General features: G+C 34.3%; 6 protein-coding genes and 1 non-coding gene across 7 annotated transcripts; 4 read left to right on the forward strand and 3 right to left on the reverse strand.

Annotated features, from left to right (window-relative positions):
• The first annotated feature begins 13067 nt into the window (after positions 1-13067).
• On the forward strand, positions 13068-13956 carry LOC111911993 (uncharacterized). The gene is made up of 2 exons (XM_042896808.2): positions 13068-13330; positions 13410-13956. Exons 1-2 carry the CDS (start codon positions 13068-13070, stop codon positions 13954-13956), a joined length of 810 nt encoding a protein of 269 aa, XP_042752742.2.
• Positions 13957-18115: 4159 nt separating this feature from the next.
• Positions 18116-21824, forward strand: LOC111911994 (uncharacterized). Its single transcript, XM_042896809.1, has 8 exons — positions 18116-18328; positions 18670-18726; positions 18826-18936; positions 19475-19543; positions 19697-19786; positions 21263-21305; positions 21608-21694; positions 21805-21824. Exons 1-8 carry the CDS (start codon positions 18116-18118, stop codon positions 21822-21824), a joined length of 690 nt encoding a protein of 229 aa, XP_042752743.1.
• TRNAF-GAA (transfer RNA phenylalanine (anticodon GAA)) lies at positions 19232-19304 on the reverse strand. Its single transcript has one exon. It is a non-coding gene; the product is annotated as a tRNA-Phe (tRNA).
• LOC122194416 (uncharacterized) lies at positions 21786-22739 on the forward strand. The gene is made up of 4 exons (XM_023907759.3): positions 21786-21909; positions 21996-22186; positions 22322-22391; positions 22512-22739. The coding sequence occupies exons 1-4, from the start codon at positions 21856-21858 to the stop codon at positions 22626-22628; spliced, it is 432 nt and encodes a 143-aa protein (XP_023763527.2). The 5' UTR covers positions 21786-21855; the 3' UTR covers positions 22629-22739.
• A 102-nt stretch (positions 22740-22841) lies between these two features.
• On the reverse strand, positions 22842-25462 carry LOC111912012 (uncharacterized). Its single transcript, XM_052765337.1, has 3 exons — positions 24946-25462; positions 23620-24737; positions 22842-23515 (listed from the first exon to the last, which is right to left on the reverse strand). Exons 1-3 carry the CDS (start codon positions 25264-25266, stop codon positions 23332-23334), a joined length of 1623 nt encoding a protein of 540 aa, XP_052621297.1. The 5' UTR covers positions 25267-25462; the 3' UTR covers positions 22842-23331.
• Positions 25463-27355: 1893 nt separating this feature from the next.
• On the forward strand, positions 27356-28915 carry LOC111912013 (uncharacterized). Its single transcript, XM_023907773.3, has 3 exons — positions 27356-27748; positions 28224-28247; positions 28403-28915. Exons 1-3 carry the CDS (start codon positions 27535-27537, stop codon positions 28729-28731), a joined length of 567 nt encoding a protein of 188 aa, XP_023763541.1. The 5' UTR covers positions 27356-27534; the 3' UTR covers positions 28732-28915.
• Positions 28916-51722: 22807 nt separating this feature from the next.
• On the reverse strand, positions 51723-54778 carry LOC111912014 (fatty acid hydroperoxide lyase, chloroplastic). Its single transcript, XM_023907774.1, has 2 exons — positions 54195-54778; positions 51723-52897 (listed from the first exon to the last, which is right to left on the reverse strand). Exons 1-2 carry the CDS (start codon positions 54687-54689, stop codon positions 51872-51874), a joined length of 1521 nt encoding a protein of 506 aa, XP_023763542.1. The 5' UTR covers positions 54690-54778; the 3' UTR covers positions 51723-51871.
• Between the last annotated feature and the right edge of the window lie 17311 nt (positions 54779-72089).

Here is a 72089-nt window from a genome sequence, read left to right on the forward strand (position 1 = left end):
ACTAACTTGATGGGTTATGAGCATTCTAACACTTCCTAAGTGTACATGCAACCCTAATAAACCTTGGATCTATGTTTGTCTAAGATACATGCAAATAATTATTTTTCCAAGGTTCATATCCTAACTAGCATGGCATGGGGAACTTGAATCAAATAAAGCTAGTAGAAATACTTACCTTGTAGTTGTAGTTGATTCCTTGGAGTTTTAGAGCCTAGCACCAATAGTGTGGATGCCTCAAATGGAAATCACAAATCACCACAAACTTGGAACTTTGAGAGAATAGTCACTACTATCTTGAAATCGGCCCTCACCTCAACAAGTGTCAACTAGTCTGATTTCAAGAACCAAATCCTTCTTTATATAGTGTGGTGGATTAGGGTTGCATCCATGTAAACCCTAATACCCATGTCTCTTCATTTCCATGAGATCCATGGGTTAAAGCTCCATGGAGTATCCATGGACTTTTCCATGCAAGCCTAGCCCATTCCAAATAAACCTTAGCCCACACTATATAAATATAGAAGCTTATATTTAATTAGTAATATCTTTGATCTCTAAATTAATCCTAGATTAATTATAGATCAATACTAATTAAATAATATGATCCTATTTTAATATATTAGAACTTATAATATATTAATAAATCATAACTTGTACTATTCTCAACAGATTATCCATAAATTGTTCAGGTGAAGTGCAACCCAAATGGACCATGCCGGGTCGGGTCAAGTACATACCAAATATAGTTATGGACTTAGACACTATATCCAACAGTCTCCCACTTGGATAAGTCTAATAACTATAGTTGCAAGTATGACTTCAGGAACCGATCAGCAATCGTAGCTCTTTAAACTCTGTTGAACTAGAACGCGCCATTTTAGATAAGTGATCATATAATCCTCTGTTCTAGATATCAACCAGACAAATACATGGAACATGGTCTTACTTATTGCCCAGCATTTGTTTCCCGATTTCCGATTTGTTTGACATAGAACTTAACTGAACACATCAATTTAGTTCTGACCGGGCCCGGTACATAGGTCAAAACAAAATCATCAAGGGGCCCAGATATCAGCTTCTAATCCAAGAAGGAACAGATAAACTTCGACTCATATGTTTGTTCTACCACTCATTGAATTATACACAAAGGCACGTTTTATAACATCGAGTTACCAATGCGTTTTCGTACAATCAATGCATAAACAACTCATAAGTAACAAATCATATCTCTAGGTTTGAAGACTTATATGATATTACCGTCTCACGATCACTCGAGATAAAATTCCATGAAGTGATTCCAGTGAGCGTGGGTTGAGTCCAATGCTCAGAACTTATGAGCACTCATGATTGTTGTAGCCATGTCCAACACCTTAGACCTCTGCAACCAATCATGACAGTCTTGATTCATACCTACTTCCGACATATGACCGACTGTGGAGGTTTGAATAATATGATATACCAAACATAATTATTCTGGAAGTCAAAACATGCAAAAGAAATATAGTAAACGATCGACAAGAGATAGCAACACTTTACTCATAAATAAAACACCTTTTATTCATCATCTAATGTCAATTACACTTTACAAATTTCATAATTTATCTAACTACTAAAACTTATATCATCCTTCAGCCCTATGCTCCGAGCATGTTGGAGATGCTTAACCCTATTCAGTCCCTTCGTGAGGGGATCTATTGGGTTCTCATCCGATGATACCCTCTTTGCCACGAGGATTCCTTCTTCTATTCGATGTCTGGTGAAGTGATATTTTCTGTCAATGTGCCTGGATCTCCCATGATCTCTTGGTTCCTTGGCTAAGGCAACCGCACTATTGCTGTCACAGAAAATCTCCATTGGCTCTTTTATAGCTGGTACAACTCCAAGGTCTCTGATGAAGTTCTTTAGCCATATAGCCTCCTTTGTTGCCTCGCTTGCTGCTATATACTCTAATTCACAAGTGGAATCAGCCATTGTCTCCTGCTTGGAACTCTTCCAAGTGATTGCTCCTCCGTTTAAGGTAAAGACCCAGCCCGACTGAGAGTGGAAATTATCCCTATCAGTCTAGAAGCTAGCATCACTATACCCTACAACTCTCAAGTCATCACTCCCACCGAGGGTAAGGACCCAGTCCTTAGTCCTCCGCAGGTACTTGAGGATATTCTTTACCGCAGTCCAGTGTGCCTTGCCAGGGTTCCCCTGATACCTGCTAACCATGCTCAAAGCAAAGGCTACATCAGGTCGAGTACACGTCATAGCATACATGATCGATCCTACAGCTGAAGCATAAGGTAGTCGACTCATTTCTGCTATGTCAGCCTCAGTACTAGGGCTTTGTGTCTTACTCAATCTGGCATTACTCTAAATGGGTAACTCACCTTTCTTGGGGTTATGCATGTTGAATCTTTTCAACACTTTGTCCACATAGGTGCTTTGACTAAGTCCAATTAGTCTTTTACTCCTGTTTCTCAAAATCCTTATCCCTAGGATATAGGCAGCTTCACCAAGGTCCTTCATAGCGAAACACTTCCCAAGCCAGGACTTTACTTCCTGCAGGGTTGGGATGTCATTTCCTATGAGTAGTATGTCATCCACATACAGTACCAAAAAGCTGACTATGCTCCCACTAGCCTTGATATAGACACAAGATTCATCTTCACTCCTTGAAAAGCCAAATTCCTTGACTTTCTCATCAAAGCAAAGATTCCATCTGCGAGGTGCCTGTTTCAATCCATAAATGGATTTCTCGAGTTTACACACTCTATTGGGGTACTCTATACTGACAAAACCCTCTGGCTGAACCATGTAAACATCTTTAGCCAACTTTCCATTAAGGAAAGCGGTTTTGACATCCATTTGCCATATTTCATAGTCATGAAATGCAGCAATGGCTAACAGAACCCTAATAGACTTTATCTTGGCCACTGGTGAAAAGGTTTCATCATAATCAACTCTCGGAGTTTGAGAATAACCTTTTGCAACTAGTCGAGCCTTATAAGTTTGTACATTACCATCCATGTCGGTCTTTTGAAGATCCATTTGCACCCTACAGTCTTACGACCTGGTACATTCTCAACCAAGTTCCAAACTTGATTGTCATACATGGACTGTATCTCGCTATCCATAGCCTCTTTCCATTTAGCAACCTCAGGGCCTGCCATGGCTTCCGTGTAGCTGTTAGGCTCATCAAGACCTACTAGTGTCTCATCACTAATAATTGTCTCACCTTCCGCAGTAATATGGAAACCATAGTAATGCTTAGGTGCATTCCTAACTCTTGTGGAACGCCTCAGAGGTACAGATTCGTCAATTGGCTCAACAGGAGTTTCCTCCTCAAGTTGAGGGCTAGCGTTTGAAGTTCCTTCACCACTTGACTCTTGAATTTCTTCAAGATCAATTTGCCTCCCACTGTCTCCTTGGCTTATAAACTCTCTCTCTCAAAAGACTCCTCTTCTTGCTACAAAGACCACATTATCACTAGGTCTGTAGAAGAGGTAACCAAAGGATCTTTGTGGGTAGCCAATGAAAATACACCTCTCGCTTCGGGGTTCTAGCTTGTCATGAGTCTCGTGCCTCACAAAAGCCTCGCAACCCCAAATCTTGATGTGGTCTAGGTTGGGTACTTTACCAGTCCACATCTCGTAAGGAGTTTTGGCAACTTTCTTTGTAGGGACTAGATTAAGAATATGGGCGGCGGTCTCTAAGGCATACCCCCAGAATGAGATTGGTAGCGAAGCTCGACTCATCATGGAACGAACCATATCCAACAAGGTTCGATTATGCCTCTCAGCTACACCATTCAATTGTGGTGTCCTGGGAGGTTTCAATTGTGAGACAATCCCACATTCCCTAAGATAGTCGAGGAACTCTAAACTAAGATACTCACCACCTCGATCGGATCGAAGCATCTTAATGTTCCTGCCCAATTGATTCTCGACTTCCTGTTTAAATTCCTTAAACCTTTCGAAAGTCTCTGACTTATGCTTGATCAAGTAGACATATCCATATCTACTGTAATCATCAGTAAAATTCAAATAATAACGATTAGCATCCCTTGTGGCATGTTTGAATGGTCCACACACATCCGTGTGTACAGGGTCCAACAAACCTTCACCCCTCTCACAAGAACCTGTGAAGGGTGACTTTGTCATTTTCCCAAGTAAGCATGATTCGCAACTATCATCTGACTTTAGGTCAAATGATTCCAAGACTCCATCCTTTTGTAGTTGGCCTATGCGTTTCTTGCTTATATGTCCAAGACGACAATGCCATAATGATGCTTTATCCAAGTTATTATTATTAATATAATCAATACACATCACATTATTTCCTAAGTTGTCTACAACAGACACAGCTTCATACACACCATCACAAGGTAATGCTTTAAAATAAAGAACATTATTAAAGAAAGCATCAATAGAACCAACTTCATTATTAAATGAAAATGTAAACCCTTGTTTGTACAATGCGTGAAAGGAAATAATATTTCTTTCCATTTCTGGCGAATAACAACACTTATTCAAATCTAAACTAAACCCACTACTTAGCGATAAAGTATAAACTCCAATCTTGGTGACAGGTGAAGCTTTCATGTTTCCCATGATCAAGTTTATTCTTCCTTGCTCCACATTCTCACTTCTTCTTAGTCGCTGTAAATCAGAACATATATGAATACCACAACCGGTATCAAGGACCCAAGAATTAGAATGGGGTGAGTTATTAGATAAGAAAGTGTAAATACCTGCATGGTTGGGTTTAACTTTCCTATCCTTCACATCTTGTTGGTACTTTGGGCAGTTCCGCTTCCAATGTGCCTTTTCATGGCAATAGAAGCATTCAGCCTCTTTTGGGTCAGAAGAAGGAGTGATGAAACCTTTCTTGGTTCCACTTGAAGAAGAGCCATCAAGGGTCCTAACTTTGGTACCCTTCGAAGAACTCTTTCTCTTCTTCCCTCGTCCTTTCCCGATTGCCAAGACAGGGGCGGAGTTGGTAGGAGTAGGAGTAACAATCTCCTTACCCTTAAGACCACTTTTTGCGGTCTTTAAGAGTCCTTGAAGTTTGCTGAGTGTGACCTCTTCCTTGTTCATGTGGTATGTCATGCGGAATTGATCATAACATGAAGGTAAGGAGTGCAAAATGATATCTATTGCAAGCTCATTGGGGAAGTTCACATTAAGCTTCAGCAAACGGTCCACAAATCTTTGCATTTTCTGCATGTGGCCCATGATGGGTTCTCCATCCTTCATGCGAGTTGTTATCATGGAGGAGATGATTTCATACCTCTCTTGACGAGCACTTTGATGGTATCTTTCCATCAAGTCTTGGTGCATCTCATAAGGGTAGAAATCTTCATAGGATTTTTGGAGATCGGTTGTCATAGTGGCCATCATGATGCATGCCACTTTGGTGGCATCCCTTTCATGTGCCCTAAACTCAGCGATCTCTTGAGGAGTAGCAACTGTCTCATCAATCTCCTTAAGCTCCTTATCGAGGACATATTCCTTGTCCTCGTAGCGAGTAATCATTCTGATGTTTCTGATCCATTCATTAAAGTTGGATCCATCAAAAGTGACTTTCCCACACAAGTTCATAAGAGAAAAGGAGCCACTAGGATTAGAGCCAGAAGCAGCGTTGTTTGCAGACATCTAGTAAGAGAAGAAAGAAAGAATTAGTTTAGATATAGAGATAGTCCTTAATAAAACACCCAAATGTAATATTAAGGCTAGGACCCAATCACAATATATTATACTTAGAAGAGGTATGTCGTAATCTAAGTAATAACATATTTGAAAGGTAGGTGAATGACGATTCACCAATTTCCACCAAAGTCGAAATATTAAAATATTTAATTTGGTTCTTAGAAACTCCTAGATTCTTTTGAGATTCAATGAACTTTTCAAAGGCATGTTTCAATATCGAGTGTGCCCTCCAAGTTTTGTGACTGGGATGCCGAGGATCACAAAACGAGGTGTGAAGTAACCATGCAAATTACTTGGTACCCTTAATAAATTACCCCTCAATCGATGTGTTGGTTAACCACACACGCTCCATCGATACTATGATAAATATTAAGTCGCCCTTTACCTACCTTGTTAAGTCCAAGTTAGTGTGCCGGTTAACCACACACGCTCCACTAACGACTTAGACAAAGTGTAAAGTGTAATTTCATGGATTAGCACCTTATTCGCATTTTTCCTAAAGTAACTAAGATTGGGAATTTAATAAAACATTTAGTTACTTTATAATATTCATCATACTTTTAATGAGAATTTATAAGTCCTTGTCTTACCCGTTCGGCTAACGACCCTCCACCAGTCAAGCAAGCGGTGGGTGAGAGTGGACACCCATTAAGTTGTCATTTTATAGGCAACAACCTTATACCCAACTTATAGACCGGCTTCGTGAATGAGGCGTACTAGCGGTAAGACAACTTTAATCTTATATATATATATATATATATATATATATATATATATATATATATATATATATATATATATATATATTAACTTATAATATTATAAGTATAAGGGTTGAATTTTAACTTTTAAAATTCTAAGGGTTGGAACTAAAGTTTTTAATATGACTTTACTTGTTCCAAAACTTGAGGGCAAGTTTTGTAAACTTTCAAAACTTTTCATTTCTTGTAACTTATGAGTTTAATAGAGTAATAAAAATGAAGACTCTTCATTTTTCTAACTCTTGTGTTCTTTTAATGGTTTTTTAATTCAAGTGACTTTTGGTTTTCCATAACTTGAGGACAAGTTATGGACTCCATTAAAACACATTATGATCAAGAATTAAACTACCACATAGGTTACAAATAATTCCTATGATCATCTAAACATCATAAGATCAAGAACATGAATATGAACACTTTCATGAATCAAAAATTACACATAAAACTTTGTAATTTTTATAACAAGTTGTTGTAAATGGATTAGCAAAGACATTACACCATCTAAAACAAGTTTTCAAGTACCAAAACAGTTTAGGGTAATGTTTCTAGTCCATTTCCAGCAACTAAAGTCGAAAATCTGCACTCTTTGGCTTCTACTCGCCGAGTGCATGAACCTACTCGGCGAGTAGGTTGAAGATACACATGAACTCGGCGAGTCCCCACATGGACTCGGCAAGTTCATCAGGCAGACAGCAAGTTTTTCGACTTTTTAAACTATTTTGCATCAAGTATCAAACAAACAAGCCTAGGCTCTGATACCACTGATGGATTATGAGCATTCTAACACTTCCTAAGTGTACATGCAACCCTAATAAACCTTGGATCTATGTTTGTCTAAGATACATGCAAATAATTATTTTTCCAAGGTTCATATCCTAACTAGCATGGCATGGCGAACTTGAATCAAATAAAGCTAGTAGAAATACTTACCTTGTAGTTGTAGTTGATTCCTTGGAGTTTTAGAGCCTAGCACCAATAGTGTGGATGCCTCAAATGGAAATCACAAATCACCACAAACTTGGAACTTTGAGAGAATAGTCACTACTATCTTGAAATCGGCCCTCACCTCAACAAGTGTCAACTAGTCTGATTTCAAGAACCAAAGCCTTCTTTATATAGTGTGGTGGATTAGGGTTGCATCCATGTAAACCCTAATACCCATGTCTCTTCATTTCCATGAGATCCATGGGTTAAATCTCCATGGAGTATCCATGGACTTTTTCATGCAAGCCTAGCCCATTCCAAATAAACCTTAGCCCACACTATATAAATATAGAAGCTTATATTTAATTAGTAATATCTTTGATCTCTAAATTAATCCTAGAGTAATTATAGATCAATACTAATTAAATAATATGATCTTATATTAATATATTAGAACTTATAATATATTAATAAATCATAACTTGTACTATTCTCAACAGATTATCCATAAATTATTCGGGTGAAGTGCAACCCAAATGGACCATGCCGGGTCGGGTCAAGTACATGCCAAATATAGTTATGGACATAGACACTATATACAACATAACCATGTAGCCGCCTTGTGTGTGCTAATCATACATAACATTGGATCTGATATATGGTCGAACAATTGATTCTACCTTAAGCCCATAACCAAACAAGAAACAAGAAATAATGTTAAATCAAACATTCTCAGGATATATAAAATCATAGTTATGTATAACTATGATGCACACACTAAGTAACCACAGTAATAATATCAGTTCCATATATCATATCAAGCAATTCTCCTAGGCTATCAGGCATCATAAATAAGGCAATTCTATCATGCAATTCCTCAAGATCCCTAGACTACAAACCAGCATGCAATTCTATCATATCATCAATACAAAAAATCAAGTGTGGGGGAATAACTTTCCTTGGATCTAGCTGATTATACACATCGCATCCTCTCCATCGATCATTTTAGAGATAATTTTGTAAAATATTTTGTAGATCCATAGTTTGAGTCTGGAATCACACAAGTGCTCATCCAATTCTCTTAAACTAGGGCTCTGATACCAACTTGTAACGTCCCAAACACCATGATAAAATTATTCATTTTAATAAAACATTTCCACAAAACCATAAGATAGTAAACCATTGTTTCGAAATAAATCCATAAAATCATAGTATCGAAAATCCCTCAAAACATAAATCAATAGGAAGATATGTACGATCACGCCTTCGCCTTGTCCCGATCATTTGATGTACCTGAAACCACGAAATCAACAACTGTAAGCCAAAGCTTAGTGAGCTTTCCCAAAATACCCCACATGACAATACATATACAATGCATGCATATCGGGCCTAAAATATAAAACTGGATTGCCCCAGGCCCATAGTCTCCCGACTGGATTACCCCCAACCCACAGTCTCCTGACTGGATTGCCTACATGTCCACAGTCTCACGACTAGATTACCCCTGGTTCTATTGTCTCCTGACTGGATTAAACATGGGTTTGTTGGCCTACATCACAAAGTCGTACCACCTCAACCCAACCTCCCTATGTCAACATATGTAACAGATTCGCAATAACCAACAAATACAGGTAATCATGCAGATCTACCAATCTAAAGGATCACTATATTATAGAAACATCCTATCCATAAAGGTACATAACACAATATAGTGGGAGGGAATTGGTTCCTTTGACCCACGAGTACAATGAGGAAAGCTCGCCTCAAAGTCTAGAAGAAAGCAGTAACGATCACTGGTCTGATAACTGGCTCTACAGGTCAACTATAGAACAAACAAGACCAAGTCTCAATCTACATCTCAAATACTCAGTTTGACCTAAATTTAAACTTGATCAAAGTCAACGTTCAACTTCCAGTCAACCTACGCCCCCACGTACATGATGCTCTACGCCCAGCATAGAGGTTAATGAAGCAAAATTGGACAGAAAGTAGTTATGCACAGCGTAGCTAAACTACACCTTGTGTAGTACACTATTGTCCAACTTTTCCTATTAAGTGCTTAATATAGAAAGGTAAGCCTCCAAACTTCCAGATCTATACTAGATGGACAACTTAATGGATAAAGTCTCTGAATTTATCCATTTTCCTGCATACAGAAAGCACTAATCCAAACCCTAGGTCCAAAAAGCCTTATATTGCTCAAAAGCTCATGCATGGATGAATGAGAGTGACCAAACTCTCATTTTTATGACTTAGCAACCCCAAAAACGACTAGAAACGAAATTCATATGGCGTGGAGTAGCTTATACTCACAAAGGCCAAGGTTATGGGGACGAAAGGATAGAAATCTCAAAAGTAACTAGATCTAATCATGAACATCATCAAGGTAAGAACTTTATACCTTCTGGTGGATGATTATGTGATGAAAGTTCTAGATCCACAAATCTTGGAGCTTCTTAAGTGCTTCCCAATGGACCTTGTATAGTTATCAAGAATATTGTATGATCCAAATTAGAATCCCTCTTACAGTATCCCACCCCTTAGCAAGCAAGCTAGCAATAAACGTCTTCAATTGAGCGTGGAAGAAATCAACCAAGAAACATGTTGGTTTATTTCTTGAGTTCTTTGCATAGAGAGGTAGGAGGAGGAAAGGAAGGTAGCGGTTTTTAAGGCCTCCAAGGAGCTTATAATTCCTTTTACTTTGTCCATGTACAAAAATCCTAGGAATAATATTGTTTTAAAGCCTCCAAATGTTATCCATTTAATTCAAACAATATTAAAATAATCATTTGGTATTATCCATTTATTTATCTTGTGTAATTAATTTCTAATTGTTTATTAACACTTTAATAAACAATCAATTATATTATATTTATTTATTGATAGATTAATAAATAATAAATTCTTCTTAATTAAATATTTTTGCCACACAAACTTAAGTGAAATGTGTAATTCATACATGTCCAATTGTCCATGTAATTAATTATGTCACCAACATATTTTGTAGTTTATTGTGTCACCAACATATTTTGTAGTGTGTATATCTCCAATAGTCTCTTTACCACTCTCTTAAAAAAATCACATCATTGGAATAAAAAATATGTGATGTTGAGAAACCAACCTAACCAATCTTAATATGTGATACACCTGACCATGTATGACTTCTTCTATTGCCATATAAATTCCTTCGAGGTCCATAATGAAAATGAAAGGAGAGAGTATGTCATTTTGGCGCAAACCTCTCTTTAAAGTAAACTCTTTAAAAGGGCTATCACCATTTCCATTTTCTCTTCTTATACAAATTAATCATCTCGTTTACCAGGGGGAGAGGACCATCCAATCTCCGCCTTCCACGGCCATCATCGCTATTTTTTCTTTATTTTAATTATTAAAGCTAGTATTTAACACTTAAAAAACTTCTTTTTATTTAATATATCCAAAAATTATAATAAAATACAAAACAAAATCTTCTTATTTAAAATAACCCTTATTAATGTTTCTCATTTCGTTTGGTTACAACTTTTCCACGAATAGTCGCCACGCCGTGTACAATAAACAACCACATTGTGGGATCAACTTCATTCGCGTGCCCTCTAAGAATTCCAACGTGTACTTCTCTAATAAATTTATGGGAAAATGACCTTTGAGGGTAATAAAGTATTCGTCTTGTATTCATTAGGTCCCTTATCTTTTTTTGTCTTTATTATACCATTGAACTTATAATCCCTGCTCACCAAAGCCACCGCGACCGGTTATCACCTGTTTTACTGATTACCACATTTAATTAGAGATGACATGTCTTATTACGTGGAATTAGAACACATTTAATTACCGTTTCTCTTTCACCCCTTTGTCCTTACAGTTACGGTTCGTTTTAATTGAGGGAAGAAAAAGTTCAATCGAAGCATACGGTTAGGAAATTGAAGAGAACTGGTGAATGCGAGTGTTATAGTGAAGAAGATGGCCTCCGATTCCAAACAAAGTAAGTATTTAACAGTTTATATACATTATAATGGTTTATTCGCACCAAAACCATTAGTGTACTTGAACGCTGTTGTTGTTTCAATCTGTTATGTCGATTTTGGTGCAATGGATTTCAAAGACTTTAACTTGTTCATTGCAAAGTTGATTGAAGGCAGTTGTGATAATGTATATTATTGCACTAGAAATGAACCGTTGGAAGAGGGTATTAGGAGAATTAGGAATGATGCTGACTACTTTGAGTTTATTGAAACGGGTTATAGTGATGAAGCTGGTCTAAGAATGAATGTGTATATAGACCACGAAAATGAACCTGTACTTGATTGGGCTGATATGGAAGTAATGGAAGATGATGAAGGGCATTATTCTGAGGAAGACCTGGATGATGATAAAGATTCACAACTTTCTGATGATATTCCATATGAGCATGAAGCAGATGATTACATTCCTTCTCTTGACAAGACTATTGGTGATGAATTCTTACATCGGGTGTCTGGTATGTGTAAGGATATAAATGATGAGGCTGAAACTGATGAGGTTGAAACCAAGAATGGAGATGACAAACCAGTGTACCCTGTCCATAATGAGAACCAGAAATGGGACAAAATGGTGCCAATTCTAGGTATGAGATTCTCTAACCCCGTGGAATTGAAAATTTGTTTGACTAACTATGCAGTGAAGAATGGGTACAACCTTTATTTTGAGAAAAATGATAGTCAGAGGTTATTAGTGAGATGTTGTAAAGAGAACAAGAACCCCTCCTGTCCTTTTAGACTGTGGGCTTCCTGGATGATCAGTGAAAGGTCTTTCCAGATTAAGTCATTAGTTGATGAACATAACTGTTCAAGAGTCTTCAAACTTGGTTCCATTGTAACATATAAATGGATTGGAAAGCATTTTAAGAATCAACTTGTGAAGAACCCTAAAATGAGCATAAGGAAAATGAAGGCCAAAGTGAGTACAAAGTTTAACTTGATTGTTAGTGTCACTCAATGTAGAAATGCTAGGAGATATGCTTTGGATAAGATAGAGGGTAGTGTGATAGAACATTATGGTAAAGTATGGAGTTATGGAGAAGAAATAATGAGGACAAATCCTGGTTCAACAGTAAAGATAGATGTGAATGTCACGTCTGATTCCACAACCTACTTTTCTAAAATGTATGTTTGTTTTAAGGGTGTGAAGGATGGTTGGATTGCAGCATGTAGGAGGGTAATAGGGGTAGATGGTTTTTTTTAAAGGGTATATGTAGAGGCCAACTGTTAGCAGCTATGGGTAGGGATGCAAACAACCACATCTTCCCTATTGCATGGGCTGTGGTGGAAGTTGAAAATAAGGAAACATGGAAGTGGTTTCTTGACCTCCTTCTGGATGACATTGAAATGGGAATTGGTCATGGATTGACCCTCATATCAGACCAACACAAGGTATATCTCTGTTTTGTTTTGTTTAAGTTGAATGTTTTTGTTATGTCATCTATTTCATGCTTTCTTTCAAGGATTAATAAAGGCTGTCAAAGAAAGGGTTCCAGCAGCAGAGCATAGACAATGTGCTAGGCACATCTATGCTAACTTCAAGAAAAGATTCAAAGGTGAACAATATAGGAAGTTGTTTTGGGCAGCAGCTGCTAGTACTACTCAACCTAAATTTGAGGCAGAAATGAATTCCATAAAAAAAAATTGACCCTTTGGCTTATGAACACCTCATGGAAAGGAACCCTAAAAGTTGGTGCAGGGCATTCTTTGAAGTGGGCAGGGCTTGTGATGCTTATGAGAATGGCATATCAGAAAGTTTCAACTTTGTTATTGATCTTGCTAGGAAAAGGCCACTCATCACCATGTTGGAAGAGATAAGGATTTATGCAATGGAGAGGATGTATAAAATGTTGCAAGAGGGACAAAGTTGGGGGAATTTAAAAATATGTCCATCTATAAGGTTGAAGATATCAAAGCTAAAGAAACAGCAAAGGTATGATATAACTTCTATTTTATAAATATTATATGTCTCATCTATAAGATTAATAGAACTTCTTATTTTTTTTGGGCAGATTTTGGGGTGTTATACCATCTGGGATACAACAATATGAAGTTAGGATTGGAAATGATGGATATGCTGTGGACCTTAACAACAACACATGTGGATGTAGATCTTGGCAAGTATCAGGTATCCCATGTGTGCATGTAGTGGCAGCCATTTCATACCTCAACAGGAATGCAGAGGATTATGTTGCACCATGGTTCCATACAGCCATGTTCTTGACTTGTTACAACCATACCATTAACCCACTTAATGGTAGTTCCATGTGGCCTGAATCTCCCTACATGAAGCCATTGCCTCCTCAAAAAAGAAGGTTACCAGGAAGGCCAACCCTTAAAAGGAAAAAAGATCAATCTGAGATGGAAAGCAAGGGGAAAACAAGGCATACTATCTCAAAAGCAGGTTCAGTTAATAGATGCACTATTTGTAGAGAAAGGGGCCACAATAGATCAACATGTCCTACTAGACCAGCAGATGTAGCATCCACTTCAAGGCCAAAAAACAAGAAACCTAAAAAAAGTAAAAAAAGAGAAAGGTATGCTATTAAAACAATATAATTTAAATGGAACATCCAACTCATTAACTACATATTTGTATAGCAGGTAAAGTGGAACCAGTTCAAGTGGATCCAGTTCAAGCAGATCCAGTGGATCCAGTTCAAGTACCAGCTCCACATGTTGATCCAGTTCAAGCAGATCTAGTGGATCCAGTTCAAGTACCAGCTCCACATGTTGAACCAGTTCAAGAAGATCCAATGGATCCACTTCAAGTACCAGCTCCACATGTTGAACCAGTTCAAGCAGATCCAGTGGATCCAGTTGATGTACCAGCTCCACATGTTGAACCAGTTCAAGTAGATGATCCACATCCAGATGTTGATGTCCCTGCTCAACCAGTTGCAACTAGGCAGAGGATACGGAAATACTCAGAAAGAATTACCAAGATAGGGTTGAGGAGGAAGGTTTTGAAGAAAGAAGGAAGCACTGGACACAACCCAATGGTGTTGGAATGATTTTATTTGGAAAGACAAACTTTTAGTCTTGTAATTATGTAATTGGGAAAACTTTAAGAATCATGGCACATGGCACATCTTTTGACATATTAGGACAACTGTGGGCACAGCTTTTGTAATAGTGCACATGCTGATGGAATATTACAACTTTGTCTTTTATCTATATGCTTTGGTGTATGGTTATTTGCATATAGATTGTTTAATCTTATATTATCTATCATAAATCAAGTAGATTTAGTATTAATACATTAAGCAATGTTTGATGTTGTTGTTGTTGTTGTTAATCTGGACCATTTTACCCTTGGATCACATCAACACATTAACAATTGATTACTGCCAAATTTAATCTAGACCATTTTACCCTTGGATCACATCAAGACATTAACAATTGATTAATGCCAAGATTTAGTCATAATACATTAAGAAATGTTTGATGTATCCAATGTGGTTAATCTGGACCATTTTACCTTTGGATCACATCAACACATTAACAATTGATTAGTGCCAAATTTAATCTGGACCATTTTACCCATGCATCATGTCCAATTCATTAACCTTTTAAATACATTAATACTTCTTGGAAAGCACTCAAAACATCAAACTATCATTAATCAAAAAGATTTAGTCATAATACATCAAACAAATTACAACATTAAGGATTACATTTAGTCTTTGAATACAGCTAAACTAAGGGTTAAATTAAGGGCTAAACTACTTCTTAAACACAAACAACAGAAACAACACAATCATCACAACTTTATGAGTAAATAGCTTCCATTTGAGTTTTTCAAACTCTTGTCTAAAAACCAAATTTTCTTGTTCCATCTTCATCTTACATATGTTGATCTCGTTTTCCAATATAGAAACTTTGAGGGTTAAATTGCACAGTTCTTTTTTGTCCTTCCCAGAATTGACTTCATTTTCAGGGGTTTCAGGCTCCAACCATTCCCAGAACTTGCATTTTGGTCCTTCATTCTTGAAAAAAGTAACAAATTGGTTAAAGAAAGAAGATTAAACGAAAAGTAAAAAACAATTGCTTTACCATGGAGTTAGGGCACAATCTGAATTTTTTTCCTGGATTGTCTTTAGTTCGTGAAGTTCGTACACGAGATGGTAACCCACAGTAACAAGGATTTTCAGGTTGAAATTCAGCATTTCGTTTGGAAGAAATAGAAGAAGAAGAAGAAGAAGAAGAAGACATGTCGATCTAGGGCAAGAACGATGCAGTACTGCAACTTTGCAATTAATAAGCCCAGTTTATGGCACATAATGCCACGTAATATCCACATAAGTAGTAACCTACAACAACCGGTATCAAGGGTTTTGGTGAGCAGGATTATTAAGTTCAGTGGTATAATAAAGACAAAAAAAAAAAAAAAAAAAAAAAAAAAAAAAAAGATAAGGGACCAAATGAGTACTTATAGAACACTTTATTACCCTCAAAGGTCATTTTCCCTAAATTTATCAAGCAAAAACTCTCCACCAAGACATGGCAAGCATGTGGCCACGTCGTTGGACTTCAAATTCCTCAAAATGTTTACTTTTGTTGACACAATCCAGCAATCTTGTTCCTAGCTCCGTATTTCTGCTCCTTTTATCTTAAGCATGTCTTTTTTGGTACAAAATAAAGTTTTAACATACTAAGTATCTTTTATCTTTAATTTAAGACTAAATGTAGCTAAAAACATAGAAATGCCGCATAATAATATATGAAATCATTGGGTATTAATGGCATTTAGCCTATAAGGTGATGAGCCAAATGAGCTATTCTTAGCTGAAAAGAAAGAGGAACATGATTGTTTACTTGTGGAAAAGTTGTAACCAAAGAAAATGGGAAGCATTAATAAGTGTTATTTTAAAAATAGGGAAGTGTTTCATATACAATAATTTTTCTACATACACAACAATTTATGTTTTATAGAGATGTACAATAACACTTTAATATATAAACTGTTTTGTATGGAAAAAAAAAATATTATGTACGAATCAGCTCTTTTTAAATAAAAAGATTTTGTTTTGTATTTTATTATATTTTTTGGATATATTAAATAAAGAGTAAATTACACGAATAGTCCCTATGGTATACGGTAATTTGCGTACTTGGTCCCTAACTTATTTTTTTAACTCGAAAGATCCCTACTATTTGTTTTTGTTACGCGCTTGGTCCTTACTATTTGTTTTTGTTACGCGTTTGGTACCTTTCTTACCTAAAAAGACTATTATTTAAATAGGAAAAAATGATGGGGTATGTAAGGTAAGGTGATGAGGTGGGTTTGGGGTGTGTTTATTTAATATAAATTAAAAAAACAAGGCCAAAATAGTCATTTTAGATAAGACATGGACCAAATGTGTAATAAAAACAAACAATAGGGACCTTCCGAGTTAAAAAAAGAAGTTAGAGACCAAATGTGCAAATTACACAAACCATAGGGACCATTCGTGTAATTTACTCTTAAATAAAAGAAGTTTTTTAGGCGTTAAATACTAATTTTAATGTAATTAAAATAAAGAAAAATTACGATTTTCTAACATATGCTCTAAGGACATATAAAAAAAACATTAATTATAGAAATATTACCATAATTAAATATGAAATGCATTAATTATATAAAATATTCTTCATAATTGATGCATTTCATATTTTTCAATTAGAAATATTCTATATAACTTACATATTTAATATTTAATTATGATAATATTTTTCATAATTAATACTTTTTATATATGTCTTTAGAGCACATCTTAAAAAATCTCAATCTAAGAGTTAAATAAACTCAAAATTAATTATCTTTATTTTTAGGATGTGAAAGACATACCCTACTCTTGTTGAAGGAAATTCTTTGTGTTGGCTCAACATATTTGACTCCTCTTGTCCAACAAGCAAACTTCATCGCCATATATTGTCATCTCTTTAGAGAAGAAAGGCTTTGACAATTTATAGAAAACAAATAACTATTGTCTAAGCCCATAAAGTACCTTCTGAATTACCCTCAAAGACCTTTAATTAAAGCCTTCTAAGCTTGTGGTCTCACGTGTATACAAAAATATTTTCTTTCCCTGAATTCCCTCTTTATAATATATATATATATATATATATATATATATATATATATATATATATATATATATATATATATATATATATATATATATATATATATATATATATATATATATATATATATATATATATATATATATATATATATATATGTTCTTTCTTTAGCTTGTAACAGTTATATATTACACTCCATTCTTTTATTTATCTTTTCTGAACACTATTAAACCCTATTCAAATTTCACAAGGATTTCAAAGATTATACTGATCATAATTAAGTTTAGTATTCTGTAATCTTTTTTAAAGTTCTTGATCGAACGGACATCAGTTACTCCACTGGGCAACGAGAACAAAAAAGAAACGACATGCATGAGTGACACGTGGACCTCAGGTCACGTTTTCCGTCATTTTAGCGTCTCCTCCGTCACCAACCCCGCTCTCATGTATAAGTACTCATCGACTCGCACTGCATGCTCTCAAAACGTTTTTCCTCAATACACACAAACAGAGATATATACATTTAGGGAGAGAGAATGAAGGCATTGTAGAGAGAGAGAGAGAGAGTTCTGTTGAGAAGATCTAGCTAGAGAGAGAGTAATTAGGTTTTGATCGATCGATCTGTGTGCGCGATTATCGTAATAAGACAATGGAGAATTTGCCTGAATCGTTGTATGTGGATCCGGAAGGTGGTTCTAGCTCTAATTCCGCCCCAAAGAACACCGCCAGACGACAACCACAACCACAACAGTTCTCGGCGTCTGATCGTGCTGAAATTCAGCAGTTGATCAACTTGCTTAACCACCCTCATACAAGAGCTGAGGCTATTACGCAGCTCAACAGGGTGTACACGAGGCACAAGGTATTCATTTCTCTACATATATAGTTCGATGCATATCTGTTTGTGTGTGTGTGTGTGTTTTGGATCGAGGATTTGGTGATTGAATTTTTCCTACAGATCAGCGTTAGTGATTTGCATGTTTACATTTTATGCTGAATTTGAACTTTGATCAGATTATCTGATACTGATCGGATCGAATTTATGAAATCAAATCTGCTGTTAAATCGTATATGATGAACCGATTGCCCGTTTCTCACTTTAGATGATCAAATTAGCAGAAACGTACTTCATTTATTTGTGTGTTTGATCGACATGCAAAATCCTTGTATTGATTTTCCCATTTATATGAAATACTTGTTCAGTTGTTTGTTCAAAATCTGTTTTCTCCCCAATCTACTGTTCTTATAGCGTCGAAATTGGTATTGATTGTACTATTATCAATTGATAATTCTAACTTTTTAAAGTTTTTTTTGGAGGGGAAATTGATTCATGATGAAAAAGTTACTTGAAATTAAAAGGTGATGAGAGTTTTCCGATCACTTTATAAGTCGTCGGCGACGCCACACCGGTCTTGTGATATCAGATCACATTCAAATGATGAGAAAAGAAAGACTTTGTTGTTTAGCAATGTTTGTTAGATTTTCAGTTGAATTTTTGGGAATTTTTCAACTAACTGAGTATATATAATATGAATTTTGTTTTTTTCTAATTCAATGTTTGCAATAAATTATATTAAAATATTACTATTATTTTTATACAATTTACCAATCACAACAATATTTCGTTTTCCGAAAACAACAATAATTATTTTAAAAAGTTCGTTTTTGGAATTGCTGTGAAAAAAATTCCTCCATATTTAGAAAATCAACCTTTACATTTCTTTATTTACCACAATAATCTCCAAAAAAAAATTGATAGCAAAAATGCGGTGAAGGTGGATCGAACACCTGACCTTCAGATCTTCAGTCTGACGCTCTCCCAACTGAGCTATCCCCGCTATTGATGTAAATTAAGATAAACGGCATCTAATATAGCTTTAAAACATCCTTTCAAGAAATACAAATTTGGAACCTTTATTATTGATTTTGATTTGATATATATTGTTTTCTACTTATATATTATAGATTTGTTACATAAGCTTCGTTATGTTTATCCTTGTTAATATAGGGAAAAGGAGGTCGTGAGTTGGGGTTGCTACTTTGGAATTCAAGAGACACAATCTTTTCATTGTTGGAGGTATACACTTATATAACCTCATAAAATAATGAAATAATGTGGATCGATCATATAAATAAATTTGAGATTAAATTAAAGATATACAGCATTATTAAACATTACTTAATAGAATTATACAACAGAAAGCTCTCTATAATTCTTTGCTATTTTCAGGAACTTTTGGGGGTATACAAGTTGTTGTCGCCTCCTAAGCTTGGTATGGGGGAAGCTACAAGAGTTTGTAATGCACTGGCCTTACTTCAGGTAACTATTACTGAATATTTAAAACTTTTTCCTATTGAAATATTTTTTCCAATTCTTGTTAATTATATGATTTAGGAAATTATGAAAATTGTTTTTGGTGGGTCATTCACATGTTGCAAAATGCTATTGTGTGTGAGTGTTAAAAGACACCAATAACTTTTTAAGTGTTCCTATCTTGGTCAACAAATACAACAATTATGACATGTGTTGCAAAAGTGATCATTGGTGACTATTTGCAAATGTCATAGTTAAGCAAGCAGTCAAAGAAAAAAAAATGATACAAAGAATTTGACTGATTCGATCGATAGACATATGTTTATTAGTAGGAATCAAAGAACTCTTGTTTATTACTTGTTTGAATGTTTATAAAATGAATCTTATAATCACTAGTTACAAATTACTTATAATCGAAAAAACCCTAACAATTGTTGGGTCAGACTATATATAAATAATTTTGGAATGACAAAATAGGTCCTGATATAACAACAAATAAGAAGATCTAGAGTGTGGTTAATTTTAAAACTTTGGGAAATTTTGTAAAAAAAAAAAGCCTGGATGAATGCTTAATCACAATTTGTTATGGTTTTAAAGTACAAAAAATGACTTTTTATATGTATGTTTAAGCTATATTCAACACCCTACGGTTAATTTATTTTTTGATTTTTTTTTAGGTTGGTTTATAATAAAAGCTAGTTTTTTAAAAAGTTATTTATATTAATATTTCAACAAGCTTATTGAATTTTTTTAAATTTGGACAAATGCCATAAAAACCTTTACGTTTGTAAGTTTTTTGTCGGTTATTCAAAGTCGTATTTTAGGTTCGTTAATGCCTCAAATTTACAACTTTTTTTTCTTCAGTTTTACCCTTTTTACAAACTTATCCGATAAAACTGAAAATTTCTATCAAACTTAAAGATTTTAATGAAGCAGAAAACTAAACTTAAAGGCTTTCATGAACCAAAAAAAAATGATAAAATCGAACATTTTTGTCAAACGTATAGACTTTAATAAATCAAAGAATAAAACTTAAAAAAAAAAAAAAAAAAAAAAAAAAAAAAAAAAAAACTAAGTTTTAAACATTTGGTTTTAATGAATCGAAAATCTACAACATTGCAAAACTGATTACAAACATAAGGGTTTTTATATCATTATTCTTTTCTAATTTTCTTAAATATACCATTTGTAAATTATATTAAAATGTATATATATATATATATATATATATATATATATATATATATATATATATATATATATATATATATATATATATATATATCAACTAGTTTTACTAGACGTCATCTTTTATCGGTTATCAAGTTGTCAAACATAACCTTGAAGATTATATAAGTATTATATTCTATATTTGGTTTATTATCTAGACCACATAAATACTATATGTTAGATCTTTTTATTGCAATTGCAATTGCATGTTTTATAATTTTTAACTTTGTATAATTTTGATGCCTCTTATAGTGCATTGCAACTCATCCCGATACAAGACTCGAACTTCTCAAAGGTATTTTCATATTCTTTTTCCTATTTATGCTTTTTTAGAGCTAATGTTATAAAAGGTCTTATATTTTGTGTTTTCTCGAATTAAATCTAAATTTTATTTTATTTTTCAGAAAAAAAAATCTTATATTTTTTCATTATATTAGATCTGGCATTTTTAGTCATTTTTTTCCGAAAAAAAAAACTTGTAAATGGCAGGGTTTTTTATGATGTTAACCAATTTTTTTATCGAGTTGAAATTATATATATTGTTAATTTATCCAAAAAAAAATCCTAATTTAATATTATTGTATATATTAATTGCAGCCCATATACCTGTATACATATACCCTTTTCTCAACACCACTGAGAAACAACTTGTGCACTATGATTACTTGCGAGTTAACAGCCTAGGTGTCATTGGGGCCCTTCTCAAGGTACTTACTAACAATATGATTTACTCTTAATAAAACAATCATTTTACGTAATATTTTTTTTATACTATGTGTTTTAATTTTAAACAGGAACAATGCCCAAAAACTGATGAAATCGTTCATTATCTTTTGCAAAGTGAAATGGTTCCTTTGTGCCTCCGTTGCATGGACGTGGGTAGCGACCTCACAAAATCCGTAAGTTCAGTTTTAATTATAAACCAAACGTTTTAATTAATTGATATTATAATTAAATTCACATTTCACGAACAATATATATACAGGTTGCAGCATTTGTGATTGGCAAGATTTTAGGTGAACCAGAAGGAAAGACCTACTGTGGGACATTTGCAGAGAGATTTTTTTCAGTGTCCAGGGCTTTGTCAAAAATGGTGGATGAGTTTTCTGGAAAGCCGTCACCCGCGTTGTTGAAAAATACGCTAATTTGCTACCTTCGACTCTCCGAAATATCGAGGTTAGTCGGGTAAATGAATCTTCACACTCACTTTTTATAACTTAATTTATTATTATTATATGTAATAAAATGTTGCTTTCAATATTAAATGGCTTGAATTTACACCCACATGGTAAAAAGAAAATACAATTGTAGGTGCTGTAATGTGTTGAAGAAACGCTACCCTGAGCGATTGAGGAACCCCGTATACCTCAACCATGTCTGTGTACGTACATCTACGCTCTTAAATTCTGGAATTTGGTTCAATATTTTTTAAAATATTTAAGAAATTAAGCTGTTATTTCTACCTAAAGTAAAGAATATATTATATATTTGTAATTTGTAGGATGGAAATACTAGAGCTCTGGCTGAACAGGTGCTACAAAACATCATGGGAAGACAGCAAGTTGAAGCTGTACCAGTGGAAGCCTTAGTTTCAGCCACGAGATCCATGCAAACGTAGAACATCACTGCTTCATGTCCTAACAATTCCAGATTATTATCTTGTTTATATGCGATATGTTACTTTGTGGAATTATATGGTTTCTTCAACTTCAAGATATACATAATAAACTCCTTAGGACCAAGGATTTGAAAATACATTCATCATGGATTCCTTAAAAGTAATAATATTACAATGATAATTAAAGCAACTAAGAAAAGTAACCAAAACAAATGAAATCCAAAGAGGAACAACAAGATTCGTAATAAAAATGCAACTTTCCAACAAACACTGGATCTCACAACTCACAACCCACAATCATCTTCCGCTATCTATTTACAGAATTTTTCTCTCTCTCTCTATAATCCAACTCAAAAGGTATACAAGTACTACAACAAGAGGATTGATTCATACTTCCATTCAACCATACAAAAGTGGTCTAAAACACCTAATGCCAATTGCCAAATCTCATAGAGTAAATAAATTACCTGTAATAACAACCAATTTTCCACATTTTTCCATTTCTAGCAACCAACTGTAATTTTTTCTAATTTAGATTGCAACACAATAAAGAATTGGCATAAAAACTAGCCACTATACTCTTGTCATTCATTAGTCGGTTGCCTAAAATGAATAAAACATGGAAAATTGGTTGCTATTACAAGCAATTTAAACCAATTTCAATTGTACAAATGCATCTCACCTTTTTCAGATGAAGATCCTCTTAGCCATGAGAAGGACCACGATCATCTGTCTTTGAGGGGATTGAAAGCTCACTTTTAAGCATGAAAGACAAATCATGCATTTGTGACAACAACATTTGTACTTCATTTTCAGGACTTGTGGTGGTTGCATTTGCATTTGCATTTGCATTTGGAGTATTATTTCCACCTTCACCATTCACATTCCTGAATACATACATAACAATAACACAAACACAAACTAAATAAATAAAACACCATCATGTACAAAAGATCAAACTTTTGATAATAATATGTTTCAAATTGCTTACCTGTTTGTTGTAGATGATTCTGAAAAGAAATCTAATTCTGGGATTTTTTCACTACTTTGTTTCCATGAATCTGGGAAAGAATCTTGATTACTACTTTGTTTATATGAATCTTGATTAGGAGTTGAGCTTGTGAAATCATTCCAATCATCAAAGTCATCATCTTCTTTGGTGTTGACTATATTGGTGGCACTAGAAGGACCAGTTGACCATTGACTTTCTTGAAACCAATCAGTAGAAGTGTCTAAAGCTTGTTTCTTTATATTATCAAAATCTAAACTTTTATTCTCACTAGAAATCTGAGGAGCAACATTGTGATCTTGACCCGATTCATTAATCTGTGGATTAAAATCACCTTTTTTGAAACCGCTGCTTTTCTGCCAATTAGCATTTTCAAACCAATCTACAGAAACACTTTCTGTAAATGAATCATTTGGCTTATCCTGTGAATTGTTCACACTACTTTTTTGCCAGTTATTATCACTAAACCAGTCTTGATCAACATCTTTTGAAGATGGATTATTTAGATGAGCAGGGAACTCGTCGTTTGGTTTAACAACTGCATCCAATTGCTCAGCTTGTTGAAAAGTTGTGGGACCCATGTTGGTGAATAGATCATCTTGAATCCAATCTTTATCTTCATTCGGTTTTATGTTATTTGACACTTCCATCTGTCCAAAAACTGCATCCATGTGGGCAGATAGATCGGCTTCAGGAACAACTACAAAAGGGTCAACTGGTTTTGGACTCTCGTTCTCCACTTTGGAATCTGCAAACTGGAATTCTGCATTCCAATCCGATGAAGCATCATCATTCACATCAATGGAGGAAGGGAAAGATGTCTCAAAAGCCTGATTTTGATCTTGTTTGCTGGAAACTTGTTGTACTTCTGATGCATCAGAGGCAATTCGCTCTGTGAAAAAGTTGTCTAAGTTGGTTGTGCCAAGATTTAGAGGATTGGTAAGATCAGAGGTCTTGTTGTTGAAACTATTATCTGGTTTTTTAGGCTCATCGCGCCATGAAATCTGCATATCTAGAAGCTCAGATAAAGTAACTATATCTTCTGCAGGACTCTGGCCTCCATGTACTCCATTTCCTTCAGCCAAAGATCCAACTCTTTCCTAAAAGTAAAGTAAAGATTTAAACAAATGAGTACATTGCAAGTAAATAAGAGGCTCATAGAACAGATCTGAAAACTGGTTAGTTTATAAGGTAGTCATGACATGATTTGAAAGCAAATAAGAAGTTAACTAAGTAATCATCTACATTATGTTGGATTTCAAAAGTAATGTTGATGAAATCAAAGCAAGTAAAGCGAAAAACCCTAACCGATCCGTGTAAGTTCAAGGATTGAAGTAGCCAGCTATAGCCACTGGTTGAATTGAAGGGGATAGGGTCAGGATGGAGGTCCTTCTTCTGGTGTTCCCCACAGTATATGCAAATCAATGACTGTAAGCCTCTCAGGAGCTTCCCTTGACAATATTTGCATCTCAGGTACGGCGGAGACGGGTCTAAGGTGGATATAGACGCCTCAATGGTCGGGGGAGACGGTAGGGTTGTGTCGCTCGGGTTGAACGATGATAGTCCGGCGAGTTCTCGGAACCCGATCTGAGATTGATTGATCAGATCCGTCGGCATGTCGAAGTCCATTATGTAGGCTGATCAATATCTCCGAGTGTGAGTATGGTGATTTTGTTCAAAACTGGATGTGACTTTCCTTCTCGTGCTTTCCAGAAGCGGTGGCGGTGGTGGCTGAGAGTAGTATGTCGCCGGAGAGTTCAGTGATTAGGCCACTTGGCTTGGCTAGGATTTGGATTTTATTTATGGGCCTTTGGTTATTTGGGCCACCCGATTCAAACCTACCGACTATATTGGATATCAAACTGCAATTAGATTAAATTGTTTTCGAAATTTCAAAATTCAATTTGATTAGATCGGTTTTTTGAGAGATGAAAGTATCAAATAACATAAAACCCAATAAAGATAAAGGATATTTATGGGATGATAATTTATAAGACTTCATTTTCCACTACACCACAACATCTTCGTATTTGAAAGTAATATCTTAACCATGTCTTTGGGTCCTTCTCCATCAAGTATGTATAAGCTTCTAGGTTCAAAAACTCGACTCCCTTCATTACAGCTTTAAACATTTGAGTTCATGTTTGACTTACATGTTTTCCAAAACATAATTTGGAAGCAGGCACCACTAAACCTTTTCTTGAAATTGGAGAAAATATGTATTGCACATGGTCTATGTTATGTAACTAGCAACAACTCACGTCCATGTAATTCAACATCAATTTGATAAACATCAACACAAATATAGTAGATATATAACATGAATATATATTTCAAACCTTGTGTTGTTCAGACATTAATGACAAACCACGTATCAATAAGTAAATCTAAAAACCACTTCAAGTTTTCTTTGTTTTCTACATACCACAACCCGGGAAATTAGGAGTATCTGGTTGTTGGCATCCCTACCAACTCACATAGCAATACTTCATCGCATATATCTTTCAAGAAAATTCATCTACCCCAGTTATCCTTCTACGTCATTTTTCTCATTCCCACCCATTTTTAAGTTCTAACATATAAAACTTTATTTCATAGTGGATCATAGAATTGATTTTATAATATCCTCTTTATATAAGCATAATTTAGCATAGTGTTCCACCAAAGTATCCTTAATAAAATGTAATACATGTTTTATGGCCCTTCTACATGCCTAAGACTAACATATATTTAGAATTTTATAATTGATTCTAATCCGAGTTGTCTATATTCATTTTCTCCCTATGCAAAAATTCTTTGGTATAGTAACTACCAATCCATGAGTATGTTACAATTGAATTACTATGATTGCTATGACTAAGGGATACATCAAGTCATACATCCACTTCACCTCAAATAATGTTACCACTAGTAATGTGTTATCAACTTCCACACACAAAAAGTTACTTCAAACTCTTAAAGCCTCAAATCACGTACAACTCTCACTAGCCCAAAATGGTATCTTCGTCTTTTGTGGCTCACATCAGTTGATTGCCTCACTTAGGCTAATCTTATTGCCAACACAGGGTCATGCTAATTCCTGAGTCCACTTCTTTCAATCTTTACGATCCTCCATGTAATTGTTTCACTCTAAATATGGGCAAGTCCTAAGGCTAATCGATATATCTCTTTCACAAAGTCTCAAATAAACTACTATAAGACGTACACCCTCTACCCCGAAACCCTACTATTTGCGCTCAATCTATAATAAACCTAAGAACTACCTTTTAGTTCTTATCATAGCTAAAGTTTCTCGGATCCTCAGATCATGCCAGAAAGTCAACATATCCTGCTCCTCGATCTACTCATTGTCATCTATAGTGACCACATATTTTTTTTTTTGAACCGGCAAACTAACATACTTCTAAATACGAGAGTGTCACTCCTTACGGATAGGTCAAATGCATTTTCATGTTGGCATTTTGAGATTAGCTAATATATTAATGTAAATTGAAACTAACCTTTAAATATGTAACGTTTTTACATCATTATTATTATTAACGATATCATGATAACTAATCCACCAATCTCTTCCATCCCCAATATTTCCTTATTAAAAAAAAAAAAAAAAATCTTAAAACATTAACCGAAACCTGTAAATGTGTGGAGTTTGCCGTAAAAAGATCAAAATCAATCACTCTCACTTTTCTCATATAATATAGTTTTCTGTCGGTGATTGAGAGAAGGGATAGAACAAATTTAAACAGAAAACAAACCATTTTCTTCTCAATTTGCTTCTGCTTTCCCACTCATCTTCAGTTCCACTGTTACCCATATATACATATACATACCTCTATTGTATATATACAGAAAAAGTGTGTGTGTGTGTGAGAGAGAAATAGAGATAGAGGGAGGTAGATGGCATTGAATAGAGCTGGATCGTGTAATCCGGCCGTCGTGAAGATCGGAATTACTTTCTTGGGGCTGTGTTTGGTGGGTTATCTACTAGGTCCACCTTTATACTGGCATGTTCTTGAAGGGTTAGCCGCCGTACGCCGCTCATCCTCCGCCGCTTCCTGCCCTCCCTGCAATTGCGACTGCGATTCTCAGCCGCTCCTCTCCATTCCTCAAGGTACCTCAATCTCCATTCTTTCACCTTTTTTAATAATTGCATCCGATCTATCAAAATTAGAAACACTGATCTTACAATCGCGCCCATTCTGAACTCCATGGATCTCAAAACCCTTCTATCAATTACCTCTAGATCTTACCTACTCCATGACTTTAGAGATCAAACTGCTTCTTTCTAAAAGACTACATCAAACAGTTAGAAAATCTGTTGATGACTAATTAGGAATCGTTATCAAAATCAAGATTTGCTTTTAAATATCATAATTTGACAGTTTCCAGGCAAAATCTCCACTGATCGGTGCTCATAAGCATTCGATTTGTCTCATTTCATTTAATTTGCAACTAGATTTGGAGGAAAAGCTTCTAATTTGGAAAACATTCAAGATTTGATTGTGTGTGTGTTTTTTTTGTTGTTTGAATTTGGGGTTATTAATTAGATTGCATGATGCTGATAATTTTTTTTATGTTTCTCGCAGCATTAAGCAATGGTTCATTCACAGGTTAGTATCACAATCACATACATGAAGTAATTTTTTCTTTTTTTACTTGAATGGATTTGACCTGAATTGGAATCCAATTCCATTCCAAACTTGTAAGAAATGATTCAAATACCATTTTAACCTTAAAATTTCAAATTCTAATTCCATTTTAACAGATTGTGCAAAACATGACCCTGAAGTAACGGGAGACACAGAGAAGAATTTCTCAGAGCTTCTATCAGAAGAACTAAAGCTTCGTGAAGCTGAATCTTTAGAAAGTCAACAACGTGCTGACATGGCACTTCTTGAAGCCAAAAAGCTAACATCACAGTATCAGAAAGAAGCTGACAAGTGTAATTCAGGAATGGAAACTTGTGAAGAAGCGCGTGAAAAAGCCGAATTGGCTTTATTATCACAAAAACAACAATCTGAAATGTGGGAATTAAGAGCTCGACAAAAAGGGTGGAAGGAAAGCAGCAATGCAAGGTCTGTAAACACCATATGAATGATATTTTGATATCTGAAGAGTGTTTTATTTTAGGTCTTCTTGTTAGATTTATTTATTATTGGGGTTTTGTCATATTTAGGCAACCAACTTTTGCCATTTTTTTTACACTTTTTTAAGTCATGAAAGTTGTAATGCCACTTGATTTTTTTTTTTTTTGAATTATATTATGTTTTACTTTTTACTTATTATTAGTAAAAAAAGACACATAATTTATGATTAGTTTCTTTTATTTTAGAGTAGATTACTGAAATCATGCCTTTAGTCCCTGTTTTTTCTAGGCACTCGAATCATCTGTTTGGTAAAATGTAAAAAGACTATATTATCCGTATCTATTTGTTTTTTAATTAATTTATTATTTGTTTATTATTAATTAATCTATTATAAAGTGTCTAATGAAAGTTCTCTTCTCATCGACCACCACCACCATATCGACCACGAACAGACGATCCACCACTTTCGATGCTCAAACCTACATAAGAAAACAGAAAACAAAAGCTAGTTTCATCGTCTTATTCTAACCCATTATATGCTTAAATCCAAAAAAAACACAAATCATAAATCTAATTTCGACGACCCATATGCAAACAACTTGCACAGAAACATTTATATAGCTGAAATCTTTATAAATATATATTCTTTAAATGTAACAATAATGTTGTTAAATTTGATATAATAATTCGTATACTAAGTTGATATAATATATTGATTATTTTGAATTATATGATAATATATACATCTATTAAATCTGCATAATCTCAATATTTTGAATGAACACTACCATCGGGTTACTCATTAATAAAATTAAATATAATATATGGTTTAATGTTATGTATAGTTGTTGCTATTGTTAATTAATTTTTTAAAATTTACTTACATAACATTGTAATTTCTATCATTGTAATTATTTAAAGCATCAAACAATTTTTTTTTTAATTTTAATGGTAATAATATAATCATTTGTATAGAGGTATTTTTAACTATTGTTATTGTAAGTTATTTTAAACTACTTATTTGAAAATTTTTAACCAATATAAAAATATCTTTAGGAAATATTTTAGTTAAATTGATATTATAATTTAGTTTTTGCATTTAGAACTACAATTTATCATTTTTAACTATTCACAAAATATTCTTTGGGTTTTTTAAGTGGAATTGAAATTTATATTGAAGTTGACCCTGTAATGTTATGTTTAAATTAACAATTTAAGTATTTTGTCCAAACTGTTCAAAAGTTGTAGCTTTAAACTAATAATAGTTTACATACAACAATATATTAAAGCTAATAAATTAAGTTTAATATGTTGACATAACTTTATAAGTAGAAGTAAAAATATTATTTTAATATTGAAATTTAGTTTATTTATGATTACACTTTAGGTTTGATACTTATTTAACCTTATTAACCAACTTATAATCATTATTAGAAAAAGACACTACAACTTATCACTTTTAACTATTTACAAAATATTCTTTAGGTTGTTTAAGTTAAACTAAATTGTATATTTAAGTCGATCCTGTAATTTAAGTATTTTATACAAATTGTTCAAAAGTTATAGCTTTAAAATAATAATGGTATGCATACAACAACATATTAGATCTAATAAATTAAGTATAATATGTTAAAAGTTAAAAACATAACTTTATAAGTAGAAGCAAATATATTCTTTTAATAGTGAAATTTAGTTTATATATGATTACACTTTAGGTTTTATATTTATTTAACCATATTAACCAATTTATAATCATTATTATAAAGAAATTGAAAAGTCATGGGAGTTTCAAATGAATGTGATGAAAGGAAAAATGAATGGGAGTTTCAAATGAATGTGGTGAAAGGAAAAATGTTTCTTTTATAAATATACTAGGCGCATGCCCGCGCGTTGCGCATAAGTAACTATATAGTTGAAGTCGTTACAAATATATGTTTTTAAATATAACAATAGCGTTGTTAAATTTGATATAATAATCTTTATACTAAACTGATATAATATATTGATTATTTTGAATTATATGATAATATATATACATCTATTATAACTTTATAATCTCAATCGTTTGAATGACTTCTACCCATGACTTACACATGAATAAATTAAATATAATATATAATTTAATGTTATTTATAGTTGTTATTGTCAATTAATTTTTAAAAATTTATTAGCTTAATGTTTTAATTTCTATGTAACATCCCAAAAATACAGTCTGAAAATTTCATTTTAAATTAGTAATAAAACCATATTCATCAAATGTCATATAAGAATCATAAAGAATGTATCTCAAAATATCTTAACAACTGTCAAATATATCAGAGTATATATATCCCAGGCTGAACAAATGGTGTGTGCACTGCAATCTTCCCGAGCTCCTATTTTAAAAACTGAGTACCTGAAACCAAAACTGAAAACCATAAGCACGAAGCTTAGTGAGCTCCCCCAAACTACCACATACCATACAATAACATGTAAACACATACTGGGCCTTGCCCACTGCATCGGACCAAAGTCCGGAAACTGCATCGGGCCAAAACCCGGACTAACTGGGACCATGTCCCCTGCATCGGACCGAAGTCCGGAACTACATCGGGCCGAAGCCCGGACTAACTGGGGCCTGGTCCCTTCATCAGACCGAAGTCCGGAAACTGCATCGGACCGAAGCCCGGACTAACTGGGACCATGTCCCCTGCATCGGACCGAAGTCCGGAAACTGCATCGGGCCGAAGCCCGGACTAACTGGGACATTGTCCCCTGCATCGGACTGAGGTCCGGAACTGACTGATCATAGCATAGCATAACACATATCAACTAGTATAAACACATATACTCCATATTGCATCGGACTGAAGTCCGGAACATATAACACATAAAATGCTTGAATCACAGAGACATCAAGCATACTGAACTACTGCATCGGACTGAAGTCCGGAACTACTGCTAACTAAACGGGTCGGCATTGTGGCCGTAGACCCGTTCCTACTAGAAGGAAACTCACCTTATACTGCTGAAGTCCCGTAGACACAATCCCACAATGCTGAAGTCCCGCAGACTCAACCCCAGCTGTTGGATGACAGATTCCCGAACTGTCAACACCAAGATAACACCCAATTAATAATTGGGTTCTAACACATAACTATAAATACATACTTTGGGTATTTACTACATTACCCCTAGCTTGGCTTACCCAAGCCCAAGGCCCAATCCATAGGCCCAAAGTCAACTAGGGATCAAAGCCCAACATATGGCCCAATTTTCCAAATTGGGCCCAAGCCTCTACGTGGACTTCCCTGAAGGCACGATTGCTTGGTCCAGTCCAACATGTCTCATTCTATGGGCCCACTATCATACAACTCTCTAGGCCCAATCTATGGCCAATTTTCCAAATTGGGCACAATCCTTAATATGGGCCTTACCCTAGAGCCCAACTAATTACTCTAGTCTATTTGATTATTCTTGGATGGCCCAACACAAGGCCCAAGTGAAATTAGGGTTTCTCATAAAATAATAATTAGGGTTATGTGTTTCTCACTTAACCCATTAAGGGCTTAACCCACTAAGGACTTAATTCATTAAGTCCATTATTGCTTAGATTGATTTCTGCTAATGATTATTATTTAATATTTCACTTGTTAAATAATTCTCGTGTGTCTTGATAATTTCTCAAATATTAGTATTTTCTCAATTAGCCCATTAAGGACTTAGTCCATTTAGTCCTTTATTCTACTAGATAAATGACATGAAATAGTTTGGGCTTAATTCACAATCCAAACCCAATGGCCCAAAAGTGGGTCCAAATAAGTCCAAGGCCCAAATACTCATAATTAGGGTTTTCCACCCAAACATGGCCCAATAGGCCCAAAACTAATCTCTAAGCCCATTAGGGTTTTCTAACGAGGCACCACCTCGGGTAGTGGTGGTCAATGGCGGCTCACGGCGGCGGCCACCACCTTACGGTGGTGGTTATTATTATTATTATTCCATGCTAATTACAGATAAAAGGTTTTATCCAAAATAACACACACTCACTAATTAATACACACACACTATACTAAATAATCACACACCCGCAACCACCTAAGGGTGGCCGGCGGTGGCGCCCGGCGGCAGCGACGCGGGAAGGCGGTAGCGGCGGCAGAAGGTGGTTGTGAATCTCTTTCGGTTTCCCTGCCCAAACAAGAATCCATACCACATTAGACTTAGAAAATATGTTCATACACCCGCTAAACCACGCACACAGCCACCTCTCCACGGTGGCTGGTGGCAGCAAAATAGATAACAAGGCGGCAGCCACCATGGTTGGCAACCATGGTGGTGTTTCTCGGGTATTTTCGGCCAATCAACACACCTGCCCCACCACAAATGCCTACAACAACATGAATGAGCGAACACATACCCCCACAGCCACACCAAGGTGGCGGACATCGCCGGAAAAGGTAGTAATGGCGACTACGAAGGGCAGCGATGGCAGAAACGTTGCATACAGCTCTGACAAACCGAAAAGGAACGAAAGGACAGGAGAGTTAGGTTGCGATTTGACTTTACTGAGAGGTTCAGGTCGTTCACAGCCCGCTGTTCGTCGTTCACAGCTTGCACTCTAGCCTCGACAATCTTCCCCGCTATCTTCAACGTCTTCAGCAGCTGCGAGCAATGTAACAGTGGCACTCGCCAACGAGGCAGCAAGCAGAACCGGTGGCTCACGACGGTGTCACGGAGGCGGCAGGCGTCGGCGTTTGAGGCTTCATCTGGTCGGAGCGCTAGGGAGAAACCGATGATGGCGGCTAGAGGAGTGGAGGGGTAGCGGTCAACACTTCTCTAGTGTTAGGGTTCACAATTGATTCATCAGAATATATATATACCCGGTCCTTATACAAATTTCCCATAAATACAATTCTGGTCCCTCCTTCCTTCTTTTCTTTCAAACTAAGTTCATATTTTACACTTTTAACCCTGCCTTGCGAAATCTTTACAAATTGAATCCAAAACTTACATTTAAGCCCTAATCCTATAAATTTCTTTCATAATAGATCCCTGCATTACCAATAAACCCTTCAGCCCTCAAATCTTTTCAATTTAATCTCGAACTTACTCTTTTAACCCCCGACTTCTAAAATTCTTCACAAATTAGTACGAGACTCACATTTACTAATTTATTTAAATAAACGGGGCGTTACATTCTATCATTATAATTATTTAAAACATCAAACATTATTTTTTTTATTTTAAAGGTAAGAATATAATCATTTATATAGAGTTATTTTTAACTATTGTTATTAAAAGTTAGTTTAAACTACTTATTTGGAAAACTTTTAAGAATTATAAATATATATTTATGAAATATTTCGGTTAATCTGATATTACAATTTAGTTTTTGCATTTATGACTACAATTTATCACTATTAACTATTTAAAAAATATTCTTTGGTTATTCAAGTGAAATTGAAATTTATATTTAAGTTAACATTGTAATGCGCAGAAACACTTGTATAGCTGAAGTTTTTATAAAAATATGTTTTTTTTAATATAACAATAACGTTGTTGTTAAATTTGATATAATAGTTTGTATAGTAAATTCAAATAATATATTGATTATTTTGAATTATATGATAATATATACATCTATTATAACTTCATAATCTCAATTGTTTGAATGAATTCTACTCGTGAGTTACACATGAATAAAATTAAATTTAATATATGGTTTAATGTTATTTATATTTGTTATTATTGTTAACAAATTTTTTAAAATTGATTTGCTTAATGCTTTAAATTTCATCATTATAATTATTTAAAACATCAAACATTATTTTTTGATTTTAAATGTAACAATATAATCATTGATATAGAGTTATTTTTAACTATTGTTATTATAAGTTATTTTAAGCTAATCATTTGAGAACTTTTAACCATTATAAAAATATGTTTAGTAATATTTTAGTGAAATTAAGATTGCAATTTAGTTTTAACATTTATCACTACAAATTATCACTTTTAACTATTTATAAAATATTTTTTTGATTTTTAAATGGAACTGAAATTTATATTTATGTTGACATTGTAATGTTATATTTTAGTTAACAATTTAAGCATTTTATCCAAAATATTCAAAGGTTGTAGCTTTAAATTGATAATGGTTTACATATAACAACATATTAAATCTAATAAATTAAGTATAATATGTTAAAAGTTAAAGACATAACTTTGTAAGTAGAAGTAAATATATTATTTAAAAATTAAAATTTAGTTGACTTATGATTACACTTTAGGTTTGATATTTATTTAACCTTATTAACCAACTTATAATCATTATTAGAAAGACACTACAATTTATCACTTTTAACTATTTACAATATATTATTTGGGTTGTTTAAGTTAACCTCAAATTTATATTTATGTTGACCCTATAATGTCATATTTAAATTAATAATTTAAATGTTTTATACAAATTGTTCCAGAATTATATCTTTAAAATGATAATGATTTACATCCAACAATATATTAAAACTACTAAGTTAAGTATAATATGTTAAAAGTTAAAAAACACAGCTTTATAAGTAGAAGTAATGATATTATTTTAATATTGAAATTTAGCTTATATATGACTACACTTTAGATTTGATATTTGTTTAACTTAATTAACAAAATTATAAATATTATTAGAAAGAAATTAAAAAGTTATGAGGGTTTCAAATGAATGTGGTGAAAGAAAAAAATACATGGGAGTTTCAAATGAATGTGGTGAAAAGAAAAATATTTCCTTTATAAGTATATAATGATGACTAGGCGAATGTCCGCGCGTTGCGCAGAAACACCTATATAGTTGAAGTCTTTACAAATATATGATTTTTTAAATATAACAATAACGTTGTTGTTAAATTTTATATAATAATTTGTATATACTAAATTGATATAATATATTGATTATTTTGAATTATATGATAATATATACATTTATTATAATTTCTTAATCTCAATCATTTGAATGACTTTTACCCGCGAGTTACACATGAATAAAATTAAATATAATATATGATTTGATGTTATTTATAGTTGTTTTTATTGTTAATTAATTTTTTAAAATTTATTTGCTAAATTTTTTAATTTCTATCATTATAATTATTTAAAACATCAAACATTGTTTTTTAATTTTAAAGCTAACAATATAATCATTTATATAGAGTTGTTTTTAACTATTATTATTGTAAGTTATTTTAAGCTACTTATTTGGAAACTTTTAACAATTATAAAAATATATTTAAGAAATATTTAGTTAAATTGAAATTACAATTTAGTTTTTGCTTTTATCACTACAATTTATCACTTTTAACTATTTATAAATATTCTTTAGTTTTTTTAAATGGAACTGAAATTTATATTTGAGTTGACATTGTAATGCGCAGAAACACCTATATAGTTGAAGTCTTTACAAATATATATTTTTTAAAATATAACACTAACGTTGTTGTTAAATTTGATATAATAATTCGTATATTAATTTGATATAATATATTGACTATTTTGAATTATATGATAATATATAAATCTATTATAACGTCATAATCTCATTCGTTTGAATGACTTTTACTCGCGAGTTACATATCAATAAAATTAAATATTATATATGGTTTAATATTATTTATAGTTGTTATTTTTAACTAATTTTTTAAATTATATTTGCCTAATGTTTTATTTTCTATCATTATAATTATTTAAAACATCAAACATTATTTTTTTTTTATTTTAAAGGTAACAATATAATCATTTATATAGAGTTATTTTTAACTATTGTTATTATAAATTATTTTAAGCTACTTGTTTGAAAATTTTAACGATTATATAAATATATTTAGCAAATATTTTAGTTAAACTGATATTACAATTTAGTTTTTGCATTTATCACTATAATTTATCACTTTTAATTATTTACAAAATATTATTTGGTTATTTGAACTGAAATTTATATTTAAGTTGATACTGTAATGTTATATTTAAATTAACAATTTAAGTATTTTGTCCAAACTGTTCAAAAATTGTAGCTTGAAACTGATAATGGTTTCCATGCTACAACATTTTAAATCTAATAAATTAAGCATAATATATTAAAATTTAAAGACATAACTTTATAAATAGCAGTAAATATATTATTTTAAAATTGAAATTTAGTCTATTTATGATTACACTTTAGGTTTGATATGTATTTAACCTTATTAACCAACTTACAATCATTATTAGAAAGACACTACAATTTATCACTTTTAATTATTTATAAAATAATCTTTCGGTTGTTTAAGTTAAATAAACTTTATATTTAAGTTGAGCCTATAATGTTATATTTTAATTAATAATTTAAGTATTTTATACAAATTGTTCAAAATTTATACCTTTAAAATGATAATGGTTTACATTCAACAATATATTAAAACTAATAAATTAAGTATAATATGTTAAAAGTTAAAAAACATAATTTTATAAGTAGAATTAAAGATATTATTTTAATATTGAAATTTAGTTTATATATAAATACACTTTAAATTTGATATTTATTTAACCTAATTACCAAATTATAATTATTATTATAAAGAAATTGAAAAGTCATGGGAGTTTCAAATAAATGTGGTGAAAGGAAAAAAGAATGGAGGTTTCAAATGCATGAGATTTAAGAAAAAATGATAGCTTTATAAGTATGTATGATAATGATTTTCCATGAACAAATAATCAATTTGCCATGAACAAACAATCTGCCTTTGACCTGGATGCAAACAATTTGCCATCAACCCTCTTTATTCAGATCCTTTCGATGCTCAAATCCAGAAAAAAACACAAACCCTAAATCTAATGAGGGGGATAAGTTTTGCTCAAATCTACAAGGAAAAAAATCAAAAAACTAAGGCCCCATTTGATATACATCTTTTCATGTCCAAAAAGATTTTTCTGGTTGAATAGGCTGGAAAGACTGTTTGATTTGCACAAAAAATGAGACTTTTCCGGTAAGATATGTATTTACCAGAAAGCCCAAAAACCATATTTTTCTGTTCTTGCTGAATGGATCGGAAAGACAATTGTGCCCCAAACCTCGCATCTTTCTTTCTTCTCTTCGGTGTCCTTCACCAAACGTGAACCTTCATCTATTTCATCTTATTTTCTTTCTTCTGATTTTCGAGCATAGGATTTAGGAGGACCATTTCATATATAAAGTTTCAATCAGAAATTCTGATTTTAATATACATTTTGTGTAATTTTGATTTTGTATGACAATTTCTATTTGGATTTTTAAATGAGTATTGTGTAATTTTGATTTTGTATGTTTTTATAATTATTCAGCAACTTCATCTATCACAATATAGAAAAATAGGGTAATATGGTCATTTTTCATCATTCAGTCAGATGTATAATCAAACAACAAAGTTTCTTTCCCGGTCAGCAAACTTTCCCCGACAACACTGTCTCAGACATCAACTATCAAACGGACTCTAAAACCAACATTAAAGGTTTGGCGTATGTGTTCTTTGAATCAGAGTTTGCATCTAGGTCTTTTGTTTTGTATTGTCAAGTTACACATGGGTCTTTGTTTTTGGATGTCAACATGGGTGGGTGAACAAGATGGTTCCCGTGGTGGGTTTATTTTGAAATGATAAAAGATATGAGGTGGTGGCACCGACATAGATGGGTAAGAGAGGAATAACGACAATGGTGTTAGGTTATCGGTGGTGATGAGGAAAGAAGATTGACGGTTGATGGCAATGTTTGTGGTTGTGGTGATTGTTAATAGCAGTGGTCAACAACATGGTGGCTGCGGCGACAACTATGGCGAAAAACATGGACTCACTGAGATGAGTTAAGGATAGATTTGTTTAAAAGGGGATGGGGAAAGGGGTGGGACCATTTAAATTAGAGATAATTACATAAAAGCCCTTAAATTTGGCATCAATGTGAGGATTTCAGGTTCACGAAAACCGGATGTTTGCAACTTTTTTTTCTTCAAATTTACCCTTTTTCTATATTTCTTGTTCATTAAACTCCTTACGCTTGACAGAAATGTTCAATTTTACTCTTTTTCTGGTTCTTAAAAGCCCTTAAGTTTGACTTTTTATTTCATTAAAGCCCTTAAGTTTTATAGAAATGTATGAATTTACCGGGTAATATGCAAAAAATGGTACAATTAAAAAAAAAGTTGCAAACATCCGGTTTTAATGAACCTAAAATCCGTAAAAGGATAAATCTGCATATTTCTGTCAAACTTAAGGGCTTTTAGATCATTATCCCTTGAAATTAATCTTATTTAATAAAATCAAATACAATAAAAAGATAAACTATAAGAAAAACAAGGGTAATATAGTCTTTTTATTTATAATAGGACAAAAATCACAATAAAATATAACATAGGGATAGTCCGAATGCAAAAGAAAAAGATAGGAACGAAATGAAATTTCCCCAAACCATATAGATGATTTTAGTAATTTACTCTTTATTTTATTTTACTTTTCGCATGTCTTCATCAAAGGGATTTCGATCTAAGGGTGTTTTTCGGTATATGGCATGCTAAGATTGGTACAAAGAGATGAATGAGTTTCGATATTAGGTGGTCATTTTTTTCTAGATAGTGCATGCCATGTATGCTTTTTAAACCGTTACCAATTCGCGATAGCCAAAAGAAACTGAAAATTGTTATTTAGTGGCATAATCGTTAATATTGAAACAATTTCATGACAGAATAAAATTTGGCAAAAGTTGGTTGTCTAAGTACGACCTAAATCACTCTAAAGGAGTTGTTCAAGGTTCTATTCTTGCATGATTACACATGCCTTGTTTTGGGTATATGGTTCGCCCGGACCATGTGGTGTGCAAGGTATTGCATGGACTCTAGGAATCAGTCAACAAAGTTACTCGCGAGGGTGTTTATCCTCGTTATCTTAAAAAAGTATTTGACATAAACCCTAATTTATTTGGAATATTATATGTATACCAAGTTCCATTTCACAAGGGGTGTTTAGGATTGCTTATAAAACAATTTATGTTTTTTTAAAGTGCTTTTTAGTTTCTTCGGCATCAATACGAAGTTTGAAATTTTTGTTTGGATTAGTTTACAGATACCAAAACATAATAAGTTGATAAGTTATTTATTAGTGTTTGGTAAAATTTGTTTATACATTGTAATAAGGAAGTAACTTATCAAAACCTCTTTATTTAAGTCAATAAGTAAGAAGTGAGTAAATTATCAAAACTCTTTATTTATGTCGGTAAATGCTTTAAGTTTTATTATAATGTGTCCTTTATAAAATAAAGGTTATAGGATATCTGATTTACCAAAACTAATAATGAGTTATTTACTAAAATGACTATAAAAGAACGACTCATATTTCGATATGACCATATTTTGTATGGGTTCAATAAAATGGGCATTTATTCTCCTCTATAAAAGTTGGTTGAGTTATCGTGAATGTCCTTTTTTGACTTACGAACTACAAGAAACTCTCGCGATAAACAACAAAATTTTGTGATATGCCTTTTTATAAAGTACAAACTATGCGGCAATAAAAGAACTTACGACAACAAAAATGAAAAAAAATTGATTTATGCTGTGGGGTTTGAAATGAATTAGACACCGCCTACTGTGTTGTTTAGTCTACCACATGATGGTGAGTCACAAGGGGTGTTTTGTGAACAATGTTGGCAAGTCGGATCAATATAGTTATATCAGCATCAAAATTTGCAACATTTAGAGTTCTTCCGACATGCTTTCATAAATCTCTTAGGATCATGATTAAATAAGCATATAAGAGAGTTGGTGAATCGTTGGTGGAAGCAGAAAATAAACATGAAGGTGTAAAATGTCGATGAAGAAAAACCAACGAGTTATTAACAAGAACGTACTGCAATTTAGATTAGCGTGAAGGTGGTAACGGTTATGAGATGGTACTCATGAGAAGTTTGTGAGCCGAACCTTTTCACTATATAAGCCTAAACGAGCAGGTTTAAATAAGGTCATTTACTATCTTCTTATTTTTAATGGCGTTGTCATAATTTGTATCAAGTTGTCAGAGGAGCATGAGGTTGATATGAAATGGCAAAATCCAAAGGTGTCATTGTCATGTCGATTGTCGAAGTTCCATTATTTACCTACTAAACTTCCTTGATCCCTAATAGAAGGTTTATCAGATGTCTGAAATTCAAAGTTTATTTAACAAGAAGTGTAACACACTTATGGTTTTAGTTGTATTTTTATAGAACAAAAGGAAATATTGTAAATATTTTAGATAGATTAATGAGAAACTGTAACCCCCAAAATTCCAAATTGATTTTTTCATTTTTAATATAATACAAACACACATTTTAATAAAATTACATTCAAGTCAAACCATTTGTTTATAAACCATTATTCAGATGTCAGAGTTATAAAGGAGATAATGTGGAATTCGAATCATAAAACTGTTGATATGTGTGTATAGTCTCGCCTTTAATCCTTTAAATACATGCAAAAATATTTAATCCACAACTATAAGCACAAAGCTTAGTCAGTTCCCCAAATATCACATACAACACAGCATAATAATCAGCTAAGGGTTATCAGCAACCTTGGGACTATCAGCAGTCCTGAATATCACATGCATCACAACCATATAAACAATTATGGGTTATCAACAACCCTGGGGACTATCAACAGTCCCAGTGGGCTAACAAAACGCCTTGTGGATTAACAACACACATCACGGGTTATCAACAACCCTAGGGACTATCAACAGTCCAGGAGTTATCAGCAGCTCAATTCACATATAACAACAATCAACAAATGATACCTAGCTAGTCAGCATGTATATACTACCACACAGACAAGTATAGTGAGAAGACTCACCTCGCATATAACATCTAAACACAACAGCTCTCCCACGGTGCAGACCGGTACTACGAGACACCTAACAACAATAAGGAAGTACCTTCTCAGTCTACACCCTAAAGCCCTTAAATTGACCAAAAGTCAAACGCGTAAAAAAGTCAACGGTTAACGGTCAAAGTCCATTGCAGCAGCCAGCAGGTCGGCACGTCGTTGTCTCCCATTAAGCCAAGTCGTGGCAGAAAAGCGACGAAATAGTCGGACATCGCCCAGTTGCCATGTAACCACCATAAAATTTGAGCCAAATTAAAACATTTTAATTCATTCAAAAATCATTAAGTTCATACATCTTGTTTTCAAAATAGTTTAAACATCAGAGTATCCTCCAGAACCATATCACATAAATCATAAAACATGAGGAGCGGTACGATCACGTCTTCGCCTTGCCACGATCTCCTGAAGTACCTGAAACAAAACACTGAACTGTAAGCTCGAAAGCTTAGTGAGTTACCCCCAAAATACCAACCACACATCAACATACTCATAACATATCACAAATAGAACAACCATGCACATCGGGTCTACTGTGTGACTGGTCCGCCCGCACCGGGCCTTCAGTCCACCTGGTCCACCCTCCGAGTCTAGCCATGTACATCGAGTCTACAGTATGACTGGTCCGCCCACACTGGGCCTTCAGTCGGCCTGGTCCACTCTCCGAGCCTCGGCACGTCTAGTCCGCCCTCTTGGGGCCTTCAGCCTATTCGGACCGCTTGTTGGGCCTTCGGAATATCCGGTCCGCCCTGGGTATGTTGGCCTACAGCACAAAGCAGGACCCACCACAACCCAACCCCCGTCAAACAACCATGTGCACATAAAACAATTAATCACATAACAAATCCTTAACCAGACAAACAGTCTAACAGATCACATAGCATATCAACATATTAACCAGGATACCGACCTAACCGGCCACTAACATAGCATCATCCTATATACCAGGATCCCGACCTAAACCAGGTCACTAACGTAATACTGTCCTAATTACCAGGACGCCGATCTAAACAGATTAATAAGCACATCAAACAGTACACGTACAGATATCAGATATTGTCACACCCCAAAACCGAGAACGACAGAATACGTTCTGGGGTGGAGGGCGTCATGTACAGTATTATAACAATGCATAATAGTAAGGACAAACAACAACATCCATTGCATTAATATAATAATTGTAATACAAGCGTGTTCTGTACAATTTGTTAGACACCAAAAGTATAATCAAAATAAGAGATGAGTCTTGTATATGCTCCATCTTCTCAAAAGTTGCATATGTACCTGTCTACTGATGACCTGAGAATACAAGTTATTTTGAAAACGAGTATCAGCAAAAAGCTGGTGAGTTCATAAGTATTTAGTGTCATTGCTTGTATAAAAGTGTTTATAATCATGTAATATAATAGTTGTCATCAATGTGTGAAAATAGTATGATCCCTAGAAAATCCTATATTTTCCAGTAAAAGTAGTCTTCTACCAAGACCCGGTTATCTGTATGTCTGATTCTTTGAAAATGTAAAAGTTTTCCCAGTGAAACTATCAGTATGAAAATATAGTTTTAGACTTCATTCATGTAAAGTAATTGGGAAAATAATGTTTTACCCCAGCAGTGTCGCTGCCGGCTGAATGTAATAAAAATGCAGACTCCAGGTAGTATTAAATGTACGATACACCTCGGGGAGTCTGTTTCGCCTTTAATTCTTAATGTGTTAATTAAAGGTCCGAATGTGAACTCGTATGTAACCATGCTGACTGACGATCGAATAACTGATGACCCTCCAGGTCACACGTAGTATGGTGACATTAGTCACCCCTGGGCCTAGTCGGCTTGGACTGTAGCTAGCAGTCGGGATGTGGGAGTGTCTATCTCGTATAGATCTATACACAAAATGCCCGCTCTCCCTCCAGGAGACTCTGGTTACACGGTGATAACACAGTGAAGTGTCGTATCGAGAAGTAATATGTCACATTCTGTTTTAGTATATTCTCTTGTATTAGTGTATAATGTACTTTCTGGTATAATGTATAGAATGTTCTCTTGTATAGTATATAGTATTCTCTTTGCATAGTATTTAACATGTATCAACTCATAACTGTACAAACTATAGTAAGTGTCATGGTAATAGTAGTAATGAGCGGTAATCCTTAACTATACCTATTATAGTTAAATAGAAATGTTAGTTGCAAGCCTTTGATATAAAAAGGTATTGAACTGGAGTGAAGACTTTTATATCCAACACAAATATATATAATATATAACTAAGAATTTTACGACAGTCGGACGGATAACGATATACCCTAAGTCCACATCAAACAAGAATAGGAAGTAAGGTGAGCTATCAGTCCTAAGTCCTTCAAGTCTTACTTATATAAATATATTGGTGTAGATATGGTTTGGAAACAAAAAAAGTTTAAAAGAATTTGGAAATAGTTTTATAACAATTTAAAATGAAAAATGAGTTTGATAAACTTTAAAAGCAGTTTATTTGGCAAACCAGTTAAAAGTATAGAAAATCCTCTTGGTTGCAAGTTATAAATCACATGTGATTGATATTATAACTTGTTTGATTCAACTTGTAATCCCCCCCCCCCATAAAAGCATTTAAAAACATTTAAAAGGTTGATTAAGGGGTATGAACTCACATGTAGTGAGTAACTCATATGAAAGATCGCTATAGGATTGTTGGGTGTCAAATGGAGTCTTGAGCGCAAGTGAATCCTGTTTAACATATAATTACATATATGTGAATACATTCGTAGTTATCACCACTAATGATGATAGGGACATGTACTAAGGACACAAAACACTTAGAATTAAGTGTTATCAACTCATATGGTTGCACATAAGGAGTGTATAGTCATATATTGGAGTGTAAGGCCACAAAAGCATGGCTTCTGTGTGTGCGGCCAAAGTGTGCGGCCAAGTGTGTGTGCGGCCGCACACTCACTATGGAGTGTGTCAAAATCGTGGTTCCAAGCCTTTGGGACTTTCTAGTGAAGGTGTTTTGACCATTGTTTGGCCAGATTGGGAGTTTGGGGCCATTTTGGACCCTAAAAAGGGTGTGTGCGGTTACACACGGTGTGTGCGGCCGTACACACTCCTACAAACTTGTCCAAATCGATTTTCCAAGGCTTTGTGATGATTCTAAGAAGGTGTTTTGGTCGATGCTAAGCTTAGGTGAGTGTATAAGCCCATTTTAGGGCCAAAAGATGTGTGTGCGGTCACACATGATCTATGTGTGGCCGTACACACATGAAGATCATCTAAAATGATGATTTCATGGATCAAACTCGAGGCAAAGGCTTTCCAACGTGTTTTAGTAAAGATATAAGGGTGTGTACTTACCTGTTTTGATGATTGGAGAGGAAAACTTGAAGAACTCTTGAAGAAATCTTGAGAGGGAATGTTCCAACTTGAAGGAGTGTGAAAAAGGGTGTAAGGTTGACTTAGGTCCCTTATATAGGCTGGAGTGTGAGGCTAGGCGGTGTGCGGTTGGCTGTGTGCGGCTGGCTGGCCGCACACTCGGGTGTGCGGCCGCACACACCTTGTTGGGTGTGTTTGGCCCGATTTTGTGATGCTACACACATTCTCACCCTTCCTAAGACTTATATCTAGGTTATACTAAGCCTCAAGCACCCAAATAGACCCGAAACTTTATTATAAAATAGCAAAACGAGGCTATCTTTAATAACAATTGAAGAATGCACAAGTTAAAAATTTCGGGTTGTCACAGATATAACTATCTCACAGATCATCGATCATAGTAATCTATCATAACCAAAACACTGACCTAACCAGGTCGCTAACATACCAATCTTAACGGATCATAAGAGCATGACAACATATTGTCTATCCAGATACCGATCTAACATATCATAACCACATGTAGCATACTGTAACCATGATAACAACTAAAAGGGCCGACCTTGGTGCCTTAGACCCTATTGATATAGTGAGGATAACTCACATTGCAACTGCCGAACCGAATCACGAGAGCACAATCCTGAAGCACTACATCAAACTCCAACACCTATATCCATCAATAACCATTGACATAAATATCCAAACTACCATAATACCCCTGAAGGTCAAAGTCAAAGTCCTCAGTCAAAGTCAACCTTCCTGGTTGATTCTACTCGTCGAGTCAACCCGTCGCCTCGTCCAGTTCCTATACTTAGAACCTCCCACAATACGACTCAACTCGCCGAGTCACCCCAAGACTCGTCGAGTCCAACGACCTCCGAGTCTCATCCTGCTCAACTCACAGAGTCGTCCCTCGACTCACCGATCCAAAGCTTTAACCAAAAGAGGTTAGGGTTCCACGACCATACTCATCGATTCCAAGAACATACTCGCCGAGTCCAAGGCAATCTTCAACAGATTCGCCGAGTTGTTCTTCCAACTCGTCGAGTCCATTCACGTGTTCATACAACTCGTCGAGTACACCCATGTGACTCGCCGAGTCTCTCCAGTTCTCAATCCATTCAGAGGCTTTTCGAGCCATGATGAGGCTCCAATCCGTAGATCCACCCTTCTACAATCTATCCCTCACATAAATTTGCAAACTTTACGTATGGGCCCAAAACACACTAGGTCTTGGGTTTTGGACAAAAGGGCTTCACCCATAATTCAATAACCGATGCTTTATGACTTTCTGGACCAATACAAGTCTAGATCTGAAGTAGCAACCTCAGATCTGGACTCCAAACCCGAAGTGGATCCCAATCATACCAAAATGGCCATAAATCTCATTCAAGAATAAATCTAGGAGCAACAAAGGAAAGGTAACAACTCATTACCTCCAAGATGTGCCCAAAACTACAGTAGATTCGGGATCTACACTACTTTCTTGATGCAAAACCTTTTGATCTTCAAGTTTCTTTCACTAGAACACCTCTCAAAGCTTCAATCTCCCTCTAATGGCCTTATACACACGTGCATAAAGAGAACATCCAAATCTGACTTCGTATGAGGAAGTTATGATTTTTTTAAGTTTCAGCTTAGCAGTATGCAGCCCGAATACTCGATTTGAGATCGAACGGTTTTTAGCCTAAACAGTCTAACGAGGATCGAAGATCTCGTCAATTGTAGTGAAACGATAAAAAAAATAGGCGAAAACGGACGTCGGATGAAGAAGTTATGAATTTATAATGGAGTTTTCCTGTCCCAGCCTACTAAAATAATATAATAAAAATAAATTCAAGATTAGCCGACGGAGTCTAAACGAAAGTTGTAGAGCGTAGTCTCACCTACGCGTGGATATAAAGAACGTCGAAAGCGGAGTTCGTATGAGGAAGATATGATTTTTTGAAGTTTATCAAATAATTTCGATATTTAATTTAATTATAAATTTCGATATTATCCGAAGGGGGGGGGGGGGGGGTCAGCGACCCTATCCACATTACGCCCAACGTAATGTAATTTACGCCCAGCGTAATTTGGGTTTCCAGCCCCTATAAAAGAAAGTCGAGTGCAGCCGAGTTCTTTGCTCATTTCTTCCCATTCTCTCGCGTTTTTGCATCGTTTTTCGTGCAAGAAATATCCCGAAGCCCCGATATCATTCCCGAGCCCCGAAGCAAGTCTCGAAGCCCCGAAGATCCCGAGAAGTGCGATTCCCGAGCCGAATCTTTGCCCGCGAGAAGCCAATTTTTGTGAAGATCTTACAGATCTACCGAAGAATACTACTTCTACAAGCCGTAGTGTTGTCCGATCATCTTCTAATCAAGTGAGTGTATAGTTACTTTCTTCTAACACATAAATATTAAGTATTTGCTAAGAAATATGTGATATGTGTTTATGTATTGTTGTTTATATGTGTGAGTGTGTGTTTACTTTCTTCTAACACATAAGTATGAAGTATTTGCTACGAAATACATACTATGTGTTTATATATTGTTGTTTATTTGAGACATTGGTGGAATTGATGAACTATATAGGTTTTAATGAGTTAAATTGTATATGTATTTTATATCTACAAATATGTTGGGTAGGACATGGGTAGATGAGATCCGTGAGTATGGATCAGATCAAGAGGTTAGTTTTAGATCCGTGAGTATGGATCAGATCAAGAGGTTAGTTTTAGATCTGTGAGTATGGATTAGACCAAGAGGTTAGTTTTAGATTCGGAAGTATGGATCAAGTAAAGAGATAAAACTTGTTATTAGTCCGGGAGTATGGATTAAGACTAAGTTAATTGTCCCTAGCCCAGGAGTATGGATTGGGCAAGTTATTGATCCGGGAGTATGGATCAGATCAAGATTAAGGTATAGTTAATTGCCCCTATTCCGAGAGTATGGATTGGGTACAATTATTGATCCGGAAGTATGGATCAGATCATAAGGTTAGTTTTAGATCCGTGAGTATGAATCAGGGGAAAATGTTAGTTTTAGATCCGTGAGTATGGATCAGGTGAAAAGGTTAGTTTTAGATCCGTGAGTATGGATCGGGTGAAGAGGATAGTTTTAGATCCATGAGTAGGGATAATGTAAAGAGGAAAATTTTAGATACGAGAGTTTAGATCGTGTCGTTGTGAGGATCGATGGGTGGGATAAGAGTTGCCTTTATATGGTGAAATTGTACAAGTTTGAATGTTCTATATTTATAAATATATGATATAACATTGTGGGATGAAAACCCTATATGCTCACCAGGCTCCCAAGCTTGACCCACTCAGTTTTCTTTGTATCACAGGTATCGATATGAAGACATATTTCACAGAGAGATTTAAAGGAGATATAAATCATTAGTGTAATTGAATGTAAGTTCTGTTTATGCTTATATGTCTGTATCGGAACATGACATCCCGATGTTTTATTATTAAATGAAAATACATGCTCTTTGAGAAAGGTTTTGATGAGTTATTATCATATCTTGTTTTGGGAACAAATTCCGCAACCGTTTTCTTTAAAATATTACTCTGATTTTAAAAACAAAGCATAAACAAATCGGTCTTTCTGGCCATGAAATTTGGGATATCGCAGCTAAGGGAGCTGAGGGGAGGACATTAAGTCCTTTAAATAGGGTGCAAACCCTAAGATTATGGTTTTTCTCATCCCAGCACCAACTCGTCGAGTCCAGCTTCCGACTCGGCGAGTTGGTCACTTAATTCACGACCCAAACCCGCTCCGACTCGGCGAGTAAGCATACCTACTCGTCGAGTCCCTTCTTCGAAATTACACTTTAAACTCTTAATTCGTACTCTTGAAATTCGGGATGTTACACGCCACATCGTGGCAGCCAAAATGTCACTTCGTAGGAACTGGGCCTCAACAACGTAATGGATTCCCAAGGTCTTGATGGATAAATTTTCCAACTCTACCCATTAAGACATCACAATAAGTCTATATCTCTAAACCTAGATCCTTAATGACAACTTAAGGCATAAACTCAACCATTAAGCTCTTAATCACCAAAGCCACAAATCCATAACTTCCAGAAGGATTTATTACTTCTATTCCAACATAAAAAGCGTAGCTTTACATACATGCATGTCCAATGCAAGTCTAGAACTCAAACTAGGTCAAAATGGTGAAATGAGACCAAAATCTCATGAATGGAACTCGATACATAATCAAACTTTAGATCTAAAAGATATAGTGACCTAGGGACCAAAGTGAGTTATAAAGTTGCAAACTTTATCTCATCTAACCAACCCAAACTCGAATATGAGCCAAGAAATGCAATAAATCTTATATCTACGAAGAGAGAACTAAAAAGATGGAAGCTTTATACCTTACCAATCTCCACAAGATGCATGAGGTGCAAGATCTGGAGTGATGCACTCTACCAACTAGCAAGCACACCTTCTTCTACCAAAATGCATGCCAAAGCTTCAAAACGCAAGAATCAACATTAATATAACAAGAATCACTCCAAGGAGGCTAGGGTTTCGTTTGAGAGGGTTGGAGGCTGAAAGGATGCCCAAATCCTTGAGATTAGGTGCTTAAATATGAAGAAAACACTAAAAATCACGGGCTTGGGTTGCCTCAGCTGTCACGTCGTGGCCTTCCCCTTGACACGTCATGGAGACCACCCAAACATGCATTCTTGTATAATATATGCCACATCATGGTTCTCCATTCACCACGTTGTGGCACGTAGATTTTTCCCAAAAATCTGATCTCCGATCCCACCAAGCCCTCACCTGATCCATTTTTGAGAAACCGATGTTACAGAAACAAAGTTTACAAAGCTACAAAGATTTGTTTCCTGAAATATACGACACAATGAAAGATACACAATCATAATCCAAGGAAGCGCAACTGGAGTTGAGGAATAAAAACATAAACGATATTAGATGTTGGAACTAAAGGAATACAAGGAAATGTAGTTGGAGTTGTATAAGCGAAGCCGAAATGGAAGCATTAGCTTAAAGTATGAAAACCATAAGTTTGCAAATATTATATTACTTAAAGTTGTTTTAGCCGTGTAGGCAGTGGTTTTCACAATATGCGTTGTGATATTTGATTTGTTTGTGAAAACACTTGTATAAATTTATCATAATCAATTGATTACTGAGAAGTTTACTATCTTCATGAATAATAATGTAGAACGAATAAATAATGAAAAAACATGATAAATATTTAACTATATCATAAAACCGAACTGCTTTACAAACGGTTACATATTTGTTAATATTTTTAATGCACCAATATTGGTGGTACCTTAATCATTCTATAATAGATACCAAGAAAACATGAAAATTTTAAATGCATTTTTTCTAAGTGTTAATGTGATCCTGTATGAAGAGGTAAATGCAAGGTGATTAAAGATCATCTACACCTGATTGTGTGAGCAATCTCTACAGCTTAATTCACGTTATGACTATATGAACATTAATCCTCATAAGTTTATTGTTTCCTTTCTCATGTAACAACAAGAATTTATAGTGAGATATTTATTAAAATGACCATGCATTGCCCAGAAGTAGTGTTTTTTCAAAAATTAAAAAAAAAAAAAATTGTTTGCCTTCTCTACAATTAAATTAAAACAGTACAAAACAAACAAGATTATTAGTGATTAAGTGAAACGTGAGATATTTAAAATATTTAAAACCAAATATCATTCATCAACTTAATCAGATATAATCCATGATATATATGTTAGATTACCATCTACATAAGCATTCTCTTCTTCAACAAACATCCTTTCATGAAAGTTTTTGACACTATTTGTTGTACTGTATTGGTTTTTACCCTTATATCTTCAATATCTACTATATATACAAAAATAATCGTTGTTTGCAAGTACTTAACAAAATCATTTGTATTATGTAACCAATTGGAGATAAATTAGGTTAGCGAAGAATAAATTACTCTTGTGAAACCATATCAAGCTAATACTTGGAAACAAATATATGGTTAATTTTTTTGAACAGCTAACATACACACCTACTAAATTCTACTCCTAAACTACTCGATTGTTCACAATGAGACTTGAACTGTCAAACCTGAAGATATGAAGATAGACATTTCCAACTTCTTTGTACATTAATTTGTAGTGATTATTTCACGGGTTAGTGGTTGTTTTAGACGAAACTAAAATAGTTTATCATTTAATATAAAGTCATCATTTATGATTATTTTAATAAATAATTCAGTAACAATTCTAGTCGACTTCAATGACCCTGTCATTTTCATCCATCCTTTCTTCATTCTCCTAGAAAGACTAGAAAGATTGGTTAGCGTAACTTATTTATTTCCCATAAAACTAAGATGATTATTGTATAAATATTAACTTTTATTAAAAGAATAAATAAATAAATAAAATGCACCAAAATACGTTGTTTTTTCCTATATAAAATTGACGCTGGAAAAAAATAATATGTTCCTTTTAATCCTAAAACAAAAAATAAAAGAAATAATAAAACTTTAGTCGACTTTAAAATAAAATAAAATAAATTGTTTATATATTTTATGATTGCTAATAATAATAAAAAATTGTAATAGCTGGATCGGATATGTAAAGAATAAATACCTTTTTTTTTAATAAATAAAGGATTAGTTGGTTTAGCTGGTTGCCAAGACAATCTATTTTATCCCACCATTTATGAATTCAACATGATAAACCGGATTCCATCATTGTAAAATACACTGGTTGTTAGGTTCGAATCTCATAAACTTCAAATCAGAGATGCTTTATTTATCTTGCAAAGAGATTCTCAAAGTAACAAAAGTTCACAACATTAATATACAAATTTAAGTACTTTAAAAAGCATACATCAAAAAAAAAAAAACTCCTAAAAGCACTTCAAACTTTTTACACTCATTGCTTTGCTTTTTCAAGGACCGAAAACGAACCATCCGCGATCGTAACCGAATCATACCGCATAAGCAAGTGTGCGAGAAACATCGACGCCGTAAGGGTAACAAAGTCTTTTCCCGCACACTGTTTGTTCGAAGCACTTGGGGTCCCGTTTTGTGGCCCGTTTGACCAATACAAATAAGTCAACAACTCTTTCCCCTTGTTCATAAACCGATCCGCAATAAAACTCTCTGGGTCATCAAATATTTTCGGGTCTTTCATCACCAAAGGTTGGAACCCACAAAGGAGTTCACCTTTTTTGATGTTGAAAACCGAGTCATGGGAAGAGAGGTTGAAGTCCTTCCTTGCCCGCCCGTACTGTAACGGTACGGGCGGGTTGAGTCTCAGGGTTTCGTAAACGAAAGACTGAACCAGTTCCATTTCGTTTACAGCCCTGAAGGTTAAACCGGATCCGGTTTTTTCTCTGACTTCCTGTCGGAGATTTTCCTGGATCCGGCGGTCGGCGGATCCTAACGCAGATAAAAGACTCGGTAAAAATATCGAGAAACCACCGAACGCGTTGAAGCCGAGGGTGAATAAGAGATTATGAATTGTGTCTTCTTTGGTTAGGTTAAAGTCGGTTTGGCCACGTGAAATGACGTCTTTGCCCTCTTTCTCGATGAATTCGTAGAGTTTATTGTAGTCGTTGCTTACAAGGAAATGAGGGTAAGGGAAGGAATGGAGGAAGATTTCTACTAGCGGTTGGAAGGCGGTGATTGGGACGGTTGGGAGGAGTTGAACTGCGAGCCACCGGTCCATTCGGATGTAACCGTTGGCGGCCATGTCCGGTGAGTTTTCCGGGTTGGCTCCGGCGATGACACGCGATAAGAAGGAGAAGTTGAATTTTTGGATTGGTATGAGGTAGTTGACCGGACCCGAGGGTAGTTGGGATTCAATGGTATCAAACATGGTGTCTAGTAAGGTTGTTAGGGTTGGGATCCATATGGTGGAGCTTCGTTTGAGTATGTCCATTGTGAAGTTTTTTATCTGTGTCATTATCAATGAAAAATTAAATTCTCAAAACATGTGAATTAAATTAAATTAGATAAGATTTTAATTGTCTTTTTTCACGATGGCTTGTTTTATATTTAAACGGTTAAACCTTTAGTTTATTTTTAATTGAACGATGAAAACGTTATACGTAAATATCTAGCTTAGCTCATTGTTGCACATGATTAAGATTTATTTGTAGTATTTTAGAAAAGGAAATCAGAAATCGAATGACACGAATATCACGTGCTTTGATTGCTTGTACATATGATATGAATCTCAAAAATGATAAATGTAACAAAACAAGAGGCCAACATATGATTTAATTTGCATGAAAAAATGAAAGCCGGACCCACCAAAATATCTTTTCAAATTCTTCCGAATAATAAACACTATAGTTACTAATTGTTTTTATAATTATGCTGATTTTATATCGGATTTTGAAATTGAAAACCAAAATAAAATAGTCTACTAGACAAAAAATAAAATAAAAAAAAAAACTAAAAAGAAATACAAGAGATATAAAAAGCTAAACATTTTTTTTGACAAGACATAGATAACTTACTTCACCATCAATTATAACGTGCCACCTAATTACGAAAATTTGATTATTTTCACATGTGATATTTTCATAACTTGTTACACCATAAATAAATGTGATGAAAACGAAAAAAAAAAAAAACAAAAAATGCATTACCAAGAAGCTCAAATGTAAATCTTTCAACCTTAAGGCGAAAATATACAAAAATAGTTTTATCAATTTTACCTACATGTGAAATGCCTGCTATTTTGTCAGTAGGGATGCAAAACATGTGAATCAAATTTTCGTGGTATATTTCTATCAATCAGTGCTATAAAATATCATCAGAAAATATGTGAATGATTTTAGATATTAAACATATATATGGTGGAGATTTTTAGTGTTAGAGGAATAGAGATAAGGTGGTATTCTAACGAAAGCGATCGATTTACAAAAAACATCGTACTTCAACCATCAATGTTCATTGAATCCTTAGATAATTAGTCTAAATATAAAATTATTGTTGTTTTTTATTAAGCTGATCTTAATTTCTTTATTCTGAGGGGACATCAAATGTGAAGGCTGTGAGCTGGTAGATTTGCTGCAGATTTGGGAAAATGATTTACAGGTCAAATATGCAAAATTACTGTGTTTTTAATTCTCTAAAATTGATGCAGATTTGAATAAGCTCGTCCAATTTTGTGTTCTGAATAGCCCTAAATTGAACAAAATCATATGTAAATTGACGCGAAATGCTGTGAAATCGAATCATACCTGTTCATGTTGAGGCTCAGCTGTATCCAGATATGCACAAACACGCCGATCTCCGGTGAATTTAGTGCTAGGCATGAAATCACCGACGAGAATGTCCTTCTTCTCCACGAGTTCCATATCAAACATATGAGCAAAGGATTTGCAATCTAGCACCGCGACGACGTTCGGATTAGCGAGAAAAAACGGGAACGACGGCGGAACATTCGTCCGGAATACCGTGCTCTGATTCTTCTCAATCCTCTTCCGGAAAAAATCTTCGGAGCCTTGAAACCAGGCGTAGTTAAGCCGGTCAATGAACGGTCCAATCAACGGCAATCCGTAGCTGCCGGGGACTGTACGGATCGGTAATGAAGTCGGTTGCGACGTTATTGATGTCTTCACCGGCGGTGGAGACGATGATGATGATGTTATTCTGCTCATTGTTATCATCTTTGAAGACATTTGTGAAGATCCAGTTGATATGTGTAGAGTAGTAGAGAAAGAAGGAAGATTCATAGTGTATATCAGAGAACTGTGTTCGCTGTGTTATTTTGTATCCCCTGTTCAAGTGTATAATGAAAACTGGATGATATAATGTAATAATTTACGTGAAAATATACGATATTTATATAAATATCATAAGTAACCCTACACAAAAAATTAATACAGCTTTACGTATTGGATGGTTGGATCTCGTATCATCACCACATTCTATATTATTAACGGTGAGATACTTATTACTAAAAACATCACTTTATCTCATTTGTTTAATTAAATTTAAATAAAAAATACATAGAAATAATATAATTTTTTTAAACTACCGGCTTTCATTAATTTAAAATACCAAATTACATTAATTAAATAAAAAAAAATAACATTAAAAATAAAAATTACAATAATTAAAATAAAAATAATAAAACTAACTTAAAAATAAAAATTACATTAATTAAAATAAGAAAAATAAAGATTACATTGAAAATAAAAATTACATTACTTAAAATAAAAAAAACATGAAATATAAAAAACCTAAAATTACCAAGTTTAACTAAAAAAATTATCCCGTATTCCTACATCGGACTCAAACGGACTCATTTATTGCGAGAAATAGCTCCAAATATTCGCCTTCGAGGTCGTCCGCTTTCTTTTTCAATATTTCTCTATCGGTTTTTGTTTGAATCACCGACTGTGTTTCTATCATTTTTTGTTATACCCGACTCAACATCTTCGTCTTCGTTTCTTGAACGTGTACATAACGATCAAATTTCTCTCCAAATTGATCCATAACACTATATCCCGAAGCCGTTGAAGCCACTTTTTTGCTTTATTTCTTCCAACAGGCTGACGAAGAGGTTGCTCATCTTAACTATCGAACGGATCATCGTTGATGTTGAAGTGTGTTCGTCCGTTCGATTATTGGGAAGCTGCATCGGGGTTTCTTAAACGCTTTGAACCGGAAGATTGTGAACTTCATTCCATTTGCTCTTTCCATTTTGGAGCATCTTTCTACGTTAGTCACGGTTTCACATACGGAAAAGCTTTGTGGGTTGGCGTTATTTTTTTCAAATTGGTCCAAAGCCGCCTTTAAGACATTAAAATCGTTTGACCCGTTCTTTCGTATGTTTAGGAGGTTGTTGTAAATTCCTCCAAATTCGGTGCAGTTTAGTCGAATATCGCGCCACTTCGAGCTAATTTGATCGGGATTTTGGTTTTCACTTCTCGTTAACTCATAAAACACCGCACAAACTTTCTCCCAAAAAAACGTACGTTTGACTATCGCCTTCAATTGGGTCTTGGGAAGCCGAAATCCATGCCTCTGCTAGCCACCTTTAAGACATCGAAATCGTTTGACCATCATTTTCGTATGTTTAGGAGGTTGTTGTAAATTCCTCCAAATTTGGTGCATTTTAGCCGAATATCGCGCCACTTCGAGCTAATTTAATCGAGATTTCGGTTTTCACTTCTCATTAAATCATAAAACACCACACGAATTTTCACCCCGAAACAACTGTAAGTTTGACTATCGCCTTCAATTGGGTCTTGGGAAGCCGAAATTCATGCCTCCGCTAGCTTTTCTTCTTCTCCGTGGGGCCCTTTCTTGGGTGGTGGTGGGTCCGGCCGTTTTTTTTTCCTTTTTTTCTTTTTAGGTTGAGGTGGTGGTGAAAGTTGAGTTTCCGAAGTAAACTTCAGCGAATGAGAGGGTTGTGATGGGTGTGCTTGTGATTGTTGTTGTTGGAATTTTTGGAAAGCTTGATATTGTAAAAGTTGTTGTTGGAAGGCCGGAAAAGTTTGATATTGTTGTTGGAAAAGTGTTGTTTGTTGAATAAGGGAACCTGTTTAAAGCAATTTGACAAAACCACATTGAGGTGATTCCATGGTCGAGAATTATCGAAGGATTGTATCTAACGCAAAAACGTTATCGGGTTTGTGATTTTTATAGTTTGGGTGGGTATTTTGGTTGGGATCCATGGTTTTGGTTGTGAAAATATTGTGTGTATTTTGTGTATAGAATGAGAAAAGAATGGTGTAAGAAATAATGAGAAAACAATGGTGTAAGAAATAATGGTTAGAAGCAATGTTTTAAAAACCGGTTTGAACCGGCCGGTCGAATCGGTTGGACCAAAAACCAAGGGAGGGAGCGGTTCAACTATCACCGATTTTACGTCGATTTCTAAACATGATTGAACTAGCGGTTCTTAGAAAAATCTGGTTGACTGAATAATAACATAATATTAAAAAATAACAATAACAAAAGATTCATTTTACGATTAACGAGAAAAATATATAATAAAGTAAAAAAGAACGAAAATCGTTTGGTTTCTTTAGTTGTATTTGTAACCTCAAATAAAACATTAATAAAATAATTTAATGATTTATCATATAAAAAAATATTTAAGTTTTATTTGTTGGTATTACTAATTTATTGTGGGTCATTTGTAATGTTTGAGTTTTAAAATATAAAAACTCATTTTATCTCTATCATAATTTAACTTTTTTTAGTTTGCTATTTTATGTATTGTTTGTATAGATATTTATTTACAATAGGTTGAAAACATATCAAATTCACCAAATCATTAAAAAGTGACATAATAATAGTTTGTTAACTAATAAGTTATTTTAAAAAAAGTTGTTTGAAAAAACTCCTATAATAGTTTCTTTTTCATTGTCCATTAGCTTTTTTGCTAAAAAAAAAAAAGCTAATAAAAAGCACTTATTGTGAACGTGGGCTCTCCTAACCGTGTAATATTCACCTGTGAACAACTGAATTGTTAATAACAGTTTTGTGGTATATATCCATATTTCTTATTATGCAAATTTGATCAAATGCTGAATTTTAAGATATATAAGCCCTTATGCAATATGTATAATAATTTTATGCATTAAAAAATCACGAATCTTATTTTAATCAACATTTGAAAAAGTCAACATAAGAATCCATGGATGGTTTGACGTTTGAATAGTATTCCTCACTTTTAGTCGTTTGAATCGGTCAAACCTTACTTTCAACCATTTGAATCGGTTAAACATGAGCTATATTAACATATCTTCTAAGGTTGATCTCTAACTCTCTATTCATCCAGAAGAGTGGCAACCTTTACAGCCACCAATCCCCGACACCACCACCGCCACCAATTCTACCTTCTCTAACAACTGGCTATGTGTGGCTCGAGTGAATGTGTTCGACTATGGCTCATGGTGGTCTCCTATTTTGTTGAAGGTCCGACTGTAGTGGTGAGTTTCGATTCAGATGATGGTAACCGTCTGCCCCTGTCTCCACTATTAATCGTCGATGTCAGCAACCTTCACAGCCACCAATGGCTACCATCTAGCAACGAGGAAGAGCAGCAATCCCCACCACTTTCGTCTTTTGTTTAACAAAATCCCTATCCATTCCATCTCTTTTTATCTGAAACCCTAAGTATATTTATCCTCCATCTCTCTCAATCTCATGCCATAAATATCACCCCTTAAGAAGTCGTCGACTTCCATAAACCCTAGGTGCCTCCACATGTAACGCCCCGACTCTCAGGTGATAATTTTATAACTTTAATTTTCATAAATTGCATGGTCTACTCGACGAGTTAGATGCCCTAACTCGTCGAGTAGAAGCGGGTTGGGCTACGTGTTTAAGTGACCTACTTGCCGAGTCCAAGATAGGACTTGACGAGTAGGGGTTGGAGGATGAAACCCTAGTTTTCGGGGTTTTGCACCCTATTTAAAGGATCATAAGCCTCCTTCAGCCCCCTTACAGCCTCTTAAGAGTCCGGCAAACCCTAATACGTGTGTGTGCTTCATCCTTATGTGTTTTAAGCTTTGGAAGGTGGACCTTTGTAAAAAGAGCTTGGAGAATAAGTAGCTAGAAGCAAGGAACTTGTGGGGATCTGATATCTACCTCAGCTGGCAACTTTTGGAAGGTATCAAGTCGTTACTTTGACCTCATTTCATTCTAGATCTCATTTGGTTAAAGTTAGGGCTTTTCTAGCATAATAGGAAGTTATTTTTGGGTATGAGCTAAGATCTGAAGTTGTAACTTCATATCTGAACTCTCTTTGGCCTCTAAGTCCGTAAAGCTTTCAGGTTTAGCAAGTGTGAACCTCTCCACAAGTGTAGAACTCCATTATAAGCTTGGTTTTGTCATTATAAGACTTTAGAGCCTTGCATGCACGTAAAGTTTGCAACTTTACGTGATAAACATGCCTTGGGAAGCTGGATCTACAATCTGGAACCTTAAGATGGCTTAATAAGCATCTGTATGGATATGGACTGAAGGGACTCGACGAGTTGCATGGTCAACTCGGCGAGTCCGATGAAGATTGTCGTGGACTCGGTGAGTCAGTAGGGTGACTCGGCGAGTTAGCTAGGTTTTTCCCGACTTTTGGCACGCATGAACTCAACGGGTTGTAGAGAAACTCGACGAGTCAGTGGGGGGTTTTTCACGACTACTTGAGTTCTAGAAGGGCTCAACGAGTCAGTGACTGCACTCGACGATTCGGGTCAACATGGACTGTTGATCTTGATCATTGACTTTGACTTTGACCAAGGGTTGACTATTTGACTTCGGGGGCATTTTGGGAAATTGGAAATTTACAAGTATGGTTCTATGGTGAATATAGGTGGTGGAGTTTGTGGCCGTGATCCGAGAGTTTGAACTTATCTTTCAAGCCGACAGTTGCGGGGTGAGTTATCCTCACTATATCAACAGGGTCTAAGGCACCAAGGCCGGCCCTTTATGGATTGTATCCGGTTATGGCATGATATGTTTATTGATTACATACTGGGTGAATTGGAGGAACATTTGTGGGACTCCAGTCTCAAACCAAGGAGGGGTTTTCAAAAATAAATTTTAAAAATGGTTTTCAAAATAAGAAAAGGGAGGATGCAGGGTGTACGATTAGTCGAAGCCAGTAAGTAGACCCCAAAATATCATATAGTTATTTGATATTGTGATATGTTAGAACAGTATGCTAGTACTAGGCTAAGGATCTTCAGGAATTATATGATAGAATTGTCTGATTACATGATGTCTATTAGCCTATGGTTTTCATTATATGAGATTGACATCATTATTGTAGTTACTTATGTATGTATCACGATTATACATAATTAAGATCTTATAGCCCGAGAATGTTTGATTTGGTCTTATATTCTGTTCTTATTGATTAGGGCTTAGGGTAGGATCAGATATTCGAAAGTCTATATGGTCCAACGTTACTTGTTTTTTTTATTTACGTGTCGGTATATTCGTATTTGTTTACGATATTTTTATGTATGTTTCATACGTATAAGTCGGATCAAATATAATATTCTTTTGATTATTTGAACTTAAGTTCGTTAATTTTAAAATAAAATTAAAAAAAAAAAAAAAAAAAAAAAAACCTTACTTATTCAGCTATGTGTATGTACGTATCGGTAATATTCGAGTTTCTTCAAATGTCGATGTAAATTTTATGTATATTTTCGTACTATGTATGTTATTATGAGTTTGGTTAAACATAACAAATTTGACGATATAAAGTAAAATTAACCAGTAGTACTGATCGTGTTACTTATTTACCAATACCAATAAATACAATGATACTTAACTTTTATCGATATCATCGTCCAAATTCTAACTTGCTACACACATTGATGACGCCGCAATATATTACGAGCAAATTCTTAGTTATTTTTGAAATACAAATCCAAACACCTTTTTAAACTTAAATGAATACTCATCTTTTATTATACAAGATATTTTTCTTATTAAACAATTAAATCCTCACCGATCACCACCATGAGAAGATCGTTTTTCACGTGACGTACCAGGTGGTAGCAGGAGGACACATGGCCGGTGGTCAATTCATATAGGTATATTTTGGAAAATATAAATAACATTTTAAACTTAATAAATAAATTTAATATTAAAATGATCAATATTTTCAGAAAATGAAACTTGCAAAAAAATATCACCTCACAAATATGTTGCTATGGTTGATGAAAAAAATAGACAAACTTTGCAAGGAATAAATATTCCTAACAAGACAAAAGACTGAATGAGTAATATATGCACAAATTGGTTAATGAAAGCCACTTATATTTTGTAAAAATAAAATTATTATGATCACTACGATCCTTTATTTATGTTTTAAAAGACGTTAAAATTAACATGGCTTCTTAATGATCTTCATGGTATTACATATTTTATGAAATTGTTTCTTATTTATTGGTTTAACATGTTATAGTAACATCTACCATTTAAATAAATTAGAAGTTATTTTAAAAAGTTAGTTTCTATTTTAGGAAGTATTTAAAAAAGTTAGTTTCTATTTTAGGAAGTATTAATGAAAAGTAATGTCACTTTTATCAAATGTTAAAGCGGAAATAGAAATATAAATATAATGGCTTTTATTGTATCGTCTTAGATAAAACAATAAATATTTTATATAACAACAAACAAATATTTCATTGGATTTTGTTAAATGGTAACAGGGGAGCAAACGGGTCGAGCCAAGCCCAAATCTAACCGGACTCGTTTAAGTTATGCGTGATTTGAGCTCGAGCTCAGTTCGATTTAAGCTTTATTGTATTGAATTCGGCTAAAGCTCGTAAAGAATTGTAATGAGTTCCGCAAAACTTAATCTGCATTGATAAAACTAAAAGATTAAATTAGTCACGAATCGATTATTTTGAATTGGAATCCCAATCCCAAATCTTTTTAAAAAAGAAAACGTTTTTCAAATGGTTTTTAATAATTAAAACAATTAAAAGGACAATTTTCTATTGTTTTAATAATTAAAAATTAAAGTAGATATTAAAAAATATATAAATAAAAATAAATGTTATAATAGTCATTTTTATTTTAGGATGAACCATTTCCACATACAAACTAACCCAAAAGTACCATCAACAAAAAAAAATTAGAGGTTTTGACTAAATTTCTGAAAAAATACATACCACATATATCATTTTTGAAGTTTTGTCCAAATTCTTTTTAGGCGGCACTTTTCTTTTAGTTTAATTTCCATGAGAAGCAAAAGGTTACGTGAGAAGAGTGAGAAATGAATTATTTGTATTTTTAACGAACAAACAGATTGAATCATTAAATAATTAAAGTAGTTCAGAAAATTTTACGGAAGATTTATTTTTATGGATGTTCAAAAAATAATAATCATCTCATTCACTAAAAGATAAATCATCGAAACATGAAAGATTTTTTTTATTAATTATGTTATTTTTATATTATTTAGTAATAAAACTGTTTGTCTCATATTTACTATCCAATTTTGACTTTCGAAGTTTTTATTTTTTTAACTTTGACTTTAAATATTTTTTGATTTGTGTTATATATTGCTTGATGAAACTTATAATAATGAAAATACATTTAAAAAACAATTCATTCATATATTTTGAATCAAATATTATATATTACAATAAAAAAAAATTGAAGATCGAAGTTGAAGAATAAAGACTTTAAAAATAAAAAATAGACAATAAATATGGGACGGATGTATAATTACATCCTTTAGTTATCTACATTTACAATAACACCATAAAAGAAAAATATAATTTTATTTTTGTAAATTATATCTAAAGTAAATTAAATAAATATAACTAGATGAGTGACTCCGTGTTGCGGGGCCAGATATGTAACTTTTTTGGTCAATTGTTTATAAATTATTTGTATTCTATGATGGACTACTTATTTCTCATATTTCGAGCGCTCTTCTGGAACAGTTGGTTTTCATGTACGTGGGTAATTTTGTATACATATCGTTGATATTGAATGATAAACTGCGGACGCTCTCTCAAACTTTGTTGCAATTCCCAAACCACATAACAATATCTGATTGTATTAAAGGTGAATCTAGAGTCGAATGCACATCTACTTAGCAAACATCCTAATATATGAATGTTATAGAATAAAATAAAATAAAAACACCACTATAATACGTTGGAGATTTTTTAAGTACAATGTTGTAAAGGTAAGCAAATTGTTGAGATAGCAACCTCCTTATAGAAAAGTTGAGCAAAAGTACATCTCAACTGACGATAGATAAATCTCTCATCACATTTATACCGTATGTTATAACTGTAACCGCCGGTGCTTTCCTGCTTTCTTAATAACGTTCTTCATGTAAAGGTCAAGTTATTTTCTCTATGGTGTGTACCTAACACATCACAAAGCACACAAAAGGTTATAAAACTCTCACCCCATGCTAGATATGAGATTACTAAATAATTACATTAACGTCGCTTCAGAAAATGGGTAAAATAGTTAAATGTCACTTTCGCGTTGGATACTTTCGGTTTTTTTTTTGGAAAAAAAATTCAAAACAAATTTTAAAAAAAAGGTTGTAATTTGAAAGGACAGTGGTATTTACTACATTTATAACCAAGAAATGGAAAATTGAACAAAATGGCAATGTATTTTGGTTTTTGGGTAAAGAAATTAAAATAAATTGGAAAAAAAACATTAAAAAATAGGTATAAATGCAAAGTACATTGATGTTTAGGACATTTTACTCCTAAAAATGGAAATTACACCTAATGACAATGTAGTTAGGTTTTTGGAAAAAAAAAATCAAAAGAAAATACATAAAACATTAAAAAAATGTGTAAATTCAAAGTACATTGCTATATCCTACATTTACCATCTGAATATGAAAATGAACTAAATGGCAATGCACTTTGGATTTTGGTAAAAAAAACAAAACAAAACTGCAAAGTACATTGCTATTTAATAGTACAAATCGGGGAAAGATAACAAAATACCTATATTTCAGTAAAGGAAAATAATCAAGAAACAAAGCAAAAACCATATAGTTGCTTCTTTGATGTCTCCAATGTTGGCTTGTTTTAATAGAAAAGCTAATAAAAAGATTCAAAAACCCCATAATAAGCTAGTAAAGAGATAAATAAATCAAGAAACAAAAGTTAACTTCATAAAACGGCCATCTTCCTTTTTTTGTGCCGAATGCATCTTTTAATATACCAAAACTTATAACAAATGAAAAATGAAACAGTTAAAAGAAAACCTCATTAAAAAGTGAAACCTGATGTAGCACCTATTCGTTGACCAGCTCATGGATTGATTTATAAATTAGCCCATGTCACATGGTAATTAGGCTTAATAACAAAATTCAGATGATACATAAAGACCATTAACAAGTCCACTCACCTGAATATGGAAAATGTGCCAAATGGCAATGTACTTTGATTTTTGGTCAAGAAACCAAAAAAAATTGCAAAAAAAAGGAAAAAGTAGATGTAAATTCAAACTATGTTGCTATTTAGTGTATGTAACTCCTAAGAATGGGTGATGCGCCTAATGGTAATGAAGTTAGTTATTAGGAAAAAAATCAAAAGGAAATACAAAAAACGAAAAAAAAAATGAAAGGTGAAAGTACATTGTTATTTACTGCATAACAATATTATGTTACAAATTGACTTTGGAAACGTACTTTGTTACTATGCATTGACTTTGCTCATTTGCACAACATAGTTTTGTATTTACCAATGGTATGACTTTTTCACTCACTCCTTGGTGTTGAAGATATTTTACCGGTTTCTTAAATATGTGATCCATACCTGACAAAAAAAAATCATCAATATCATTAATAAATTAAATTAAAGTAAGCTCATATTTGATCAAATTAACCTAAAAGCCCCAAATGATTGAAGTAGTAGGCTAGTATGCCTATAATAACACAAAAATGCAAATACATCAAAATTAATGGTTTTGTAACATATATTGGTATATGCTCCTTATTTTGGAGAATCATAATAATGTTTGTCCTTCTTTCATGTTCAAATGACTATATTACCCTTTATTTAACTTTTTGGTATTATTTTTATTATTTATCATGTAGTTCTATTATTATTGAAATCAGGATAATTAAATAACAAATATTAAAAAAGGGGTAATATCGTCATTTTACTTAGAAGATAACAAAAAAATTACAAAAACTTCAAATGAAGACCAGAATTTCAAAAGAGAACTTTTTGGGACCAAAAATGCAAAGAAAATTTCTTTAGGACCAGAAATGAAAAAAATGGAACCAAAACTGCAAAAGAAAATAAAGACCAAAATTGCAAAAGAAAACCTTTAGAGACGAAATTTGCAAAAAAAAAAAAAAATCAGCTTTAGTAGCAGTTTTTTCGTTTTTTTTTCTAAAGAAATCACTTAGCAATTTTAGTTAATGTTTCATAATGATTTTGGTCCCTTAATCCTTAAATGACCATTCTGCCTTTAGGACAAAACCCAAAGAAATTTTGCCCCTGGGACAAAACCCGAAGATATAGTGTATCACTTGGACAAAATGGTCAATTTAAAACTATTAACAGCTGGGTAGATTTGATTAACGAATCAAGGACCAAAATTTCCAACGCAGGGTTGGTTTCATGCCAAATTAGTTTTTCTGTTTTGCTACAAACATAATTACATAATGGCAAATAGATCATCATTATTAATACAAAATAAGTCTCATTTATAATCGCTCTAATTTTAACAAATAAAAATGAAAACATCACATACATCAGGTATATACTCTCATTTACAGACAATTTATGGTTACCTGAGCAAAAGGAATGCACATGCTCCCAGGTACATGATGTAACACCCATAAAAATCATGTCAAATTTAAACTTTTAAAAATGTTTCAAAACCATTAATCATTACAAAACTTATTCTATAAATAGTATAATATCAGAGTATCCCAGAAACAAAGTCATAAACATGAGGAGCTGTACGATTACGCCTTTGCCTTCCCGCGATCATCTGATGTACCTGAAACAAAAACTGAAATTGTAAGCCCAAGGCTTAGTGAGTTCCCCCAAAATACCGATGCACTCCGACTAACACATATACAATTAACAACATGTACTGGGTCCACAGCTTTACAGACTGGATTATCCATGGGCCTACAGTGTGAGTCTGGATTGCCTTCCAGACCTACAGCTCACATCTGGATTGCCACCGAGCCCACAGTACGAGTTTGGTATGCCCTACTCGGCCCTCAGCTCGTTTCTGGAATGCTCCCAAACCCACATTACGAGTTTGGCATGCCCTACCCGGCCCTCAGCTCGTATCTGGAATGCTCTCGAGTCCTTTGTATGAGTCTGGCATGCCCCGTCCGGCCCTCAGTGCATATCTGGAATACTCCAGGGTTTGTTGGTTGCCGCACGGAGCAGTATAACCTCAACCCAACCCATATAATATTTCGACATATAACATAACTAATGCACATACAAATAATCTGGTAATAACACATGTAGTCCTACACATCTACCTACTGACATAACATCTAGCACATAACTAACTCATACTCAACATAATACCACTGTTAGGATATCATATCCAATGGGCCGACATTGGTGCCTTAGACCCCTTAGTATAGTGAGGACAACTCACCTGGCACTGCTGAAGTCCCACGGAAGAAACTCTCGCTGCTGGTTGACAGATTCTCAAACTGCCAACATCAAACAATACCCAATTAATAATTGGGTTCCAAGCCCAAGGTCCAAATCACACTCTAAAGGCCCAATAGTCAAGTAATTGGCCAAAGCCCAACATATGGCCTAATTTTCCAAATTGGGTCCAGACCCCTACATGGTCTTACCTTAAGGCCCATCCATCTATTCTAGTCCAAACTCTTGGTATTCCAACGACCCAATATCTCATAATCATCAATGCCCAATCATGGCCCAATTTTCCAAATTGGGCCCAGTCCTTTCTAATGGCCTTTTACTCAAGACCAATAAATTTCCTTAGTCCAAAACCTTGTTTCCAAATGACCCACGAAGGCCCACAGCAACCTAGTCCAAGAAATGGCCCAATCCCAAAGCCCAAAATACGAAGTCCAACCTGACTGAGTACGCAGGGCGTACTCAACAGTACGTTGTGCATACCCGCTTAATGGCTTGTACGTTGCGCATACTCGCTTAATGGATTGTAAGCTGCGCGTACTCGCTTGTACGCCTATCATACTTCCCTCTTAATCCCATTTGTCATTAAGCACTTAATGATTTAAGCCATAAGTCCAAGCCATAGATATGAGCCCCAAACGACGTCTAAACCCATAAAGTCAATAACTTGGTGACTTTGCATGCCCCAAAAAGACCAAATCTCAAAGTATAACATTCTACTTCCATGGAAATGATTTAACTTCAACATGGATGGTCTTAAACTTTAAAGGTACCAACTTTATGGACCTTGAACCTCAGAAAAACTAAAAGGGGCAACTCAAAGCTCCTGGAATGAAATCAAGACCAATAGATCTCATCTTTGGGACCAAAATGAACTAAAACTCACTAGTAAGAGATCTAAGATATCAATGATCAAGTTCAAAGCTTTATACCTTCATCAAGCTGGAAATGAGTCACAAAAGCCAGGTCCATAAGCTTCCCCTTGATCCCCATCTTTGCATCAAGCTCCACCTTCTTAAAAATGGACCAAACACTCCAAAAATGGACTCCATAAGCTCAAAATGCCACCATGAGTGATTAAGGACAATTTCTAGGGTTTAGAGGGATGGAGGCTGAAGATATTAGGGTTAGGTTATGAGATAAGGAGCTTCAATAAGGTCCAAGACCCTAAGATAGGATTCTGATCTAATTGTGTAACACTAGTCAAAATAGGTCAATAACAATCACATGTGATTGTACTAATCATGTAATGTGATTTTGTTAAACTAGTAATGTAGTAAACTCACTATGTATTTCATGATAATTCTAATACAAATATGAACTTTCATACATACTTTATGGTATAAATCAAAGTATACGTTCATACGATTACAAAAATACATAGAACATCTAAATCTGACTTCGCGTGAAGAAGTTATGATAAATTCTAACGCTCTAATGCCTTATAACAAGAATGATTTAAAACAGACTTAGAATTAGCTATTTGAGTCTAAAAGAAAGTCGTAGTACTCAGAATTACTTACGCGTGCATATAAAGAACGCCGAAAACGGAGTTCGTATGCAAAAGTTATGGCCTTCCGAAGATGCAGCTATCAGAAACCCTAATTTGACTGAACTCACGACGTGAGCATCAAAAATTCACGACGTGAGGAGTCAACAAACACTAATCGGAGCTAGAAAACGCGCGTTAAGGATATGGGATGACTCATGGAAGTTCACAACGTGAACCTATCATGTTCACGACGTGCATGGCCACAGAACACCCTATAAATATCGATCAAAGTTCATTCAATCCTTACACCTTCTTCTTTCATTCTCTTTCGTTTTCGAAGGCCGTTTTCCCTTCCCGAGCTTGACTACGACGAGCCTCTGACCGTTTAGATTCTATAGATCACGCTACCAAGGTGAGTTTCATGGCCCCACTTACTAATATTTTCGGGGGAAAACGCATGCTAAATATTGAATAAAAGTTAATATTATGTTTATATGATAGTATGTTCATATCAACATATATAGTTATATTAACTGTGATATAGTAGTTTTGCCTCATATATACCTAAAGTATATATGATATTTTTAAAACATACAACTATCGTAAACTTGTTAGCATGTTATTATACTAATGTAGACCTTGAGTTATACTCGGGAGTTCTATATATACTATGTGTGATATAGCCTCGATGATATACTCGAGAGTTATATATATATTGATTTCAAAGTATGTTATTATTGTTGGTTTTATGTCAAGATAAAACCTGGTGTGTTATATGTTATTATTGTTGGTTTTATGTCAAGATAAAACCTAGTTTTACTTCAAGTTATAGCTGTTATACTGCCTAAATGTTATGAAATTAGGAGTAATGTTTAAAAGCATAGTCTAGTAACTTAGGGTTTTAGACACGAAAATGCTTTTGTTGTTAGAACTATAGAACGTCTTCAAAGTCTACCTGAGCTACTGTATTCATCATCTAAGATTGGGGATCTTAGTGAAAGTCCTCTGACCTGTATTCGTTAATCCCGTGTGAGCGAGGAAGTCGTGTATAATTAGTATACGGGTTGACCACCCCACTTGTGACTGTTAGCTACAGTCAACCAAAAGCGAGTGATGAACTATCCTTTTATTTGTTATTGTTCCGGCGTCGATGAAACGTGCGGAAACTATCGCACGGTGTGATCCTTGTGCTACCGCAAGGTGTGATCCTTGTGCTACCACAAGGTGTGATCCTTGTACTACCACAAGGTGTGATCCTTGTACTACCGCAAGGTGTAATCCTTGTACTACCACAATGTGTGATCCTTGTAATAATAATAGAAGATATATGACTAAGTCATACAGTCGCAGCTACAGACTCATGGTAGCAAAACTTTAGAAGCATTATACTTTGTCGATATACAAGTATGAATGTTAAGTATAAGTTTCCTAAAGACTTATACTCTAAGTATAAGAATCTAGTAGGTATATTACTTGTATATTAATTAGACCACTATACCTATTCTACATACTTGTATAGAATTGAAATAGATTTATATGTATCGGTTTTACTCGTATATAATTGAAATAAGATTTATACGTAGCAAATTAGTTTCTATGGAATTACAAACATTTATATTTTTAATATATAATACTTATAGGTATATACTTATTTGGTAAGTAAAATTTTATACCTAGGATATATATACTAAACGTTGGAGAGTCAAAATGATACTTTCAAAACTATACTTTTGAACTGGAAAATGTATTATTTTTATATGGAGTCAAAACTTGTGGACACACCAACTTTATGTTGACGTATTTTAAATTGCATGTGTTTTCAGGAAGTTGATAACTATGATACGAGAAATGACGTTACACTGCCCGGTGTTTCCGCCGACGGTCGGGGTGTGACAGATTGGAGTACGCCCAACGTACATATGGTACGACCAGCGTGTTGGATTAGATGTCTAAGCCCATAACTATTATTGGTATGTACTCAACCCGAGAATAGCATGGTCCATTTGGGTTGCATAACACCATGACAATTTGTTTGGATGGATTCTTGAGAGAAGGTTATATATGATTTATTAATATATTATAAGTTCTAATATATTAATATGAAATCATATGTTTTAATTAGTATTGATCAAGAATTAATTTGGAATTAATTTAGTGATCAAAAGAGACTAATTAAATCTATGGGGACTAATTATGGTAATTAGTTATATTTATATGTGTTGGGCTTATGATCCATGTTGGACCAAGTTTATGTATGGACACATAAAGATTTGGGCCACATGAACCATGGATCATAATACCCATGGGTATGGATTTGGGTTATACCCATAACCCTTGGAATCCAACATATAAATATGTACTCCTTAGCCAAAAAATGACGACACACGTATTCTTGGAGTTTATGAACCTGTTTATGATGATCCTTATATCCACGAAAAGGTAATGAGAAGCCCTACAGTTCTATCAACTGATACCTTTCTTAAAACCTTCCTAAAAAATCCATTTTTCACAAAAGCCCAACTGACACTTAACCAAAATACCCCTAGGCTACAAAACACGAACCGAACACTCGGATCACTTCCAATACATCACCCGCACCCAAATGGGCCTAGATCCTACCTTTTCAAAAGCCCTAATATGTATGATGACCAAGATTCGGGCCACAACCCCAAACTAGGAGTCGATTCGGAATGTGTAACACATGACCACTTCTTATTCCCTATCTAGGTTGAGCTGCAACACCATCAAACTTGAAAACAAATCAAAATTAAAAAAAAAACGCCATTAAATTTCATAATATAAAATTTGAAATAATTAACTTTGACACTTTTTTACACTTGGGCGTTGACCGAGCATCAACATGTTAATGTGTTAGGTCTTTTGTGTTCTTTTTAACCTGAAACAATCAATAACAACAAATACATCATAAAATGGGCCCAAAAGACAAACTGAAATGAAAAAAAAAAAAAAAAAAAAAACTACAACCAAATTTAATCCAACAAACTTGTTCAAGCATCCATACAAGATGTGTTTGATATTTTGTTTAAAATGTAACTTGACCAACCTGCCAAAAGAAAAGACAACACTAAAATCTAGAAAGGGGAGAACTCACATTCCATGGCGATTGTTAGAGCAAATATGACCAACCAGCATAGTAAAATTCACAATCAAATACTTTATTAAATTTGTTGTTCCAGTGGAAATATATTGTTTTTATAGTATGAAATTGATAAACATAACATACCTTTTAATCAAAATCAGTTATATGACTTTCCATCTATTGTTGTAAATTAAGGAATACATTCATCGTCATACCTGATGAAGTTTTCCATTTTTCAAATACTAGTTTACATCGCACAAAGGTACATTCAGGGAAGAATTGAATAAACACACATAAATAGGCATCAAATATCAACAATTTAGCAAGTTTAATAATAGAAGAATGAACGTAATCGAACGTTACTACCATCAGCATATAGAAATTCGATTGCAGAGAGCCATGAACTACGTTGAGAATGGTCATCCTCCGTTGGATCTTCAACCACTTTTCTTATATACTCCTATATGGCCAATGAAACCATGATATAAAAGACTGTGACGCAGACAATGACTATGATTTCTGCAGGCAATGACTGCTGCCGTAGATTGTGGTGACGTTCGAATACAAAGATGAAGAAAAATTAACACATACATGCACACCGGTTAGGTTTGTAGAATCAAAGGAGGTGAAGAAAGAGAAGCCGATGAGGTGTCAGTGGGCCGACGATGGAAATCCAGGCACGTTGGTGGCAGAGAAGGCAAAGCAGGGGTGCAACGGTGTTGAACGACGCCATGTAGGGCAGTGGACGATTAGGAGGAATCGCCAACAGATGTCAGTCAACCATCCCTGTAACACCCTATTCCCGAGTTGTAGCAAAGAAAAGAAGAGAAAAGAAAAGAAAGTAAGTAGATAAAATAAGAGAAAAAAAAAAGGAAACAAAATTCGCCTTTGTGTTCCCGAGCTGGAGAGAAGTGGAAGGAAAATTAAACATTTTATTCTTTCTCTCCAAATTCTTCCATATCAGAAGGAAAGTTAGGAGGGAAAGTGATCATTCCATTTCCTTCCACTTCCTTTCTTTAATGAAACTCAGGAACACCAATTTCTTTTACTTTCCTCTCACTTCCACCAATTTCCTCTCTTTTCTCTCCTTAAATTGAACTCGGGAATGGGGTGTAAGCGACAATCACCGATGGATGAAGATGGTGAGGGTTTACTTCGGGCAAGAAGAACAATTAAAGGGAAAACGAAGATAACAGTACGAAGGCCAGTAGATGATGACGGTGGAGGAGCTTTCCAGAGAAACTGATAACCATTGTGATGAATGAAGAATTAACATAAAGAATGGTTAGGAAACCGAAGGAAGACACGGTAGGGGAAAATCTATCTAAATTGAATCGGTGGAAGCAGTTGTGTAAGCATACGATATAGCAAAGGCGCTGGAACGTTGTAGTTATAATAAAAGTCAATGAAACCCATTGACCAG

This window comes from Lactuca sativa, chromosome 7, assembly GCF_002870075.4.
Source record: "Lactuca sativa cultivar Salinas chromosome 7, Lsat_Salinas_v11, whole genome shotgun sequence".
Classification (NCBI taxonomy): Eukaryota; Viridiplantae; Streptophyta; class Magnoliopsida; order Asterales; family Asteraceae; genus Lactuca; species Lactuca sativa.

Excerpts from the sequence above, each read along its gene's own strand:
- LOC111911993 (XM_042896808.2), top strand. The coding sequence starts at position 13,068 with ATGGAAAGGAACCCTAAAAGTTGGTGCAGGGCATTCTTTGAAGTGGGC. Across the intron at positions 13,331-13,409 it reads AAGCTAAAGAAACAGCAAAG|ATTTTGGGGTGTTATACCAT; the intron begins GTATGATATAAC and ends TTTTTTGGGCAG.
- LOC111911994 (XM_042896809.1), top strand. The coding sequence starts at position 18,116 with ATGGAGAATTTGCCTGAATCGTTGTATGTGGATCCGGAAGGTGGTTCT. Across the intron at positions 18,329-18,669 it reads GGGTGTACACGAGGCACAAG|TTGTTTGTTCAAAATCTGTT; the intron begins GTATTCATTTCT and ends ATACTTGTTCAG. Across the intron at positions 18,727-18,825 it reads TTCTTATAGCGTCGAAATTG|GTGATGAGAGTTTTCCGATC; the intron begins GTATTGATTGTA and ends TGAAATTAAAAG.
- LOC122194416 (XM_023907759.3), top strand. The coding sequence starts at position 21,856 with ATGGTTCCTTTGTGCCTCCGTTGCATGGACGTGGGTAGCGACCTCACA. Across the intron at positions 21,910-21,995 it reads GTAGCGACCTCACAAAATCC|GTTGCAGCATTTGTGATTGG; the intron begins GTAAGTTCAGTT and ends ATATATATACAG. Across the intron at positions 22,187-22,321 it reads CGACTCTCCGAAATATCGAG|GTGCTGTAATGTGTTGAAGA; the intron begins GTTAGTCGGGTA and ends ATACAATTGTAG.
- LOC111912012 (XM_052765337.1), bottom strand. The coding sequence starts at position 25,266 with ATGGACTTCGACATGCCGACGGATCTGATCAATCAATCTCAGATCGGG. Across the intron at positions 24,738-24,945 it reads CCTTGAACTTACACGGATCG|GAAAGAGTTGGATCTTTGGC; the intron begins GTTAGGGTTTTT and ends CTTTACTTTTAG. Across the intron at positions 23,516-23,619 it reads GAATCATCTACAACAAACAG|GAATGTGAATGGTGAAGGTG; the intron begins GTAAGCAATTTG and ends GTATGTATTCAG.
- LOC111912013 (XM_023907773.3), top strand. The coding sequence starts at position 27,535 with ATGGCATTGAATAGAGCTGGATCGTGTAATCCGGCCGTCGTGAAGATC. Across the intron at positions 27,749-28,223 it reads GCTCCTCTCCATTCCTCAAG|CATTAAGCAATGGTTCATTC; the intron begins GTACCTCAATCT and ends TGTTTCTCGCAG. Across the intron at positions 28,248-28,402 it reads AAGCAATGGTTCATTCACAG|ATTGTGCAAAACATGACCCT; the intron begins GTTAGTATCACA and ends CCATTTTAACAG.
- LOC111912014 (XM_023907774.1), bottom strand. The coding sequence starts at position 54,689 with ATGAATCTTCCTTCTTTCTCTACTACTCTACACATATCAACTGGATCT. Across the intron at positions 52,898-54,194 it reads CTGAGCCTCAACATGAACAG|ATAAAAAACTTCACAATGGA; the intron begins GTATGATTCGAT and ends ATAATGACACAG.